Consider the following 72,089-nt stretch of genomic DNA (forward strand, 5'->3'; position numbering starts at 1 on the left):
GTTTTTTCACATATTCCACCAAAATTGCATCTTCAGCCGATATCCATGGACCTTTCTTCAGTGTCCCGGAGCTTACTTCATCAGCTGATGGAGAATCCTCACTGCTTTCACTTGTCATGTTGCTCATCTTTATAACACACAAACAAATATCTCTCATCAATAACTATTTGAGATCATGACTTTATGTAATTATTAATCTACTAATCCACTAAAAGATTGAGGTCATTACTTGTTTATCTACTTAGTTTATGACTGGATATGCAATATGGGCCGAAGGCCATGTAATTAAGTCTAAATGTTAAAACACTGTCATTTGTATTATAACATACAAGTATGGTGTTCATATCAAACATACGTTTTAGTCGGTTGTTGCATCAGTTGAACATATAATGATTGATCAAGAGTGAGTCTGTTTGTTTATTCTCAATCTTATTTATGTACTGTGTCTTGGTTTGCTATTAATCATGAAGCCACAATCCAAGTGAAAGTCGATCCGGAGAAAACCAGTGTCCAACAGTAATTAATATTATATACATGAAAGTAACAAACTTCTAAGACAGTGTTCGTTTTGTGATATGAAATAAAAGAATCAGATAAATGTATGGCACTTGAAGATTTAATCATTAACTCTGATAGTAATAACGGTTTCTTGTTAGGAAATATTTGATAATCAAAGCAAGCAATCCATAAAATAAGGCCATTAAAATTTTAACTTATTATTAATCTGAACAAACTAGTGATCCAAGAAGCAGAAACAATTAAGCAATTGATGATTGTTAGTTAGATTTGATCATGAATCATAATAATAAATTAAGGACCAGATTTCAGTGAAAGAAAAAATAATAAATAAATTAAAGAAAGAAAGAAAGAAAATAAACCTAATAGTAATATCTTAAATGAGGAAAAGAATTGTGAAAAAACAGAGTGAATTATAAAATTAAATGAAGAGATATACCTCAGCGAAGAAGGCGGAAAAACAATAATAATAATAATAATAATAATAATAATCGATTCGTAGTAATAATAATCCGGCATGAATCAATGAGTGATAGAAACAGGTTGGGCGAAATCAAAGAGCTGATTGCAGAATTGAAATTGGTAAAAGAAACTGAGTGGTACGAGTGACCTAGATCTGGTTTCAATCAAAACAAAAGAAAGAAAGAAAGAAGACTGGATGAAGAAGAAGCAATTTTAATATTAATATGAAAAAGACCTACCTACGAACCAATCATACAGTACAGAGAGAAAGAGATGAGTAGCAGCTTGGGCCTACTCCAGCAGGCTGTCAGGCTCAGGTTACTTTAATTTACTTTACTTGCTTTTTAAGCCTTCTTTTACTCCCTCCGACTCACCTCCTTTATTCATTCATTGCTCCATCACATATGTATCTACTTTGCTCCCTCGTCTAATTAGCCATGTAAACAAATCGATTGTGTTCGTTCATTTATTAATAAAACGAACCTCCCATCAAACAGTTCACAGATAGTTTACCAAGCGTTCAGTTCAATTACATGCCTACATCTAATCTAATCTAATCATTCATGCACTAAAGTGTTGAATTCTCCTTTATTTTCTTTTCAAATTTTTTTAACTATTAACCCTAATCAAATAGTTAGGGTTTGTATCTTATTATAAGTATTTATCAATTTTAACGTAGAATTAGAGTGTGTGTATCCTCGTTTTAAAAATCATAAATGTAGTCAACAATAACTAAGCATGTATACGTATTTATTTTTTTTAAAATGGATGTTGCAATGTGCGTCTTTTAAAGTTTCTTTGCAATGCATTGATGAAACTAACAAAATGAAATTACACAATGAGGCGTCTTATCTAAATAAATCATTTCGGCCTAATTTTTATCCGTATAAAAGTATTCACCTTTAGTTTGTTTAGCAGGATCCAAATTGGATATTTTGTTTGTTTTAAGATTTTATTGCTAGGGGCTTTCTATGTGATCCATAATGTCACCAAGTAAATTACAAGAAAAACATATTTTATGGTTGTATCAATTTGCATGTTTTATCCTTTATATTTTAAAATCACTCTAGGTCTCTAGCAATTGTTTATGTTTCATTTGTTTTGTTTCACTTTCACCCTTTGTGGCTAAGTTAAATCAAGCATGTGACATTGTAGATTTGGAAAATGTGTATGTAATTTCTTTTTGGAATTTTCATGTTAATTGATCTTTCATTCTTTCTTTCTTGCTTGCTTGCTTGTTTTTTGTTGTCACTTCGGTGTGCGTTTGTGTGTGGATATCGGATTGATTATTGGATTTGGAGTTCATGATAAAAATTGAAAGAAACATGTAGTTCATGAGGGTTGATATATGGGATGATATAAAAAAAACTGGTTTTTTTATTTTGTCATATGCTCTTACACAAAAATGAAACCTAAAGGATGATCAAGTATATTTTAAATATTAAGAATGAGACCTGCATAGTGCATACCGATACAAAACGTAAAAACTGCTTTCTGTAACTTTTGAAAACATATATTTTTGTAAATGAAATTTGAGTCACTTTAGATAATTAGAAAAAACTTTTAGTGATTTCTTTGAATCATTGAATAAATCTGAAAACGTTTAATGTAGAATTGAGAATTTTTACAATAATCAAAATTCAAACCAAATATATAAATACCATTTGAAATGGTCTTTGTTTGGTTTTTAAAACGTGGGCATTGTAAGTCGGGTGGATATATATCAATTAAGTTTTATTTAAGTAATTTTAAACTTTTGTAATTAAAAATTCATCATGTTACGTTACATTAATGTTTTTTTAATAAAATTCAAAAACGATAAATACGGGATGATAATGATATCATTTAACTATTTAGATTTTCTTTACTGAAACAATTTTTTTCTTACATAAAGTATGTATCATATACAAATCTAAGTTTAAATTTTAAAATAAAAATACTCTCGTTACTTTTTTATGTTATGTTATGTGATAATTAGTCATCAAATAATTCAAATTGACCAACTCAATACATACACGTTATTTCAATTAATACACAAATATATTTTCTATGTATAAGAGTTGTATTAATTCACACATTGTATTTCTCTTTAGCGTATTATATGTCTGCCAAATGCACTTGCCATTTAGGATTACCAATATTTTTCTCCAGTTGGTTGTTTTTATATTGGTTCAGTCTTTGCAAGTTGCATGGTCTTTTATCATATTTGTAGTGACCCGGGACAAGTGGGTCTTAGTGGCCTACATCAGCCTCAAACAGTTTACAGTTGTGCATAACTATTAGTCTTCGGAGCTCTTTTATCTCGCATATGGTGATATTTGGATTGTACTTTGGCGGATGATGATCATCTTCTAAGTAACATAAGAATTTATAACTTACTAGTAGTCAGGGCCATCTCAATGTCGGACAGGGCTCGGGTAACGTTTAGGACATGTTGTTGATGAGAGAATAGATTTTTTTTTAAAAAAGGTTATATATATACATATAAATATATTTAACATTAGTAAGTGAACTTGGATAATAAAAAATCAATAAAAGCCCCAAATCTGAACAAGTCTTTTTGACAAAAATAACGTAGGTAGCGTGTTTGGTATGCATGAATGATATGGGGAATGAAATGATTTATTACGTGGGAATAAAGAAAGTGGCGTTTGGTTACTCAATGGAATGGAATCATTCATTACACATGAAATCTCATTCCATCAAAACCATTCATTCCCCCCCCCCTTTTCATTTCATTCCTTCCTCATCCTACTTTCTTAACACCACCACCACCTAACAACCACCACCACCACCATCATCGCCACCACCACCACCTTACCGTCACTGTCACCGTCGCCACCACCACCACCGCTACCACCACCACCTGACCACAAACGCCACCACCATTGTCGCTACCTGACCACCACCACCACCACCGTCGTCGCCACCCTACCATCGTCATCACTACCAATGCTACTACCGCCACCCCGACCACCACAACCACCCCGCCTAACCGCCACCACCACCATTTTCATTTTTAGTAAAAATATATATTTTGGGATAGGAATATTATTATTATTTCTACTTCATTAATTCCTACAATTTTTTTATACCAAACAACATAAAGTAATTATTCATTTCATTCACATAAGTTAACTAAACAAGACAAAGAAATTGTAATGATCCATTTCACTCTCTTGTTCATTTCATTCATTTTCTCATTCTATTCTCTCTTCATTCCATTACTTCCAACCAAATATACCCTTAATAATATGTTGTTAGGCCTGGGGATACTAATGAAGTAATGGAATTGTAGGTATGTATGAGTGTTTTCGATACTGGTACCGATTACCGAATTCGGTACCACCGATTTGGTATCGTCTGAATTCGTATTCGAAATGATTTGGATTTGGTTTATTCAATTCAAAGTTTATGTCAAATTCGATTCAATTCGTATTTGAAACTTGAATTCCAAATAAATTTAATTTAACTCAAGTTCACCCTAAATAAAAGTTATTTATATATATATTAATTTACAACTTTGTTAAGCATTGCTGGTAGTATCTTACGCAGGTTTTGTTGTACCACTATGTCCATTCTCTCAGACTTCCACGTATCTACTGTTCTTTAACACGTGTTTAAGTGAACGTCCATTTACAGCAACAATAGATTTATCATCAGTCTCAATAATGCATCACATATTACCTCTTTCTCTCTTCTTTCTCATATTTTCCGGTTGCCGTCACCACCATCTACAGACCCTAGGCGGTGGTGGTGGCGGAGGTAAGATGGTGATGTTGTGTACTTGAGTATGTGACGTCGTATTTATCTTCACATCCTGAAAGAAATGCCTGCAAAGTGATTGCTGGTTTGAACACTTCTTAACAAGCGATGTTAGATTTTAACGGGCCAAAGGGTTCTTGAATTGGCACATGAGCACATCCATTACATTGTAGTCTGAGTTAGTATATGCAAAAATTAATTAATGAATTTGTATCAGTAAGACTGGCCATGAAGGAGTACCATCATGTATAGACTTTTAAAGGTTGGAATTTTGTTTCTGTCTCTTACGGTTGACAATTTTGGAAACTGCAATAAATATTGCTTCTGATGTGTAAAACAAGGTTTATTACAAGTTGTTTCTTACACCCCACAACGCGTATGTATATATTCTCTGATCATGGTGTGGCAAGATTCAGTTCTTTCTCTCTTTTAGTTGGCGATGATGGTAGCCCGCTACATGGCGCGCAACCATGGCGACGCTGAGCCGTGTGTTGTTCATAATGGCAATGAGTTGTGTTAATATTTTTAAATGTTTATAAGTTTGGTGACCTGAGTAGATGATTATGACCATAAGCCCATCTGAACGTGTGATTTTTGGGCATCTATAAGCATTTGATGTTTTGAATAGTGGAATTTGGGTTTCAATATATTGATTTAGAAATCTCATATATTGGTTGTCTATGTTCATTCCAGGTCAGTTGTGATACGGAAGCAGGTCGATATTCGGAGTGTGTTAACGGGCCAACATGTGGTGAACTAATTAGGATAATTTCAGTTGGTACTAAGGTTATTTTTGGAAATTTTGACAGATTGTTTTCGGTTAATAGCGGGTCAGAACAGGTTTTGTTATTTTGTAGTAGTATTGTATTCAACACTTGCTACGGGCTTGATCGAGCTTTTTAAACAGATAGGATAAAAGGTAAGCATGATCTGTGTTGAAAGTGGTCGTCTTGCTAAAACCCTTCGTGAAGACACCACAGGTAAACTTTTGATATCCTTTTGAGAGTTATGTTGAATTCTATATATGAATATTAGCATAAAAACATGACTGTATGTTAGCTAGACTTGAAATGGGAGGTTGAGTTAAACTAATAAGTGAAAGTTGTATGATAAGTATTTTAACTACCTATATTGTTATACTAACTTTGAGTTGAATCTATTATTAAATGATAATGATAAGTCATATGATCCATACAAACAAAATATTTTATTGTTCTTTTTTCACATTTGTGTAGTCATAAAAAATCTATCAATTTTGTTCTTTTTTTTTCAGGTTAGGAGATAACTCAATGAAGATGTCATAATAGGATGTCACAAAAGAATAAGATAACATTAATTTGTATAGTTAGTCTAATAGAATCAAATTTTTTTGTAACAAAATATTTTATGTAAGAACATGAAGTAAAAGATTCAATATTACTTTTGCAATTTGTGTTTTTATTTTGGGTGCCAATCATCATAATACCCTAATAAGAGTCGACTATGTTTTGCATTACACTAGCTACAATTTGTGGTTAATTACATTATAATCACAAATCCACGCAACACGTGACTCATAAAACCTAAACAAAAACCCGCACAACACACGACTCATAAACCTAAACAAAAACCCGCACAACACATGTGTTATAAAGCTTAGACACAAACCCACGCAACGCGCGGGTTATAAAACCTAGTTTTACTTCTATTTTTAAAACTACTACAAAATTAATGATATAGCACTATGTAAAAATACCAAAATCATAATTATAAAACCCAAATATAAATTAAATTAGCCACAATGCCAAATGAGAAAAGGTTTAAAGTAAAATATAAATGGTCTAACATTAAAAACGGGAACCTCCATGTTACAAGTTAATTTGGTATAATTAGTCTAACATTCAACACATTCAGAATACAATAACCTTCATAAACTAATAATTATGACCGATATAGTTTATTAATTTACGAGATAGAAAATATATCTAAAGTGCAATGTATATTCATAAAGTAATTCATTAATATAAAGATATTTTACGCATGAAGTTTAAATTTCCAAGTGCAATGTCCATTCACAAATTAATTGAATTTGTCGAGTTCATTGTTTTTTAATAAGTAAAAAGTTAGTTCATGATACCAAAAATAAATTACAAAAACAAGTTTCAAGGCAGCATCTCTTCACAACCTTTTGTTGCAATACGAGAGGAAAATGCCTCAACTTTTAAGCGTAATGAGGAGATTTAAAGATAAACTCAATATAGATTTAAAGTTTCACAAAAAATACAAAAACAAGTGACTATAGATTCATTTTTTAGTAGACATCTTAGAATTTAGAATCTTTTAATAGTTATCATCTTACTATTTTATCGATGTATTACTCTATAGAATATTAAACAAGTTTTGAAATTGTTTTAATCATGTAACTCATAAAATATATTATTCCAATCATGTTACTAAAGTTTTTTTTTTGTTTCAATCCTAGATATTTTAAAAAAATTGCAAAAATTTACAATATGATTAATATATTCCTTTATTTTTTATTTTTTTTTGTATCAAAACAATTCATAATTCTATTATTATATATTTTAATATCACATGACTATCTTTATGAAATTTTCTAGAAAAATGGTTGTTTCTTATAAAAGAAACAGTAACTTAAATTTTTCTATTTTTTTCTCCATTTTTCGCAATTTAAAAACTATTTTTCTCATTTTTTTAATATTTTTTTTTTAATTTTTAAAAAATATTTTGCAATGTCAAACTATTAAAAATAAAAATAAAAAACCTAAAGAACTTGTTTTCTAGGTAAATTATCTAGGATTGGAACAAAAAAGAAACTTTATTGAATTAATTGGAACAAAATATTTTATACGTGACCTAATTGGAATAATTTCAAAACTTAATAACTATTCTATAGAGTAGTATATTTTATCGACTGGGTCCAATTTTGCATTGGTCCCGAGTTGAGACTGAATAAATTATTAATTTTATCGATGTTATTAATTTATCGAGTATCACATTATAGAGGTTTTATCGTATATGCGTGTGTAATTTGAATTCAGATTCTAATTGAATTGAAAACTATAGATTTGTACTCGATTTGAATTTGATTACCATATTTGAATTCAAATCGAATTCAATTTTTTTAAAACCAAATTTGAAGATAACTGAATTCGAATCGAGTCAGATTTCATAAATTTTGGATCCGAATCGAATTTGAACATCCCTGGTTGGACGTATATCCCTATTTTTGCCTTCTCCTTTTCCAAACAAATATTTATTCTTTCACCGGAGTTCAATCACAAAGAGAAATATCCTCTCACAATGAATAGGCTACATGAAAATTGTGCTCGCCCAAAATGCTCAAGTTTGATATTCCTGGATTATATGTCTAGAACTAATACATGCGGATTCTTGGTTCAAAATCCATGTCCACTTTTCAATAGAGGTGCACAAACCGGTCTAAAACTCAAAACTGGTTTGGGTTGAAACTGGTTCGGTTTGGTCAACAAAAGTCCAAAACCGGTTTAAGACAAGTTTCTGTTCGGGTTCAAAGACTAGTTTACGAATACGATCGGTTTCGGTTCGGTTTTTGACCGGTTTTGGCCAGTTTCGGTTCAGTTAACCGGTTTTGGTGGACAAAATTACAAACCAGTTCCGAACCTACGGTTCCAAACCAGTTTCTACATAGTAGGTTTCAAACTGGTTCGGTTCGGATCGGTTCGATTTTCGGGTCAGTTCACTTAACCGATTTGATTGCCAACCTCTACTTTTTAACATTTACATCAACACCCAACTAATTGATATTTACATGATCCAATCCGCCTACAACAATAACCAATGTTTACATATTCTAAAAAAATTGTTCTTGTGTTTCTATTCTATCTTACACAACGTAAAAAAATGTGTGATAGTAAAACAAAGAAACATTTGGTATCCACTCCCAAAAAGGATAACATTATACCAAAACAATACCAAAAGGTTGTTGCAACCATTGTCATATCTACATAGCCTATCGTTCGGTTTTCAAACTGTACTCGTTGGGGTTAGCAAAAAAGACTAAGAACCTCAACCATGTTTTCCTCTTCCATAACTACTCGAATTTCCAAATCCAGATGCGGAAAACCTGTGTTGATATATATTATAACCTGCTGCATGAAACATGCCTGGGTTGCTATAAAAGCCTGAACTATAACCGCTACCACCATCAAATTGGAATCTATGAACGGCCATAGGATATCCCCGCCCATGGTTATAGTTATGATTGTAGGCATGATGATGCTTGGTTATCGAACTACCCGAACCCCTTGGATTCGGTTGAGGAGGCATAGATTTTGCTCCTAAATCATTACCACATTTACCCGTTGAGTCCATCTCATTCTTCTTCTCCATCCTCTTCATCATCTTCTTTGTTTTTTTCTTCTCCTTCTCCTCCTCCGTCTCAGGGATCGAGGGATCCTTTATCCTCTTTACCTTCTTAAAACAAGAAAACAAAAAAAAACCACTTAAAAATTGTTAAAAGAATGATAAATACCCTAGCAGGAGGCGGTCCATTTACTTGTAAAAATAGGTGTAAACAGCTACTCGATATCCGCTTTAACTCGAGCTTAAAAATAGGTTTTTTAATAAATGTACCCAAGCTGACTTGTGAGCCTAAAATTGTCTTATTTGAGTAATTTGTATTTATATATTATGATAGGTTTATGTAATAACTATTATTATTTAATATATATAAATTGATAAAATAGCTAAATAATGTTTATTGTGTTATATACAATTAATTAATAACGTACATAAACTAAGTAATAGATGAGCTGAGCTCGAGCTAGGAAAAACTACTCACGGGTCAAGCTTGAGCTTGAGCTTGATCAAGCTCTAGTTGGTTAAAAGAGCCTCGCCTCGTTTACACTCTTACTTACAAATGGGTCAGCTGGGTTATGTATTTATTTGTAATATATCAAGTAATCAAACAGGCAATAATATAAATATTTAACTAAAAGCCCATTACCTTAGGAACACCAATGCATTTGCATGCCGTATGGGATTCCCGATGGCACACACAGCAAGAACTAGGAGTCCATTCACTACATGTTTCTGCATGCACTTTTGCACATTCCTGTACAAGCCACCGTGTCAGACTAATTAAAACCTCTAATTCTATTTCTATCCAAACAAGCTACACCTCAAAACAGACAAAACTCCACATATAAATATGCAAATATTTATAATAGAGATCAAATTGAAGGTGTGGAATAATGAGATAGGTTATGTTAGTTTATAACAAAAACAGTTGTATGATAAGATTATTGATAATCTCGATACACGCTTATGGACAATAGGGTTGTTCAAAAAGCCAGCAACTCGCTCGAAATTGACCTGTTTTCTAGGAATGTTTAGCTGGCTCGTTGGTTCGCGCATTAGCTTGCTTAAATTAAAGCCCAAATTTTAATACATATAGAATTATAACCCAAAAGTATAAAAGAAATTTTGACATATATAAATTATAAATTGTTTACTTTATAAATTCTCCATTATGTGTATGTTTAGTTTATTATTATTATCATTATTATTGTATTTATATATATATCAATGTCTAAAAATATAAAACTTATATTTTTTCAAAAAAACAATCAAGCTAGCTCGACGAGCCATGAGATGCTCGAGCTTTTTTAACGAGCCAAGCTCTAGGTCAACATTTCCAGTTGTTAAAACAAACAAGCCAAGCTGGCTAGGCTTGGCTCAGCTGCTGAATGAAAGAAAATGCTACCCAAATTTATCTGATAGTTAAATCAAATTTATTTTTAATAGTTTGAGCTAGTGAAGAACTTACCCAACCAGAATGGCCCAACTGGCCACATCTGTAACAAGAAACCTCTGTTGAGACTTCATCAGCATAATTTACACAGCAAAGATGGCCAAAACCCTTGCAAACATAACATTGTACTTCCTGAAATAAAGTATATAAGAAACTTACATGAAACAAAATAACAAAAGCGTAGATAGATGAAGCCAAGAAGATACTCCAAACCTTGAGGTCATCTGGAGAATACATGCTCTTGCATGAGAACATTTCATGCCCAACATCACCACAATTCAAACACATTTTGGTGCTTTGAGTTCCCCAACTGGATTTCTCTGGACAATATTTCACATGATGATCACCTTTCTTGCATATAAAGCAAGTTTTACCCTGTGAAAATTAAAAATAAATAATATTATAGTTTCAGCAAAACCAACTAGAAATAGAAATGAGTCACACACCTACACACATCTTAAGATCTAAGTTATGCTTATTCAAAAAAAAGAATCTCATTAATCACTAAAACTAGTTAACATTCATACTAGGGGTGCAAACGAGCCGAGTTGCTCGCGAGCTACTCGAGATCAGCTTGTTAAAAAGCTCGATCAAGCCGAGTTTAATCGTGCCCGAGCCCGAGCTCAAGCCTAAAATTAAAGCCTGCTTTATATACGAGCCCAATCCAGAGCTTCACTTATCGAGCCCGAGCTGGTTCACGAGCCTGTCATTTATACATTTTTAATAAAAATATATATTATAACTATTAATTAATATATATGATATGAAAAATAACAATACATAATAGAATAAAATATATAAAACTGATAAATAGTAAATGATGAGCTCGAGCTTGAAAATCTACTCAAGAGCCGAGCTCGAAACAATCCGAGCTCGAGGTCTATGTAAGTTAAACGAGACGAGCTCGAGCTTTGAAAATAGAGCTCTATGTAAGTTAAACGAGACGAGCTCGAGCTTTGTGTTTAGGGCTGCTTATTTAAACAGCTTCTCTACTTATTCAGGGTGAAAAAGTCGGAAAAGTGATTGAAGATAAGTTACTAACTGAAACAAAAGGCAAAGTGGCAACAAATTATGGCGTTAGCCCGTTTTGGATAGCAAAACTAAGTCGTTTAAAACTTTTACTCCATTATTGGTTGATTCAAACTATTATTATTGGAGGATTGAAGATTACAATATAAAAGTTTTGAGATTGTTATGAAAAGCTAGATAGCAATCTGATTCTGAATAGTGTATCAAGAAACAATTCCAAGTGTTAGTGAAAATTAAAAGATACATCAAATAAGAGTAGAAGTAAGGTGAGTGGGATAATAGCAAACAGAAGAGATATGAATATCATTTGGAATCATCAAATTATGCAGTGAAACATGAAAATTGCAATTTGATTACCGGAAGAACGATTGTCTCCTTCTTCTTCTTTTTATTGTGCTGTTTGAGTTGTGTGACAGCTGATGATGAAGGATTACTGCTGGTGGATGCTGGCATTATTATCATTGTTATTGGTTTTTCTACGATTATTGGGTTGTCATCATCATCATCATCATCGCTGCTGAGAATAATTGGAGAATTAGGGTTTCCATTCGCCATTTTCTTTCTTTTCTTTTCTTTTCTTTTCTTTGCCCACGGATGGATTATTGATTATGATTATTCAGTCACACAAACCCTAACCCGATGTAACCTTCCGATTGTCAACTATTTTTAAGAGAAAATTACCGTTTTAGTCCTTGTGGTTGTTGAGCGGAGTCACTTTTAGTCCATGAACAAAAACTTGAACTGTTTTACTTCCCGTGGTTTAAAAACGTGAACGCTTTTCGTCCCTCCGTCAACCAGCCGTTATATCAAAGGTTAAAATCAAGGGTATTTGTGTAAATTGGGCCTATGTGTAATATTGGACATTTAAACACCTTTACCCTAATATATTTTATCATCTGCCGTTCTCCTTGTTCAAACAATTTACTAGCAAAAACAATTAATCAACCACCCTCTTCACAGCGGCTAACCACGGCTCCACTGCCTTTTTTTGGCCTTCACGACTCGACGGAATCAAGTTTCCTGGCCAACCCTTCACGCCGGATTTCTTAAGCAGGTTACAAGTCGCCGGATTTTTAAGCCATGTCCCGTGGAGTGTGGAGGCTACGTCTTCTTGACGAGGAATTTGATATACAAACTTACGGTAGGTTAAAGTTATGTTTTTCTTCTTTTTTGCTTTTTGTTATTAGTTCATTATAATGAAAGATTGATTTTTTTTTTGTGTTAATTATAGATGATAACAACTTATTTACCTTTAATATTTTCCATGGTGGTGAGTTTTATCAATTTCCGGGTAGAGCTTACGGGGGAGGCCGATCGGTTTTCATCGACAATGTCGAGATTGGAAAAGTTGGTAAAGGTGATTTGGTGGATATGGCCAGGAATCTAGGATATCCTCCTAGCGAGGTACTTTACTTTCATTTTAGAGAACCAAATACGTGTATGGATTCGGGTATACATCCATTGTGTGACAATTATGATTTTAAGAAAATATTTGATATTGTAAGAGGTGGAATTAAGGTGGTTGAGATATATATTGAACATGGGCATTCGCGTTTGATAAACAATTCTCATTTGGACTTTGCAAATGAAAAGGGGCATGAAGTAGATGAAGTTGATGTTGACATAGAATACGCATCACATTGGTTAAATGAGGAAAATGGTAATGAAACCACGAATCGGATTCATATGAAACAGAGGATGATCCAGATTACGTTGTTGAAGAAGATGGTTATGACTATTTGGAAGATGTAGAAGTGGACATGAGTGCGTTCAAGTATAATGTTGATGCTGATGTGGTTGAAGTTTATAATGCCACAGATAATGCCCTGGATGATTATGAAGGTGATGAACAGGAGAAGAGTATTGACGTTGACCATGTTTATAGTGATGAAGATAATTCCACTGTGTTGAATACGGTGAAACAGAGGATAAGAAGGAAAGCAATTTGTCCCGGGCCTGGGAGTGATGTATGCTCATTCTATGTTGGTCAGGTAATTGAAGATAAGAATACATTGAATGAAATGGTTAAAACATATGCAGTGGCATCAAGAAGAGATCTTTTCATTAAGAAAAATGACAATATAAGATATAGAGTTGTGTGCTTGGGTAAGAATCCTACTTTGATTTGTGGTGAGGGTTCAAACTTGCCATCTATGGAAAACCCTAAGGCTCAAAGTGCAAAAAAAAAGCACATTAAACCTACTTGCCCTTGGGCAATTCAGATCTCAAGACCATCCGTTTTCGATCAGTGGTGTGTGAAGACAGTCTCCCACAAACATCAATGTCTACAAACTAGGGTTGTTAGTCTATACACTATGGGCACCATAGCGAGGGAGATAGAATCAGAAATTGAAACAAATCCTACAATCCCTGTGAAATCTCTCCAAGACGAAATCCAGAAGAAGCACCAAATCCATGTTTCGGAAGTGAAAGTGAGAAGAGCAAAGAAGCTTGCTAATGATAAAAAGGATGGTGATTTTATACAACAGTACGGTATGCTAAGAGCCTACCTTGAACAACTGGTAAAAGCCAACCCCGGTAGCCATGTCAAAATAGATGTTGAACCATGTCATGACCCTAATAGTCCTACTAGGCAATTTAGAAGGGTTTATATATGTTATGGTGCTACAAAGAAAGGTTTTCAAATGTTGGGAAGAGAATTTTTGGGGCTAGATGGATGCTTTATGAAAGGCCCATTTTCGGCTCAAATCTTGACTTCGGTAAGTATTGATGCTAATAGATGTATCTATCCAGTTGCTTTTGCACTCGTGGAAGCTGAAACTCTACACTCGTGGACATGGTTCTTAGAGTGCCTTAAAGATACCCTTGATTTGCCCACCGATGCTAACTTCACTTTTATTAGTGATCGTCAAAAGGTAACTCTATGCTGTAAATGCTGTTTTTTATGCTCTTTTTATGCTGTAAATAATGTTTTTTAATGTTGTATTTGTTGCTGTGATGTTGTATGATGTTTTTGTTGCTGTTAAAGCTGTTAGTGCTGTATTTGTTGATGTGAATGCTGTAAATGATGTTTTTGTTACTGTTAAAGCTGTTAGTGCTGTATTTGTTGCTGTGAATGTTGTAAATGATGTTTTTGTTGCTGTTAAAGCTGTTAATGCTGTATTTGTTGCTGTGAATACCGTAAATGATGTTTTTGTTGCTGTTAAAGCTGTTAATGCTGTATTTGTTGCTGTGAATGCTGTAAACGATGTTTTTGTTGCTGTTAAAGCTGTTTTTTTAATGCTGTTAATGTTGTTTTAATTTTCTATTTTAGGGCCTAATTCCAGCATTACAAAACGTGTTCCCTAGGGCTAAGCATCGATTTTGCATTAGACACATCCATGAGAACATGAAAAAGCAATGGCGTGGAGATGTGTTTAAAAATATGTTCTTTAAAGCGGCTGGTGCCACTTCCATTCCTTACTATTTGAAAGCTATGGAGGAAATAAAAGCAGATGCTACATTATATGATTGGGTCAACGAGATTCCAGCTAAATCATGGTCAAAAGCACATTACTCAGGTAGGGCAAAGTGTGATATTCAGTATAACAATATGTGTGAGAGCTTTAACAAGCAATTGGTTGGAGCAAGGGATAAACCTGTGATCACATGCTTGGAGTATATAAGAGAGTACATGACAAAGAGGATTATCAATGTGAGAAAGATGGTTTCAAAGGCTGCAGGCCCTTTAACGCCAAATGCTACAAAAACATTTGAAGAAATCAAGACCGAGGCTTCACAATTGACTGTTCTTATGGTGGATGCTCATAATTACCAGGCAAGATACATTTACATGCCATTCGTTATTCTTATTTTTTTGATTCTCAAGTTGCTTTTATATTGATAGGTGAACGGTTTAAGGTCTCAATGTGTGGTGAACGTGAAATACAAAACATGCACTTGCAGGAAATGGGATTTGATAGGGATGCCGTGTAAACATGCAGTGACGACTATAAATGACATGGCGATCAATAATATGAATGTTGGCATACCTGAGCAATGGGTGTCTGAGACTTACTGGTTACATACTTGGAAAAGGGTGTATGATAACCAAATAATGCCAATCCCAAGTGAAGATTATTGGATGCCTTCACGGTGTCCAACAACACTGATTCCACCAAAACATCATAAACAGGTAACTAAATATATAAAAATTATATGTATTATGTTATATATAATATTACAATTGAAAAAATGTTCAATAACTAAATTATTAATTCTTTAACATGTTATTATGTCTTTTGCATAGATCGGGAGGCCAAAGAAAAAGAGAACTAAGTCATGGGATGAGAGGAAAAAAAGAGTTGATGAGGATAAAAGGACAAAAAGAGTAGAAGAGGTTGAGAGAGTGTTTTCTAAGGAAGGAAGAATGACAAGAAAAGAAGGCACGGTAAAATGCGGAAACTGTGGTGGTTTTGGCTATAATCGTAAAACATGCACAGGTAATAATGGGACGACAACTACAAGTGCACAACGTGGGTGATGGTCTTGACTTTTTATTGTTTTGGTTTGTGTGAACGTATTGACTTTTTAGTGTTATGGATTGTGTGAATGTATTCACTTTTTAGTGTTTTGGCTTTGGCCTTTACTTTTGAACTTGGTTATGTGTGATGGTATTGACTTTGTTTTGGAATTGGTTGTTTATTGGTATTGACTTTATTTTTGGACTTTATGTGTAATGATAAAAATGACATATTATTAAAATATTAGAACTTTTTACGTCTTTTAGGACATGCATGAACAAAAGAACATGCAATCTATCATTAGCTCAGTAATGTTCCTTAAACATGGTATACTTTATTGAACTCATACATTAAAAACGTAGACATTTTAAAGAACTACGTAACACAACATAAACAATTATCACATGTTTACAACGTACAATTAAAACAACAAAAGAACTCAAAAAGTACAAACGTAAATAAGGAAAAACATCCAACTAATTCCTAAAACAATCTTCAATTTGTGACTTCCTTAGCCTTGGTTCTTGCATACTCGTCTTTCTTGTTCATACTCCTCACCAATGCAGGGATCCTTTCACAACCATGACAAGTAGGAGTATCCTCCCACCTTAACCATCCACAAGAACCCTTATGTAATAAACAATAATAATCAACCAAACTAACCCTAATCAACTAATTTCTTTGACAATTAACTTCAATACCAACTAATATCATTCAAGATTAAACTAAATTAAACTGATTTCATTCAAAATTAAGGTCAATAACAACTTATTTCATTCAAAATTAAGCTAAAAAACCAACTTATTTCAATGTTTTCCTTTAGTTAATAGAGAGATTTGAGTATTGAAATACTTACACAACACAAGAATCGTCGACCGGGGTTAGCATCCGTCCTGGATACACGATAGCACGTACCTGCACCACATGAGCAAAACAAATAAGATGCACTTACACCTTGTGACCTCGGTTTCGCCGACGAAGAAGAATGTTGAGACATTTTGGATGGAAAATGTAGTGAATAAGGGGTTGATAGTTAGGGTTCCAATTGAATTGAAGAGGAAGAAGAAGAATCAATCAATTAGGGTTCCACATTACCATGGAGGTGTAATCTAGTGAAGAAGGGGCTGTAACTTAGGGTTAAGATGATGATTGTCGTGTGTCTTTCATCTAATATAATCAATTAGGGGCAAAATTGTAAATGCACAGATTTTTGGATGGAAAAATAACGTGAAGGTTGACGGAGGGACGAAAAGCGTTCACGTTTTTAAACCACAGGGAGTAAAACAGTTCAAGTTTTTGTTCAGGGACTAAAAGTGACTCCGCTTAACTGCTGGTGGATGCTGGCATTATTATTATTATTATTATTGGTTTTTCTACGATTATTGGGTTGTCATCATCATCATCGCTGCTGAGAATAATTGGAGAATTAGGGTTTCCATTCACCATTTTCTTTCTTTTCTTTTCTTTGCCCACGGATGGATTATTGATTATGATTATTCAGTCACACAAACCCTAACCTTATGTAACCTTCCGATTGTCAACTATTTTTAATTTGGTGGGTGTGGTTGGGGTTGGGGTGAGGAGGATTTGTTTTGGTGTTTCGGAAAACTTATAAACTCTTTTTTTAAGTTAATAATTTTTTTAAAGTTAATAAGGTGCAAGGTGTTTGGCAATTTTAACTTATGATGATAAAGGCAACATAAATTAAATGAGTTTTGAAAAATTAAGAATATGTAACTTAGGTTAAGTTATTCTACACAGAGTAGAGAAGGCAAAAAAGCCCGAGCCCATACCCGAAACCCAATGGGTATGGGATTAGGATTATAATTTTTTTGCGGGTACGAGCCGGGTATGAGATTAGATGATACCCGGCCTGATTACCCGAAAATATATACCCGTTTACCCGAAAAGTTTTTGGTATTTCGTAGGTTGTGAAGCATATATATAAAAAATTATATAAAAATTGTAGTTATATTTTTTTATGTATTTTCACGCTTATATATACGGAGTGCTATTATATTTAAATTTGTAATAATTGTTATATGAACAAAATGTATAAAATAATTATAGTGATAAAAAATGTACTTGAAAGACCTGACGGGTAATTACCCGACAGGTAATGGGTCGGGTATGGGACACGATTTTACAAACGGGTATGGGTATGGGATTACCAATACCCGTCCTGAACCCGGCTTGTTGCCATCCCTAACAAAGAGGAACAAAAATGAGAATGATGAGAATGATTTGTAGCCACACAAAAAAAACACCTATAAAAAGTTTTAAAAAAATAAATTAAAAAATCATAACTCAAAAATTAATAAAAAAAACGAAAAAAAAAGTAAAAACACAAAAATATTTCCACCGTCTTTCTCGTTCTCATTAAAAAAACACAATGGTAAGTGAAAAAAGTCGTTGTGTCTTTTTGTTTATCATTGTGTTTTGTGTTTATTTTCGTCATTGATTGTGTCATTTTTCTTGACATTGTGTCTTTTTTCTTTATATTATATCATGTTATATTACTCAATATTGTGCTATATTTTATTCGGCATTGTGTTGTATTTTGTGACATGTTGTGTCTTTTTAGTTATAATCATGTCTTTTGTTCATTTTCGTCATCGTGTCTTTGATTTCGGCATTGTGTCTCTTCGTCAAAATTTATTTACTTTTTTGTATGTTTTTATTTATTTATTTTTGAACGGGAATGATGGCGGAAACATTTTTAGTTTTTTTAATTTTTTTCGTTTTTTATTTATATTTTGAGTTATGATTTTTTTATTATTTTTTTAATTTATTTTTTAGGGGTTTTTTGTGTGGTCACAAATTCTTCACACACTTCTCGTTTTTGTCTCCCTTTGTATTTTAACTTTACCCATGTAACTTATTAACTTAATGAGTTTGATTTACCTATTAAACTCATTTATCCCTCAAAACCCATTACACACCTTTTAAAAAAGAGTGTTCTTTTTAGTCATTTTGGTTTCCTCAACACATAAGTTAATCCAAACATTTTTTTAACTTCTTTTAAAAAAAATCATAAGTTAATAAGTTCTTTTAACAAAAAGTCATTTTCACTTAAATAAGCAATCCCAATTCCCACACGATGAAAAAAAGTAAAAGGTCCTGAGAAGAAAATGATCATATTTAACCAATGTACATTCCTAACATCAAGAATAGAATAATCGAGAATCCCGAGTAACAGGCTAGGTCGCTAAAGTAGCTAAAGTAGTAATAAATCCTGATAATAAAAACTGGTCCTATAGACAACCCATCTATTCCTAATTTATTAAAGTTTAACAATCCTATTTTATGGTATTGGCGTTTTTTATCGTAACCATGGTGTCAAATTTTAAAAAGTTGTCCCCCGATGGTCCTTCGTTAAAAAGGAATTAACGACGTTATATATTTTTTCATGAATTTCAAACTAATCTTGCTTTTGATTGGAAGGAAGATACGAATCAATTGATATAAAACTTAGTTTGAAAACACAAACTATTTGAGAAAAAATGAACAAATGTTAAATGAAATAATAATAATAATAATATTGCCCAAACTTTATGAGTCAGGGAGATATGGAAGGTTGGATTTATCAAGTTAATTGGGTTCTTTTTAGTCGGTATCGGGACACCCATAGTGGTGTTTCCAGCGGTATTGGTGTTCCTAACGGTACTGATGGCTTCCGAGTCGACTCTTAGAATAATGTTAAAAATGATATTGATTTTCAATTAAACAATATTGTTTATATAATCTATCATACATATCACATTATACTAATACTCATAAATAGGAATAAATGGGGGGTATTAAACATGAAAATCAAGAGGGTTAATGTGTGCTATAAATTAAGTTGTTAATATATATACTTTTTAACGGCCAACAAGTCATTTAAATGAGCTATATTGGCTAAATTCATCAAATCGGTAGACACTCACCTTTTGACCCGGGAAAAACCCTCACATGAGGACAACGGCGTGGACACATGCTCGAAGGCACAACAATGTAGTGAGATAAGACTCGGTTAGTTTAATGATCCAATCAGTGAACGCTACCTACTCGCCTAGTCCACCATCATCATCATCATCCAGGCCACCGAAACCAAATGAAAAGAAGCAGTCGAACCTGAGTCACTTTCAACTTTGCTGAAAAATAAAAAGTGGTTAGTTTTGTTACACTTGCAGCAAACCCGGGCGATGCGGCGGCGCCGAAAACTTACAACGCGATACTTATTTCTTGTTAGTTTATCAAGCCTCTCGCGATATACATTTAGTATGATAGTCAACGTTTATTTCGTCACGACTTTTCTACATTTAAGACCAAATAAAAGAAGCCCAACCTTCAAATTAATAAATGTAAACATACATATTTGCTGATAAACTTACAACTAATTTCTGTGTGAATAAAATTTCTTCAATTATACAACACTTTACAAAGTTCAAATATACAAAACAAAAAAGACGGATGAGAACCTCATGGCTGTCCTTACTCTATTTAATGTCCAAATAGTCTAAGCATTCAAAATATAACAGTTAACATATAACCACAAACACATGTGTATCTTGTATACTTGAATCAAGGTATACTAACTTTTCTAGTGGTGACGTCGAATATTTGACTTTATTGCTAACTTTCCACTTTTTTGCTCTTGAATTTGTATGTCGTTCTCATTCAGATGTTGTTTGCTTCCGGGTTCCACATGAACCTAACTTATACTAGACTCTGATACAAGAACTATAAATCTTATATAGTAAACGTTATTTAAAGTTTAAACATTCGTAACATTATATTAAAATGTTATAACTAAATGCCACGTATCAATAAAATTGCTAGTATACATAATAATACATTTGCAACGAAATCGATGTTCCCGCTATCTAGTGTAAACCACTACTCAAAGACAAAATTGTAATCTATGACCTATGATCTCCATCTTTTATACCATACAAGCTAGCAATAACACGTGTGTCCGGATCGACAGGACTTATTAATAACACCAAAAAGGAAACTATCGAAATTAAATTATACTTAAAAATTAGATGTTTGAATTCACATAAACACAGATAAATTGTGTAAATTGAAAACCAAAATGATTATAAAACTAAAATCATTATAAATATTAGTTTTATATGCTTGAATTCGACTCATTTAACTTACAAGAGTTCATTGCTCATTCAACTTACAAGGGCTCAATCTTGATCTCACCTCAAAACGAGCTATATTTATAAGGCTCGAGCCCGACTCGCGATTAGTGTTTGAGCTTGGCTCAGGATTCGTTTTTAAGCTTGAGAACTTACGAGAGCACAAGCTCCGTCTCACCTAACAACGAGCTATATTTATAAAGATCGAGCCCGACTCGCGATTAGTGTTTGAGCTCAGCTCAAGATTAGTTTTTAAGCATGTACCTTCATGATCATCAAAACAAACATTATATTAATTAAAGAGTAACAACCACAAGTAGTAAACAATTCATGAGGAGATCATTATAAATGTAAAAGTTTAATCTTATCGACCCACTAATAATGATCATCCAAAGCCACTGATATGTCGATTGATGCAACCCGAACCAACAAGCCAATGAGTAATCCAAATTTGAATGTGTTGTCCAGTTGTCGTTGTCATATGAATGTCAATTTAGTCAAACATGTAAAAATAACAAAATGACAAACTTCAGTTGTGGTATAAATTTGAACATATTAAACAAATCAAACAATTATTAAAAAATCTAAATTTAAATCAACTAACAAGATGAAATTATCAAATAAACGTTCCAGATTATAACAAGTTCCATAATTAAATTTTGACACATCAATCCAAATGTAATTATGAACCATAGATGAATCCACCTTTGTGTTATTGGTTTTCATCTTGGTTTCTCTTCAAGAGGTGAATATGAAGGAAAACCATTAAATATGTGGCTTGATCTTGAAGGGTTATGGCATGCCCTAAAATGAAGATTTTGTGTGTTTAATTTTTCTCAAATTGATAAGATGAGGATTAACATGAAGATATAGCAGGAGATGATTATTCTCGATTACAAAGTGAAATTTTGTATACTAAATTTATGAACAAGATGGGGTAGCATGAAATTAGGAGGAGCAGGAGAGTGGGCATGGTAGCCGTAAATATGTATTTGTGATTTGAGTTGAATTGTGCCATAAAACATAAGTAAATAGTGTAAAATTGAATGGGCATTTTGAAACTTTGAACTTAATCACAAAAGATATTTATTTTAATAGAGTTGTACATTGATGCAACAATGACTTGTACATTATTACCCGCATATCAATACTTAATAAAATTTACATCGAAACGTAGATAAAAATAAACATGTCGCAATGGTATGTTCAAAATTTATGAAAACTTAATATATTAAATGATATAAAAGAAAAACAAAATTGAGGAATATGTGGTTAAACTAAAGGGGGTGGGATGTTAATTATTAGATATATTTTAAAAACTTTAATATAGTTGAAGGGTAAATGCTGTAAATACAATTTAAAGTGGATCGGTGATTAACGAAAGACAAAAATATAATAATAATAATAATAATAATAATAATAATAATAATGATTTATTTAATGGGGACGTTTTGATATGATGAAGCATGCATTCCACGTAGATTCATCTTTTTCTTCTTGTGTTGTTACTGCTTGGTGTGGTTGATTTAATTCTTCAATTGAAATTGAAATTGAATTGCCTCATGCATGATTCAATTCAATATCAATATAATTATTATTCTTGAATTTTGTATTAATGATTCATAACTCCATTGTGATCATGTGGTTACAGATCTGTTACTTAATTCTTTCGTTCTGTGTTTATCCAGATCCTGACTCATCTATTAATTCTACCGTCACCAATCCGCACTGATCTGAATCTCCATTTATTATTATTCGAAATATTAACCCCATGGTCGGGTTAATAATAATAATCGAATGTGACTGAATGATCATTGTGTTACATTTTGGCAGCTGAGATTACTATTATTATTATTATTATTTTTATCTTTCAGAGAAGATTAACTCAAAATTCTTGACAAAATGGGGGTTATATCGAGACAGGTTCTTCCCGTGTGTAGCTTTCTATGTGTATGTTGTCCTTCGCTGCGCGCTAGGTCAAGACATCCCGTAAAACGATATAAGAAGCTTCTTGCAGAAATATTCCCACGCTCTCAGGTCGAAACTTCAACCCGCTTACTTTTTATTTGAGTGTTTGCATAAGCTACATTCAATTTTTGAGATTATATGTAGTGATATGCAGTGATCAGAATCAAGTAATCAGTTTTAACACAACTTAAAATAATCAAATAATTTATTGTAAACGAAAAATGTTTCATTATATTTGTTTTTGTGCAAGTATATATTCTACTTCTTGAATAATAAACAGTCTCAAGTATGAATCTTCATTTTCCTTATATGACGAAACGGCAGAGTGGTGAGCCAAACGAGCGCAAGATTGGAAAGCTTTGTGAATATGCTTCTAAAAATCCGTTACGTATACCCAAGGTAAATTTAGCAACTATCCACTTTACATGATCCATTCATGAAGTTGCTTCTGATTTCTTCCCTTTATAGATTACTGATTACCTGGAGCAAAAGTTTTACAAGAATTTAAGGAACCAAAACATTGGTGCAGTAAAAGCTGTACTGCTCGTTTATGGGAAATTGTTATCCTCTTGTAAGCAGCAGATGTAAGTTTAAATATTATATCACTGGAATAACTATTACTTTTGAATATCTTTTCTATCAATTCTCATTTAATTTTCAGTGTTACTTTTAGCCCAATGCATTCTCCCATATAGAGTTTAAAGTATTAATTGAAGTAGCCTGCAAGTGTATGTTTTAACATATCATTGTGTGTTATATTTTAGGCCTCTTTTTGCAAGTAGTTTTTTGGGAATCATTGGGAGTCTACTAGAGCAAACACAAAACCACGAAATGCAAATTCTTGGTTGTAATGCTCTTGTCAACTTCATAAGCAATCAGGTACTCAGTTTACATCAATAACTTACTATAACTTCCTTTTAAAAAATGAAATTATTTGGCAGATAGACAACGCATACTTGTTCAACTTAGAAGGCCTCATTCCGAAGCTTTGCCAACTAGCTGAAGAAGCTGGCGATGATGAAAGAGTATTAAGGTTAAAATCAGCAGGACTTGAAGTGTTAGCCTCTATGGTACACTTCTTTTCACTTCATTATCTTTATCTTTATACAATAATTAAACATTTTTTTAGTATATATGCATAATAACATAACAGAAGACTGCACAGTTCACGCTCCAAAATAAGTGTTTAATATTTTTGACCAGGTGCGATTATTGGGAGAGCAGCCTCATGTCTCTATGGACTTTGAGAATGTATGTTGCATTTGTAGAAAAACATGGTGATTTCAATAATCTGTTTGCAGTTTACAAAGAAATATGTTCAACTATGAATTATGTTGAATTCTATTCTCAATTCTAAACAGATTATATCAGTGACTCTGGAGAATTATACAGACTTTGAAATGAACCAAGAAATCAAAAAGTACAACAAACAACATTCTCAAGGCCATGAACACGCTCCTTCATTCTCCGACTTTAGCAAGACCTCAGATTTAGTCAACTCTAAAGATGCCCCTTTGGTGTAAGTACACACTTTTGGCTCATATTTAGCTAGTCTTAATTGTTGGTGATTATGTTCAGGGATGCACACAAGAACCCTTCGTATTGGGCCCGGGCTTGCTTGCATAACATGGTCCGGTCTGCAACCGGTTTGACAAATCAGAGACGTGTACTGGAGCCTGTTCTTCACAAATTTGACATCAATAAGCTTTGGGTACCAGAGAAAGGGCTTGCCTTTTCGGTTTTGCAGTATCTGTTAACGATTTTGGATGAAACAGGTTACCAGGAGAACTTAGACCCCCTTTTCAAGTCTTAATACATGATTATTCATAGGGGTGCAAACGAGCCAAGCCGATTGCGAACTACTCGAGATTGGATCGACAAAAAGCTCAAAATGAGCCGAGCCTTATCGAGCCCTAGCTTTGCCTGGGCCTTTGATAAAGCTCGTCTAGTTCCCGAGCCTGAGCTCGGGCCCAGAAATAACGAATAATGAAACAATTCATATATTGACATGCTCATTTCAAAATTGATGCATGGGAAGATCGTTTAGGCTCCTCGAGCCTTTTGTTTTTTTAAGTTTTAACTCTTTTAGACTTCTATGTATCAATTTCACACTGCACAACCGAGCTCGAGCCGAGCTTTGGCTCATTTAAGATACTGCACACGCACATGAACTTGAGCCAAGCTTAGGCGTGTTTAAGTTTTTCTTAAAATATTCAAATATAATTATAAATTTAATAAATTAATAATAATAAACGAGCTGGGCTCGAGCTTTAGTAAAAGAGCTTGAAATGAGCTCGAGCTTGACCCAACTTGTTTACACCCCTAAGGTGTAGTTGGTATATAGTTATAACTATTTCCATGTGAACTCAGATGACAGGTCCCACTTATTACTACCAATCTTGGTTAAACATCTAGATAACAAAGATGTTAGCAAGCAGCCTGTTTTGCAGTTGCAGATAATAAATGTCACAACACAACTGTCAGGGCATGTAAAGCATCATGCTTCTGTCACCATTGTTGGTGCAATATCCGATCTAATCAAACACTTACGCAAGTGTTTAATTCGATCATCTGAACCTTCAAGCTCGGATCTTCAAAGTGGTTTAGAAAACTGCATCTCAAATCTCTCATGTAAGGTTTGTAATATGCTCTATTAACATCAAATTTGATGCAAAGTAAAATAAATGCATGACTCTTTTTACTTGATTATTTGTAGCTTGGTGATGTGGGACCCATTCTCGATATTATGGCTATCGCGCTAGAGAATATCCCGACTAGTGCTGACTTGGCTAGAGCAAATGTTTATGCTATTTATCGGACTGCACAAGTTATCAGTTCCATTCCAAACAAAACCTACTTCCAGAAGGTTGTATAAATAATTGTTGTATCAAATATGATTGCGCAAAGTATATTATTTAGTGCTAGTCTTAATTTTTTGAACCCTTTTAGGTGTTCCCTGAGGCTCTCTTTCATCACTTGCTCTTAGCAATGTCACACACAGATCATGAAACACGAGTTATTGCACACCGTGTTTTCTCTATTGTGTTGATTCCTTCTTTACATCAAACTTGGTCAATCCAAGATTTAATACCTTCTTCAAAAGCTGGCTTTCCAACAATGATATTGCAAGATGAAAGCAACAAAAGTACTGTACTTGAAACCATAGATGAAGAAACAATGGAGAAAGACAATGATATCATTGAAGACACTTCTACCTGTAATGGGAATACAGTATGATCATGTTTTACCTATTTTACTTAACATAGATGGTAATTTTTTTTTACCAAAAATATTCTGTTTTGTGTTTTTTTTTTTTTAATTTTACAGACCTCTAGTTCCATGCGATTGAGTGGTCATCAAGCAAGTCTTATCCTTTCATCCATTTGGATTCAATCAACATCCATGCAAAATAGCCCTGAATGTTTTGAGGCTATGGCGCATACGTATACTCTTGCTTTATCTTCTATTTTGTCAAAGGTATCAGTAACTGAAATTCAACATTCATGTTACTATATATCATTCATATGATGTCTATGTGCTTAATGGTGTGCATGGTTATCTTCAGAATCAATATCATGTGGCTTTACTTAGGTTTTTCCAGCTGGCATTTTCCATTAGAAGCATCTCTTTGAATCGACAAGGTATCCGCCTCGACTGTAAACTTCTTGATGTAACACACTAACACACTTATAACAATTATGAAGTTCTCTATCAAAACCAAGAGATTGTAATTCAGTGAGATAAATATCTATTTTGTGGCTTTTCTATGATGATAATGTAGTTTGTTCTGTTGATTCCTTGTATATTATAAAGGTAGCCTGCAAGCATCCCAGAAAAGGCCTATATTTATGTTGGCTTCATACATGATTATTGTCTCTGCAAAGGCATGCCAGCTTCCAGAGTTAGTTGGTGTGGTTAAATCTACATTGATAGAAGAAATGGTTAGTTTTCACTTCATACTACTCACATCTTTTTGCTTTTATCTTTTTAATGACTACTTTGTAAACCTGATGTTAATGCAAATTTGTATAAATTAGCATGCATGTATGTTAGTAGTATGTTTACTAAATTTAAGGTATTATATTCAGGTAGATCCTAATTTGGTGTTGGATGGAGATATTAGGCTTCGGGCTATTGGTACAAAACTAGATGACAAAAACTGTTATGTAGAACACACAGATGACGCTTCTGCAATGAAGTCACTCTCTGAAATAGAATCAAAGGATCAACAATTAAAAGATGCAGTTTCAACACACTTGGTATCATGTCTTAGCAAATCATCAGAGGTATTCACCCACAGTATATATACACACGTGCGCATAGAGAGAAATAAGTGTCTCGTAACATTTGTTCTAATTTCTTTCTTGAATGTTTTGCAGAACGAAGTGTCGGATATGAAGTCCCAACTTTCACAGTGGTTTATGCCTGATGATGAGTATCCTATGGGGGTCCCACCGTTTATGGGGACACAACAGTCATTTTCACATATGGATATTCATAATTTTGATCAGGTGAATATTTCCCATATAACATTTTGCTGCATTTTATTTTCATGTTTATCGAATGCACTTGAAATTTTTGTGTTCTCCTAGGTTATACCTCATACTGAATCAGCAAATGAAGATCCTCTGGATCAATGTGGAAGCCAATCCGATCCCAAACCCATCGATTCGCTTGACATTATAAGTGTCAACCAGCTATTGGAATCAGTAAGTCTGTTTAGTTTACTTTTGTGTTATTGTGTTTTCAGGTCGTTATGAACTCAGATATTAACAATCAATACTCCCTTGAAATTTCACTAAATGAAAAAATATATTTATGAAACCAACTAATGATTAGTTTTCTATTTTGTTGTGTCACAAACAGGTAGTGGAAACCGCACAACATGTTGAAAACATACCGAATTCATCAATAAATTTAACTTTTGATGAAATAAAAAACCAGTGTGAGGCTCTTGTGACAGGAAAACAACAGAGAATGTCTGTTCTTCAAAGTTTTAAGGAGCATTCTCCAGTTGGATCAAATTATGTAAGAATCCATGTTCTTTTGGCAAACATCTTTCTTTCTTTCAAAACTGGACCGTTAACACCCTTAGTTTGGGTTTGATAGTTGTGTTAAACATGTTGCATGTCATCTCAAACACATGCAATGTGTTTCCAAATATAATAATAACAAAAATAATACTAGTATGAATAATATAATAACAATAAAACAACAAATAACATGGGTTAAATTATAATTTTTAAAAGAGTATAACAGTTAAGGGGTTAAAGTTAACAATTTGTGTGAATGTTATGTGACAGCAACCGGTATCTTCAACAAGTATCAAGGCTGAAGTGAATGATCAAGCCTTTTCTTGTTTGAATGAGTATGAACAACACGAGCCATTCAGGTTACCAGCAGTAAGCCCATATGACAAATTTTTGAAGCCTACAAGATATTAGTATATATGAATGTAGCAATTCTTATGTTTCATATATCTTTATACTATTAATAATTCTTGTTATTCATATGAGACCGAAATGATGGCATCACATTATCCTAGGCTATTGGATTTTGATGATATAATGTTAAATTCAAGGCTTATGAGCCAATGAAATGAGTAATGTAATCTCAAGGCTCACATTTACTTTATATTTGTTTCTGTCTTCACTTTTCATAGTTTTCATGTTAGATTTTGTTATCTCCTTCTCTTTGATATGCCTATTTTTTATGTGCCTAGGTTTATTTACGAATGAGTTAATTTGGGTTGTATTTTATCTTAGGCAAGTACACGAGTCAAATGGAAAACTATCTCAATCAACATGCTCGTCATCAATCTGCTTAGTATCGACTGTGTTAGTGGCAACTGATTGCTTGATCGTATCTTCATTAGTGGTTACTGCGGTCAATTTTAAGTTTACTAATTATTAATATATATATATGAAAAGTAATGTTTACATCGAAACAGAAAATAAGCGGGCAACAAGTTGCGTCGTTACTCCCTTTTGAATTGTAAAACCTAGTCTTTTAAAAACTACATTAGCTGATCTTGGAGTCATAACATTACTATGCATGACCCGTTGAACTAGGCTAAGTAACTTCACAACTTCAGGCGCGAGATAACCAAAAGTGTCAAAAGCAAACGAAATAAATACATGTTGGTTGTCAAGACACGTTTTCTCATGTTTAGTAGCCTTGCATGAAATAATTTTTAAAGCAACTTGACTAAATGTGAAACCACTAATCCGTAGGTCCATCAGAGAGGAAACACCTATTAGATCCACACATACATTTTTTCCTTCTATCCATCCAAACGCCAAAATGTCAGCTGGTCGAAGAGATGATTTTACCTCCAACGGGTCAGCTAGGAAATTCACAGGTGTTTCTTTCTTAGCAAAAATCCCCCCCCCCCCCCCCGAATATGTCAAAGAGCACACCCCTAACTAAATTGTGTCGGTACTTGAACCTCGAGAGCTCTTTACAATGTACCGCGTGCTCTCCATATGAGTCTAGGCCACAAAGGCATAAAAGAGAGCCTCTACTGCCGAATACAACCCCAAACCCCATTTTTAACGGGTAAGGAAGCAAGTCACAAGGTTAATATGATGGACCCAACCATCATTAAGGCTTGTCATCATAGCTCAATTGCACCAGCCCGGGAATTGCAAAGTTTAATTAACAATAGTGACACTTTTTCAATAACTTGTTGGGTTTCAACGATGGTTCGGAACGAAAACGGTCAAATATTTTAAACCTGTTTTAGTTAATAATTTTGTTTAATAGATATTAATCAATATTAATATACAAACATATAAACGAACTGTATAAAACGCAGCGGATAAATAAACGATTAAATGAACCATAAACCGAAACCCAAAACCCGGATCCGATTACAACGTTACAGAGCACGATTAATAAATAAAACACAACCATAGATCTAGTTTATCGATATACCTCGGTTATACACAAACCGGGAAGACACCGAGGGCTTAACAAAAACGAGCTAGATAAAAACACAATCGAGATCCAATCTGACAGCAGCCGGGCAACGGCGGTTCACGGCGGTGATGCGGCGACTGGTGGCGGCGGACGATGGCTAATGGCGTCGGACGGCGGCTAGTGGCGTCGGACGGCAGCGGGCGGCAGCTAGGACAACAACCAAATAGCAGCAGGTTAATAACAGTAGAGTATAGCAGCAGCAAGTAGCCGGAAATACACTCACCGGAAAAACGAGCTTGCCAGATTAGAACCAGGTCGCCGGAAAATCGAGATTTAAGGTCTCAACAACACCGGAGCTTATATTGAGCTGCGGTGGTTCTTGTGGTGACTGGAGAACAACTTGAGGTGGCTGTGTTTGTTGTACGGTGGCCGGAAATGCTCCGCCGGAAAACCGAGCTGCCGGAGATGGTGGTGGCTATTAGGGTTTTGTTTTGTAAGGTTATCTTTTATAATAATAACATCTTATACTATATATAGTAATATTATTAGGGTTTAATCAAATTAAACCAATTGGGCTTGAGCTCAATTAACAAAACAAAGCCTCTATCCATCTTCTGGTCCATCTAATTGATTATGTCGGGCCCAATTAACATTTAAGTGGGTTTATATTTCGTTACCCTCGGTGTAACTCATACCGGGTCATATTCGGGTCGGTCCACGTTGACTTGACCCGAGCCGACCATTAAATCCAACAGTCTCTCACTTGGACGGATTTGGGTCAAGTATCACAACGTAAACAGCTAGAGGCGTTCTAGCTACACATAGATGTCCCCAACCAAATATGACATTTTTAAATCCATAACCAAAATATCTTGGAATACCTTATTGAAAGATAACGAATTTATAGCAATCGTTGTCATCTATCTTTTCTGTATAAGACATCAATTGAACAATGAGATATGGATCAAATCAATCTCATATAGTGTTAAATTATTGTAGTTCTTGATATAGAGTCAAAGTGGTATAATCAAACACACAGTAAGTTTGGGTGAGGCCTCACACTTTACCAGTTTGAATCAACGAGGGCGTCAATATGTCTAACTGTTACATTTTAATGTAAGAGTACAGAATCCCGTCTTGACTACATACAACTCCCACTGAACTCCAGAACATTCCCAATCAATGTCTTTATGGCTGGCAGTTACGCAACATCGGTTAACATGATCAAAGAATATCCCTCGGTAAACGAAAGTTCCAATATGTATCTCAGGTCTAAGGATACTAAATGAGCATACTATTATCAAAACATCTTATGATCAAGATCCATGAAGATGATTTGATGCGAGTTACATCCAACGTCATTCATAATGAGGTTTGTGAGTTTGGAAGTCAACTGCTTGAGTCCAAAGTCTATATAGTCTTAATTCAGAATCGTTCCCACGAGTATGACCGACTACGGATAATTTAGAATACAATATTCACGGATTAAACGTATTAAAATGAACCCAGTTGTATTATTCAACGTTTGCATTTAACCATTAAATCAAAAGTGAACAGAGAAGTACAACTGATTAAACGTTCATACATCCAAATACTAAATCAACATAAATCACTAGCAAGTCTAAGCCCAATAGCATCTCTATGCTGATCATGCTTGTCCCGAGTCATCGGCTTTGTGAACGGGTCAACTAGATTTTGATATGTGTCTACCTTACTTATTATGATGTCACCTCGTTCCAGTATTTCTCGTACATAGTGGAACTAAAATGTGCTTGGCCATGTGATGATAATTGGGCTCTTTGGCTTGAGCAATAGCACATGTGTTATCACATATTACGTTGATCATTTTCCTAAACTTGGAACCAGATCGAGGTTGGCTATGAATTTCTTCATCCAAGCAGATTATGAGCGAGAAACATCTCGGTCATTCTGGAAGTTAGCGCTACTAATAAGAGTTCGGGACCATCTAGATGCAATAAGTATCTAGAGTTTGGTACGGGATTCTCTGCGACGCTTGTGTTTATGTCTAATGTATCAGCAACAACAACTTGTTGATCAGACACTCCAACTTCCTCAGCGGTTGATTTTGGTTCTTGAATTTCTTCAAGATCGACAATGTTATCTCCAGTTCCTTGATCGAGAAATTCTTTCTCGAGGAAGTGGCCTTTCCTTTTGATAGAAATCATATTTGTATCAGGATGAAAGAAGTAATAACCGCTTTGGTTGTAGTATTTGACGAATGCGGGAGGTGGTCATAAGGGCGAAACTCCAAAAGGAGTGAGGCAAGTTAGTTCTACACATAATCGATCGAACCATGTTTAGCAAAGTTCGATTCCTCCTCTCGCTCACTCCATTATGTTGGGGTGTGCCAGGTGCCGGAAAACGGCGCCGAAGATGGTGGTGGCTGTTAGGGTTTTGTTTTGTAAGGTTATCTTTTATAATAATAACATCTTATACTATATATAGTAATATTATTAGGGTTTAATCAAAGTAAACCAATTGGGCTTAAGCCCAATTAACAAAACAAAGCCTTTATCCATCATCTGGTCCATCTAATTGATTGTGTCGGGCCCAATTAACATTTAAGTGAGTTTATATTTCGCTACCCTCGGTGTAACTCACACCGGGTCATATTCGGATCGGTCCGCGTTGACTTGACCCGAACCGACCATTAAATCCAACATAACTTACCCGAGTATTGACAAGTTATTCATCAGTTGTAAGTTGTAACTTGCCTAAGTAGTGACAAGTCTAATACTTATTAGTGTATGAGTAACAAATAGTATGAATAAAGACTAAGTTGATACTTTTGGTCAAAGTGAAATGATATCACAAATTGATGGTTGAAGTTTTTACACCCTAATATATTTGGAGGCAGATATTGTAGTAAATGAGAATGAAAAAATATTTATTACCTACTAAAGCAAGTTGTATTGAAATGAGAAGATGATAATTAGTGTAATATTTAGATGGTAACCAAATTCCCTCTTTGTTTGCAGTGAGTCTTTCTCTCTCTCTTCCCGCTTTTTCCAATCATTCTTTCTTCCTTGGGTTGTTGTTTCTTTATATCCACAAGTACCAACCAGATCTCTCTCTGAGTCATATCTTTCTTTTCCCGCCTAATTCAACTTCACGTCTTTTATAAAACCCCTAAAATCAATTCCAATTGCATTCAGACTCAAGCAGTTGTTTCTAATTTCGATCTGTCTGCTTCCAACCAGTCAACGATCATGCAAAATCAAAATGATTCATATATAACACGTCAGCTTCCCTTCACCTCCATGAAGCCGCCGCCTTTCGGTGACTATCACCGCTTTTCCTCAACTACTTACACCAATCCGAAGCCATACTCGTCAAATCTCCTGTAAGGTCTTCGAGATCTGATCTCTAATTTAGATTATCATCATATAATATTATTATTAGTTACTTGCTTCGATTTAATAAAAACACATACTGTGATTTCACTTCAATTTTATTTTTTTTATTACTTTTAAACCCCAATATTACTCTCTCCACATCCACTTTTGTGCTATTTCACTTCAATTCTAGGGCTTTTGTTTTTAATTAGGTCTCTAGTATCTTTCTGGAATTCAATCACCTTTTGGAACATTGAAATGGACTAATTCACTTGTCAAAAACTAACTGCTCTGTATTAGTTTCTGGATATTATGGAATATGTTTATTTTAATGGGACTTGAACACAACCATTAGCTTGATAATGCTAGGCTAAAGGCATGTTGGTATCTTTTCGGGGGCATAAGTATTGAAGCCAATGTTGTTTTGGTGAATTATACATAACATTTATATCTTCACTTCGTCTGATCTAGTTCGCTAGTTGTTAGTAATAGTATTCTCGAGTGAGATATCCAACATACAAACAGGAACCTTGGAAATGACCAAGGGATTGTTGGTAGGATTATAGGATGTTAGAGTTTATATGTAGCTGAGATGTTAGTTGGACTTTCTTGGATAATCAGAATTTCAGATGTTAAAGGAATTTAATGTGACCATTGTAGCTTTTTAAATGAAATATATTTTTTTCCTTATTTAATCACTGCAGTGGACAATAGATGTGAAAACTTTCGTCTCGTTTGTTACTAAAATATCTTTTCATGAATTTTGCTGTAAACTTATGACCAAATTCATATTATTTTTCTTTTTGTTAGCCATTGAAGAGGAAGGGGGATGCAGCAGCATCTGAAGCTGCATCTAATGATCAGAACCCCACTACTGGTAGCACATTAGCCGTTAGCACTCCTCTACAGACACCAGTATCTGGAAAGGCGTCAAAAGCACAAAAAGTTCCAAGAACTGGAAAGCACAACAGGGCTGGATCTCAAACTCCAGCATCCATTTCTGGTGAGTTACTTGTTCTTAACAATTTGTATAAATTTATGTTACTAACGGAAGCTTTGTGACATGTGAATCATACAGATTCTCCATCAGGGCATAATCTTACTCCTGTCGGTCCCTGTCATTATGATAGCTCTTTAGGCCTCTTAACGAAGAAGTTTATTAACCTTATCAAGCATGCAGAAGATGGCATTCTAGATCTAAATAAAGCAGCAGAAACACTAGAGGTAATTACATTTCTATCTTTTCAAGTGTTTGAATAAATTATGTTAACTGAATTGGTTGTATTGGCACAGGTGCAAAAGAGGCGGATATATGATATAACAAATGTGCTTGAAGGAATTGGTCTCATAGAGAAAAAGCTCAAGAATAGGATTCAATGGAAGTATGCAATTTTTTCTTTCATTTTTTATAGATTATTACAAGTCTTGGTACTTAGACTGATTTCTGACAAGTTGACTGGTGAACCAGGGGACTTGATGGATCAACAGGGGACGTTGATGAGAATGTTACTACTTTACAGGTATGCGTTTGCTTTTACTAATTTACAGACCTTTTTTCCTAATTAATATTTTACCTAAAAAAACAGGCTGGAGTTGATAATCTATCAGTTGAGGAGCATAGATTAGATGAACAAACAAGGTTATTCTTTCAATATTTATATACAGTAAACTTGCCGCCTTTTATGTAATTTTAGCAATGCTAATGTTTTCATATAATTAAATTTCCACAGAGAAATGCAAGAGAGATTAAGGGACCTGAGTGAAGATGAAAATAATCAAAAGTAGGTTTTCTTTTTTTTTTTTCAACAATCTATGAATTTTCTGATGTTTTACACTAACCATAAAAGAGATATTTTTGAAGTTTCTGCATTTTATAACATTTACTCTCATATGTGTTTATGTTCTAGGTGGCTTTTTGTCACTGAAGAAGATATTAAGAGCTTACCTTGCTTTCAGGTATGTTTTGATTACTTCATTCAGGGTCATTTAACATTCTTTGTAAATAGTTTGGGACTTTTGGTCAAAACGAGTATTATTTTGTATGGGTCAGGTTGAATTGACCCAAAAACACTTGCTTTTTTTGTACAAAATTAAACTTACTTTATAAATAGTTAGGTATTAAATATGATTAGAAAAAAAATAAAATCATTTTGTATTATACAGTTAAGAGGTTGCATGCTTGAAAAAAATACTTTTATTGGCTTTCAACTATGTGACCGTTTTAAGCAATCCTGTTATTTTATTCATTTTACCCCTATGACTAACTGATTTGAATGATTTACCATTGACCTTTGTTGGGTTCAGGACGAAACCTTGATTGCAATTAAAGCTCCACATGGCACGACTCTAGAAGTTCCAGATCCGGATGAGGTAATTTGAGTAATGAAATGATTTATGACATATCAGCATAAAACTTACATGAAATTTTTATATAATGACTCAGGCTGTTGACTATCCTCAAAGAAGATACAGAATTGTTCTAAGGAGCACAATGGGCCCCATAGATGTTTACCTTGTCAGGTACTACCTTTCTTTTATTCTTTTTCTTATGTGACATTCTGATTTGGTGTATTGTTTTCTTTCTTTTTACCATTTTGGCTGTGTTAGCCAATTTGAAGAAAAGCTTCAGGAGATTAATAATCATGCTGAGGCACATTCAAGCATTCCTTCAACATCGATGATGATTAATGACCCGACTACAGAAGCGACAATGGGGTTGAACCAAGAACCTGAAATTGGGGTGCAAAGAATAGAGAGTAATGAATGCTCAGATGTAAATGCATCAGATGACTTTGTTAGCGGGATCATGAAGATAGTTCCAGATATTGATGCACGTATTTTACATTTCAGGACCCATCAACCATTTTGATTACTAACACAGTAAGTGTTAAATTGGCATGTTGCAGAGTGAAGCAGACTACTGGCTTTTATCAGATGCTGATGTCAGCATCACCGACATGTGGAGGACCGAATGTATCCTTGTTTGTTTGTTTCCACTTTTTAGGTCTTCTTAGTGTCATTCATTATTCTGATTAGAGGTGTCAAAACGGCCAGTCACACATGTTGACTATCAGGTCAAGACAGTGTGCATGGGTCAATTTGGGTCTAAACTCGAACCAAAACCAAATTTTGGTTTTTTTGAGTTTTTGAAAATCGTTCGGTTTTGGTTATTTTCGGTTTTTGGTTTGGGTTCGGTTCAGTTTCAGGTTTTTTTATGTTTTGCCGTTTGGACCTGAAAATTTTTGGCCAAGGAAAAAAAATCGCCAATAATATTGGGTTAGGCCTAATTTTTTTTTTCTTAGGTAATAATTGATTGATTATTATACATTTGGGCTAAACTATATAATAAATTATGATAATTTATTTTAAATTCAAAATAAAAGTGAAAATCTATAAGGTTGGTTCGGTTTGTTTTTTAGTTTTAATTACATGTATTAGTTTTAATTACATGTACCGAAACCGAATGTTTGATTTTTACAGCTTGGTTATTTAAGTTTGGTTTTTTCAGACTTTGCAGTTTCGGGTTAGGTTTATTTTGGTTTCATGCACAAGCGTCACAGGCTAGATCAGGTTGACACAACAAATGTGATAGTTTTATTGCATAAAATAATTTAGAAAGTTTTTATGAAGAAACAGTTTTCGTGACATTCAACCAACCTCTTTTTAGAACCTTTTGATCAACCCATGTATTTATAAATGGGATGAAACTGATGTTGCCACATCTAATTCTGAGAAGACATATTGTGTGTTCTTAACATTGAGTCAATAGCGAGTGTTGAATGGGGTGATATTGGCTTGCTTGAAGATGACTACACCATGCCAGGTGTCACCACCCCACAACACCAAACACCAAATCAAGATACTCTACAAGTGCATTCTGATGCAAAGCCTACATAGACAAATCGTCTCAGATGGTAAGTTTTCATAATCTCTCACCTCGGGACCACTTGCAACATATAAGAGGATGCTAAACCTTGAACAGAAAACCGAGCACTCAAATGTAAAGTAGGAGTATATGCATGCTGCTTAATAAATTATGAGTTACGTTTTTAGTTGGTATTTTGTAAATACTTTTGAGTAGGTTTTGTATTATGGAAACATAAGCACATTTTGCACTCTAGATGCTAGCTACTAACCCAGTATTATCAAAGTCATTGTCCAGATTCTTATTTGCAAATGTGCTGTCTTGTGTTGCCAATTAGCAATGCTGTTTTGAGTCATTATTGCTAAAATAAGTGTGCGCGTAGGCGATGTGCATAATGTGTTGTTTTGATGACACACTGGTGGGGAGTCAAAAGAGTGTGAAGCAAAATTACATGTATGTGCCTTAGGCGATGGGCGTAATGTTTTGTTTTCATGGTGCACTTTGCATTATAACGAACCGCTTGAGAACAGCCATTATGTCTGAGGCTGGTTCAACCCTAGTATACGGTCAGGTTATCACCTTTACGTGCAAGAGGTGTCTGAGATAGACATATTGCTTCAGTGTATCTTGTGGCGCAATTCACCAATTGCATGTTGCATATCGTTGTGGACGAAGTCACCAATTACATGGACGGTAAGAAGTTAGTAGGGCTGGGCACGGTTCGGTTCGGTTATTAGGCGAATCCGGAACTGAAGTCATCGGTTTTTTGAATATACAAACTGTTCGGTTTTTTGGTTCAATTATAGTCATTTTTTTAAAATTCTGTGTAGACATTGCAAAAAAAAAAAAGAAAAAAAAAATTTAAAAGTAAAAATGATAATTTAAAGCTTGTAAGAGCGTATTAGAGTACCATATACATATTGATTTTTGAAAACAAAAATTGGCGCCTGTTACATGGAACCATATGAATAAAAAGTTGTTAAAACAGTAGAGTTTAAAATTCAATAATGTTCTTAATAAAAAAACACTAAAATTTAGTTCTAATCTTCATTCATCTTTAAAGTTTAGTCTTGGTCTTTATCAGTTTTGTAATCTTCATCACCATCAATTGATTCGGTTCAGTTTTTTAAAATGAAAAGCTGAACCGAAAATTCGATTTTTCTAAAAAGAGTTAACCGTTGGTTAATGTTCCGGTTTTCTTTTCACCCCTAGAAGTTAGGTTCACACTTTATTAAAATAAATAATAAGAAATTAACAATAAGAATACCCTCGTTATTCGTGAGAAATAGTTGAGTACAAGAGCATATATATATATATATATATATATATATATATAATGAACAATAATATAAAACTTACACTTATATATGAACGTGATGATTCGAACCGTTATCTACTTATCTTCTACGAAAATTTTAAGAATGCTTTCAAGTGGTATCCAAAACACGGGTTTTCAATATGATGAGCCTTCAAACTTTGTTCTTGATTGGAATGATGAAAAAACTATATGTTGACAGAATGATAGTTGTGGGGTGAGGATTTGTGTTCAATACAGGTATATTAAAACAGATTTCGAGTTTCCATTCGAAGAATTCATTTATCTTTTAGGGCACAACAACCTAAGCTGTACACACTATCACAGATGGCTCATGCGTTCGAGATTACACATGGTAAAATGTTGTTCATCATTTTGTGAAAAAAGAAAACGAAGAAGTTGGTGGAACAATTACTCGATTAGTGTTCATTTATACTCAAAATTAGTTGAAACTTGAAACACAAAGCTTAATGGAAATAAACATAAACACTATTTAGCATGGTCCAACCAAAACATCATTTACATAATACTATTCGTTTATTATTTTAAGAACATTGACTTGGTCCAACACTAGTTGAAGGGCTCATGCATGAGAGTCATAACTCGTGCACGACTAACGGTATTGCAAATTTGCACAAGCCTTTGTTCTAATCACACAACTTCAAGCATCGATAGTTAATTCATTTTAGTCCCGTTTTAGACTTGGTTTACTTCGTTGTGAAGCTCCCACGTAGAATACAAACCACCCGGAAATAATTATCTATATACCGCATATATAATACAATTATATAAGTTCAAAATAAGGAAGAACTCAATTTTCTATTTTGTTAATAACTTGATTTTTACTATCATGCTGTGATCTTTATTCCCAACTTGGTCCACACGATAGTGATAGTGCCTCATTGGTAGTGATGTAAGAATCTATTATGGAGGTCTGGAATCAAAATCTTACATCACCCGATTTACTTTGGGACACGTGATTTACCTTCCTCATGTTGGATGTGGGTCCGATCGGTGGGGGACACAAAATCGTATGAATAATACGAAGTGATGAGTCAGTCATTATTATCAAAATGATATGAACTGTTTCAAAGACCCAACATGCATTTTTTGTCTGGAAATTTCCAAACGAACAATTTCAACGAGATCTGAGCGTGAGAGGTGAATCGAAAGATTCATGTTTGGTTCGGGAAGGGAGAAGAATAAAACATATACATTTCGTCAATCATTAGAATTTTCTGAAAGGTAGCTATCTTAGTAGAACGGCCTTCACAAATTGCAAATACTAATTTGTTAAGAATTAATCGGCCCAATGGTTACGTGCACCACATGTTATTCCTAACTTGATGAAGAAAGTAATATCACTTATTTGAAACGTATTTATAGAACATTAATTGATATCTTTATCAAAACATGGTACGATCAGTCTAGTATTTTCTTTGACATGTTTGGTACGTTAAATCCATAACATGTTATTAAATCAATAAATTTATTCTCCATGCATTTCAAACATATAACATATCTCATACGTGTAATGCTACAATTCAAATAAGTTTATACATGTAAAGTGTAAGCATCTATATATCTTAGTATTCTGTATGAAAATAACGATAACTCACCCATTACATATAAAGACTTCTAATTCATATAGTATATATTATCGGATTTAAACAACTTTTTGAATAAATACGAATTCCATGCAGAATACATGCATATGCATATATTCATCAACATATGTAAGCTAGATAAACAAGAAAAAGAACTTGTTAGTTTTGTAGCTAATGACCAGGTCCTTTGGGGCTTGGACCAGAGGCAAGTTGCTCCAAACACAGTGACATGCCGATTTTGGCATTTTCGTACGCGGATGAGTAGAGATCGTTAGCTCGGGCGAAGTCTTCACACAAGGGTCTTCCTTCAACACACATAATTAGAACAACCATGAAAACTAAAAGGGTGCATATATTCTTAAACCCCATATTCATACAAACTAAGTCTTGGAAGCTAATAAAACTTGTTCCTTTAGAGCTTAATTCTATGAGTAGTTTATGTGATTGCTTTAATGAGAACCCTAAGCATGTATATATACTAGGAGTGAGAAAGCTAGAGTTTGACTTAGAATACAAGCGAAGGTGCCTAGAAAGTAAGATTGCTAATTTGCAACTAGGTGTTTATTATTCTTTCATGGAGTGGTTCATTTTAAGCTAGCAGGAATGGTCAAATATGTTGAATATATATATGCATGACGTTTTATTTTAGTCTTTGCTAAGGTATTATATATACTGCCTATGACTTGTATAAATTATAATATATCGGCCTTTTTTCTTTCTTATACACCGAACATTAATTATGTAACAGGATGACAACGTTGATTTGATTTCTATTTTAGGTAACCAATTTTCTTTCGGTCATGAAAAATCATTCAAGAATTGTAAACTAAGATGATAAAAAAAAATTAAAATTATTATTTAAGATAGATTACCAGTCAAAATTGCTAACAAGTGATGTCACAACTACAAAATGTGTCATTTGAAGATGGATATTATTTGTTAGTGCATTTCTTTGATGGAAGAAGGATGCGCTATTTGTGTTTGGGTATTTTTTGCCCATTAGAAAGCCCAACAAATATTAACTTACATGGGTGGTTATTATTATTATATAAAAAAATATTATATGTTCTATTACTATTTATTCGTATACACACCAAACACAATTGGTGTTTGAGTTCTTTGGGCCCATGATGATAATGGTTTTTGTGGGCAGTGGGCTTCACGTGTGGAACAAGAAAAATATTAAAAGGGTTTTTGCTTTTGGTGCACATGATTCTGCCGCCAATAACAATACCAAAAACGATTAAGGTTTTTTGGGTTTTCTCTCTTCTGCTGCTCGAAAAAGATACAAAGAGAAGTTTTTGTGATCCAAGCTTTTGGTGTTATGTGAAGATAAGAGACGTGCCATAGATCGATTCATTCTCTAGTTGGTGATACCTCTTACTCGTATTCTCTTTGTAGTTTTATTTCATATACTTGATGTTAGTTTGTACCAAGTATATGATGATTTGTGTATGCCTCTAGTTTTACCTAGAGAAGAACTTTTGTATTGCTCATTATTGGTGATAGTGCATTTGAAGCGGCTCTAGTAGTCTCGTGGTTTTTACTCTCGGCTTGAGAGGTTTTCCACGCTAAATTATTGTGTTATATTTACTTTTAATTACCCTATTTGTTTGCATCCTCATTGGTTCATTCGGGTCGGGAAAAAGTTTAGCCAAACGAAGTTTAATTCCACATTTTTGTTTACCGTTCGTGGCTAGGTGGTCGTTTTTCCCAACAGAGTGGTATCAGAGCTTCGGCTCTTGTTCGTGGGTTAAGACTTGTTTGAACGATGGAAGCTAATACGGGTAGGATGGTGAGTTTGAATGGTTCCAATTATCATGTTTGGAAAGGCAAGATGGAAGACCTTCTTTATGTGAAGGATTATTATTTGCCTGTTTTTAGAACCGATAAACCTGAAAATAAAACTGATGAAGAATGGAATATTTTGAATCGGAAGGTTTGCGGGTATATTCGGCAATGGGTTGATGATAATGTTTTGAACCATATAAGCGGGGCGAGTCATGCTCGTACTCTATGGACCAAGCTTGAAGAGTTGTATGCTCGGAAGACCGGGAACAATAAGTTGTTCTTGATTAAACAGTTGATTAACTTGAAATATCATGATGGAACTCTTGTTACTGATCATTTGAATGTTTTTCAGGGTGTTATTAATCAGCTTGCAGGTATGGGTATTAAGTTTGAAGACGAGATACAAGGTTTATGGCTTCTTGGTACGTTACCGGATTCTTGGGAGACTTTTAGGACATCGTTGTCCAACTCCGCATCTAACGGTATTATTACTATGGAATTGGCTAAAGGTAATATTATAAATGAAGATATGAGAAGAAAGTCACAAGGTTCCTCTTCACAGTCAGATGCCTTGGTTACCGAAAGTAGTGGGAGAAGCCATAGCAGAGGTCCGAGTAATAGAGCAAAGCACCGCAGTAAGTCCAAAGGGAAGTTTGAAGAATTTGAGTGTCATCATTGTGGCAGAAAAGGGCACACAATAAAATATTGCAGACAACTGAAAAAGGAGAACAAGAAGGCTAATTACAACAATAAAAAGAACAACTACAAGAAAGACAACGGTGATGAAGGTACTTCTGAAACTAACACTGCCACCGAAGAGTTTCATATTTGTTGTGATTATGATAGGGTGAACATTGCACGTGATGATTCGAGTTGGGTTGTTGACAGTGGTGCTACTTGTCATGTGACATCACAAAGGGATTTTTATTCGTCTTATACTCCTGGTGATTTTGGGAATGTCAAGATGGGTAATAATGGGCTATCAAAGATCGTTGGTGTTGGGGATGTTTATTTGAAGTTTGATACTGGGATGGATTTGGTTTTACACAATGTGAAACATGTTCCGGATATTAGACTTTATTTGATCTCTGCAGGCACTTTAGATGATGATGGTTTCCACAGTACCTTTGGTGGTGGAATTTGGAAACTCACTCGTGGTTCGTTGATCGTGGTAAGAGGTGAAAGAACTTCAAAGTTGTACATGGCACATCCAAAGATTTCCAGAGACTTGGTTAATTCATTGACGAATTCTGATGCAACTGATATGTGGCATAAGAGACTTGCTCACATGAGTGAAAAGGGGATGTCTATTTTATTGAAGAAAGATGCCTTGTTCGGTGTGAAAGATGTTCATTTGAAGAAGTGTTCTCATTGTATGAATGGTAAGCAAAAGAGAGTTTCTTTTCATAGTCATCCGCCTCATAAAAAAGAAAGTATACTTGACTTGGTGCATTCAGACGTATTTGGTCCTATGAAGACAAGAACACTTGGGGACTGCTTATATTTTGTCACATTTATAGACGATCCTGTTAGATCCGTAGAAAACATTACTATAGAGGGGAGGAGGGGTAGAGGACGACCGATATTGACTTGGGATGAGAGGATTAGGCATGATTTGATAGACCTAAACCTCTCCGAGGACATGGTTGAGGATAGGAATTCGTGGAGAAGTAGAATTAAAGTTAAGGATTTTTAGAGAGAATTGAATACCTTAGGGCTTAGACTTAACTTATTTAGGTCACATACCATAATGGTATTTCCCTTACATATATTATTATTATTATAATTATTATTAGCTTTTATATAGCTGTTAAACTGTGATCTTATTATTAATATTATTATAATTAGTAGTAGTTTTTATATAACTGTTAAACTTTGATTTCCTTTATTTTGCTTCATACACATGTACTTAGAGCCGAGGGTCTCTCTGGAAGCCACCTCTTTATTCCTTTGGATAGAGGTACGGTGTGCCTACATCCCACCCTCCCCAGACCCTACTTATAGCTTTGCTGTCGGTGGGATTTTACTGGGCATGATTGATTGATTGATATACATTCGATGAAGGTATGAGTTTATACTTTAAAGTCTAAAGATCAAGTATTTGATGTGTTTAAGCAGTTTCATGCCCTAGTTGAGAGACAGACTGGGAAGAATCTCAAGTGTGTTCGTACAGATAATGGAGGTGAATATATTGGTCCTTTTAATGCTTATTGTAGAGAGAAGGGTATTTGACACCAAATGCCACCTCCAAAGACACCACAGTTGAATGGTTTAGCAGAACGGATGAACCGAACCTTGGTTGAAAGGTTTAAGTGTTTACTCTCACATGCAGGGTTGCCTAATTCCTTTTGGGAGAAGCTTTACATACAGCGGTACATGTTATTAATCTTACTCCTTGTATTCCTTTGCATAATGATGTTCCAGACAGGGTTTGGAGTGGCAAAGATGTTTTTTATTGTCATTTGCGGGTCTTTGGATGCAAAGCATTTATGCATATCCCCAAAGATGAAAGATCAAAGCTTGATGTGAAGTCTAGACAGTGTATATTCCTTGGTTATGGGCAAGATGAGTTTGGATACATGCTATATGATCCGGTTTCAAAGAAGCTTGTTAGAAGTCTTGATGTTGTGTTTGTGGAAGACGAGAGTTTGAAAGATATTGAGAAGACACATGTAGTTCCTCAGTATAATGCTGATCTTATTGATTTGGACCCTATTCCTACTCAGCGTTCTGAGCCACATCACGAAGATGGTATTCAAAATGACGAACAACATGGTACCGATAATGTTGATAATCAAGAGCAGGTGGATTTGGATGAGGATATTCATCCCGAGTTACCAGTAGATATGCCTGCATTTGTCCAACTCAGGCGGTCTACGAGAGATCGTCAACCTTCTACTCGTTATTCGGCTGGTGAGTATGTCTTACTCACTGATGAGGGAGAGCTCGAGTATTATAGAGAGGCCATGGAACATAAGCATAAAAGAGAGTGGGTTGAAGCCATGCAAGATGAGATGAATTCCTTGTATGAGAACAATACCTTTGAGTTGGTGAAGTTGCCTAAGGGCAAAAGAGCTTTGAAGAAAAAGTGGGTCTACAAGTTGAAGACTGAAGAACATACCTCACGGCCTAGGTACAAGGCAAGATTGGTGGTCAAAGGGTTCAGTCAAAGAGAGGGTATTGATTTTGATAAGATTTTTTCTCCAGTCGTGAAGATGAGTTCCATCAGGGTGATCCTTGGTTTAGCTGCTAGTCTTGATCTTGAGGTTGAGCAAATGGATGTCAAGACAACATTCCTTCACGGTGATCTCGATAAAGAAATCTATATGGAGCAACCTGAAGGTTTTCAGGTTAAAGGTAAAGAAGATTATGTTTGTAAACTTCATAAAAGTCTTTATGGGTTGAAGCAAGCACCGAGGCAGTGGTACAAGAAATTTGAGTCAGTTATGGGGAAGCAAGGCTACCGAAAGACTACGTCTGACCATTGTGTTTTCTTTAAGAGGTTTGGTGATGATGATTTCATCATATTATTGCTTTATGTTGATGATATGTTGATTGTTGGCAAGAATGCAGAAATAATTGTCCAGCTAAAGAAAGAATTAAGCATGTCGTTTTCTATGAAAGACTTGGGGCCAGCTAAGAATATTCTTGGCATTAGGATTACTAGAGATAGAGCTTCAAAGAAGTTACACATGTCACAAGAGCAATACATTGAAAAGGTGCTTAGCATATTCAAGATGTCTAAAGTTAATGTGGTTAGTACACCTCTTAATCCCAACTTTAAGTTAACTGAAAAAGATTGCCCTACTTCTGAGAAAGAGATAAAAGAGATGGATGGTGTTCCATATGCATCAGCAGTTGGAAGCTTGATGTATGCAATGGTAAGTACACGACCTGATATTGCCCATGCAGTAGGTGTTGTTAGTCGGTTCTTGTCAAATCCGGGTAGGAAGCATTGGGAAGCAGTTAAGTGGATACTTAGATATTTACGAGGTACTTCCAAATTGGGTATAACATTTGGAAATGGGGAGCCAATGCTTGTTGGTTACACGGATTATGATATGGCAGGAAATAAGGACAACATGAAATCCACTTCTGGATATTTGATGTTATTTGCAGGGGGAGCCGTGTCATGGCAGTCAAGACTGCAAAAGTGTGTTGCTTTGTCTACTACCGAGGTAGAGTATATGGCAGCAACAAAAGCATGCAAAGAATTATTGTGGTTGAAAAGATTTATGCAAGAGCTTGGCTTTATGCAACAACGCTACGTGGTTCTTTGTGATAATCAAAGTGCTATTCACCTTGCTAAGAACTCTATGTATCATAAGAGAACAAAACATATTGATGTGAGGTATCATTAGATTAGAGATGCTATTGAAGATAAGTTGTTTGAACTTGATAAATTTCACACCGATGATAATTGTTCCGATATGTTGACCAAAGCTTTGGCAAGGGAGAAACTGAAGATTTGTTACTCGCTCGCCGGGGTGGTGAGTTCTTTCTCATAGACAAAAAGGGGGAGATTTGTTGGGGTATTTTTTGCCCATGAGAAAGCCCAACAAATATTAACTTACATGGGTGGTTATTATTATTATTATAAAAGAAAAAAAAACTATTATATGTTCTATTACTATTCATCCGTATACACACCAAACACAATTGGTGTTTGAGTTCTTTGGGCCCACGATGGTAATGGTTTTTGTGGGCAGTGGGCTTCACGTGTGGAACAAGAAAAATATTAAAAGGGTTTTTGCTTTTGGTGCACATGATTCTGCCGTCAATAACAATACCAAAAACAATTAAGGTTTTTTGGGTTTTCTCTCTTCTGCTGCCCAAAAAAGATACAAAGAGAAGTTTTTGTGATCCAAGCTTTTGGTGTTTTGTGAAGATAAGAGACGTGCCATAGATCGATTCATTCTCTAGTTGGTGATACCTCTTACTCGTATTCTCTTTGTAGTTTTATTCCATATACTTGATGTTAGTTTGTACCAAGTATATGATGATTTGTGTATGCCTCTAGTTTTACCTAAAGAAAAATTTCTGTATTGCTCATTATTGGTGATAGTGGATTTGAAGCGGCTCTAGTAGTCCCGTGGTTTTTACTCTCGGCTTGAGAGGTTTTCCACGCTATAATTATTGTGTCATATTTACTTTTAATTACCCTATTTGTTTGCATCCTCATTGATTCATTCGGGTCAAGAAAAAGTTTAGCCAAACGAAGTTTAATTCCGCATTTTTGTTTACCGTTCAAGGCTAGGTGGTCGTTTTATCCAACAATTTGTGTTAAAAGTTAATTAGTTATTGAGGCTTTGCGTTGTGGCGGTATTCAGTAAGTTATAATTACTGAAATGCATAACGATTGGATTCTTTTCCGCCTTTTCAGCAATATTACATAATAATCACACACACACACATGTTAGAACTGTAAAATGGGACTTCGATAGCACACAAAAACTGAGAACACGTTTGAGTTTTGATTAAACTTGATCGAGATCATTTATTATTTGACTTAATTCATAAAAACAAAAACAAAACAAGGGTTTATATCAGCCCCTCAAACTTAATTAGCAACAAGAAAAGGATAACTAAGACTATTTAGAAACTAAATCAAATACTAAAAAAAAAAACAAATCATCAAAATTTGGCCTCTAAGCCATTATTTTATTTTTACTCATTTGCTTATGATCATCTTCAAACCATCCCTTCAAGATCAAACTGTACCAATCTTATTGCATGACTATTAACCGGTATTGCTATTTTCACACTCCTCAATACCAACTCGGTTCATGCCCACATTTCAACACATTTGATCAAGCTTCATCTTTGTCATCCTTTTAGTTATCATATCCCCTAGTTGCTCGTTAGTGTTCACATAACACTATCTCGCCATTAAGCACGATCGAACTCCCAAACAAAAATATAACACACTTCAATATGTTTCATTTGTGCATTGAATGCCAGATTTTTCTCCAATTGTATAGACGACTTATTATCCCACCTTCGTCTCACTCCTTACCCCTTGATCAACATTTTGGTTCAATTACTTCAACAAACTTACTAGCCAAACCTACTTTTGTGATGTAACCATCGATGCTCGATACTCGAATTCCACAGTGGATAATGACATTTTCAGCTATCTCTTGCTACACCATGACACCACACTTAACCCAATTAGGAAAATGCATCCCAATTATAGATCGAGGACTACTCTGTGTTTCCATTAATCCTCATTATAGTAATCATGCAACTCAATTCGTTGCTCCCTCTTGAACTTGACACCCATATATACCTATGACTGCTTGACATACCTTAAAACCCGCTTGTGTAACACCCCAACCGACGATGGAATATATCAGGGAGCCATAATTGCTCATAGCTCATGACACTAAATTTAAAGTGACAATATTATTAAAATCCATCACAAAACAGGTCATAATTCAAACAAATCCAACAAAACTTAAACAAACAATAATCCATGTCTAAAATTTATTAAATAGATCCTAAGGTCCAACTACACATTTCTTCCATATTGAGCAAATCCTAACCTGCATCATGTAGAAAATACTGTCAACACAAGGTGAGTGAACAATCATATGTTTGATACAACATTTTAATTGGAAAACTATACGAATCAATAACACATTCTAAAATTTCAACAATATGTAAAGAAATGAATCATATGAAAACTCTCGTTCCCTTCTCGGGTCAAAACCGAACTATTTGGAAGAGTAGGTTCATCTCAAGGATCATCCCACTATAACGTTTACGTTTGTATTTGCATTTGTGTACCATCTCTAACAACCAAAATATAAACACGTAGTTAAATAGCACATATAGCATATACAACATGATGAAAATCTAACATATGATGTTATTATGTAAATCGTATGTATTTCGTAGAGATGAAATAGTATAGTTTGTGGAAATACGTCACATGCTACACCCTAAAATATTTGAAAATAATGAAGCGGGCTATGAAATACCCACCTCTTAAACGGCGAGAAAATAATGCAAGAGAATAATCTTTAAGATGAAGGACCGGCTTGACTTGACCCAATAGTAAACTCTAATAAAAGAAACCTACCTTAGAAGAACCTCGAAAGATGAATATGAAAAACTAGGAAATTCGGTTCTTAGATTAGGTTTTAAATACGAAAGAAATAAGAAAAATAAACTTAACAAGTCGGGTTTGGTTTTATTTACGATGTTTGGTTAAAATAATTATTAGTCATGTTTCTAAATATTTATTTTAATATATTTGCTAAATTCATGTATTTAATAATTTTAAAGTTAGTTAAGCGAGTGTGTGTTTTATCAGACTCGAACCCGGTCCCCCCTCCCCCGTCCACGAAAACGGCGGAACATGCCAGGGTGCGACATGATTATGATTGTTCGATGCACACGACACTATTAAAGTGGCAATATTTAAACAACTTATTCATTTCATTCAATTTCTGATAACAACACAACTTTTTCATACAAATAAAACAAAGTACAAGGAAAACAAATAGTTCATTTAACTAATAACCTAAACGGTCCAAAATAAGATAACGTTTTCAAATCTTCAATCAACCAATTATCAAACCTGTAGCGTTGAATATATTTTGTCAACATGTATGTTGGTGAGAAATTCCACAATTATATATAATATGAGGCAAAAATCCACAACTCATATGTGAAACTGTAAATAAAAGCGACAAATGAGGTATATAAATCATAAGTGAGACTACTTTCTAATAGGTGAAACTACCAATCTAAAAGGAGGGACGTGTGATCATACTTATTGAGGGTAAGGATGAGGCCAACCACCAAAAGCAATAAACATGTAACAATTAATCATATGAAGCATATAACACACAATCGGACAATTATTCTAAGCAAAAGATAACCTAAAGTTTTTGGTTTGAGAATCTAACTCTTAAATCGTTATTGTTTAAGTATGCAAGCTACCCCCAAAGTATAGAAAAGAAAGCGAGGATGAAATTACCCACTTGGAAAATGTGACGTTGATGAAAAAAAACTTAGAATAATCCTCAAGTAAGCGAGCCCGACGGTTTGATTTAACCTGCACGCCATAGATTTAAAGACTCAATAGTTAATATTGAGTCTTTGAGGATGACATATAAATGGTATAATAGTTTATAAAAACAATGCATGAGTTTTCGGGATTTTAAGTTACATTTTACAAAACGCGGTTAAATAAAGTAAGGATAAAATTAAATGAGATTTACATGAAACCATGTATTTGATGTTTAGTTTTACTCAACCTTTGTTAAGTTTTACATAGGGGAGTTGGTTTAGTGCAAGTGTGCACGATCCCGCTAATGTAAGCATCAAGATCTGACTTTTAACGTTTTGTTCCATTTAGTTGGTTCGGGACTTGATAAAGTACCAAATCCTACTTACCGTAATATTAAAATATGTGAATTACTTCAACAGAATCAGTAACTTAAACAAGTTTGAGAATTTTAATCAATTAAAGTTCCAAACTCGGGTTTAAGTGAGTGCTTGGTGTAAAAAGGCCCGCTCTTGGTATAAGACCAGGTTTGTTTCCAACACCCCATAATCATAAAATATATAACTAATACAAAAGGAAATATAAGCTAGAAGTTAGGATGATTTTTGGTGGTTTGAACGGTGACTAGCTCGTTAAAACGGGAAGTTAGATTTTACTTGGTTTTTATCCTAAACTTGGTTTAAGCCAAGATTTGTTTCAACACTTCCACAATCCTAAGTAATATGAGTAATATAAAGTAAAACATAACTAAAAAGATATGTTGAACTTTTTGTGGTTTTGAACGTTGACTAACTTGTTGAGACGAGTGTTTGATTTTACTCGGTTTTAATCCAAAACTTGGTTCAAGCCAAGATTTATTCTAACACTCCCATATCAACCATAGAACTAAAATACAAGGAGAACCTCAGATCTAAAGAGTTTCATGCAACTCAGTTGCTCAACGTTAATTAAAGTGCTTAAACGAGTGTTCGGTTTTGGTTTGGTCCTTGACTCAGTACGAGATCGATGATGGTTACCACATGTCCAAAGCCATAGAACTAAAATAAAGTAAAATTTCCAGATCCAAACTCAAATAGAAGGTTAAACATGTAAACTTTCCTGAAAACAACCAAACGGGCCTAAAAATGCATCAATATGCGTTTGAGTGCCTAAAAACCTTTAATAAAGATGGAAAATGTTTTCTTGAGATAAAATAACTTAGAACAACTGAAAATATTAAAAACATTTTCCCGAAAAGGATTGAAATGCAAAATTTGGATCCGTTGACTTTTAAAGTCAAACTTAAATAAAACTAGCTAGAACAACTTGCAAGTTCAAACAATTTGGGAGAAGAATGTGAATATGAGTAGGTGAAATGGATAATATTGAGGGGGTGTTTATGGGAAGGATTAGGGTTTGAGGCAATGGAGCACGAATATGTCCGGTGGATAAATCAATGCACTTTGATTCTTTTGTTTAAAAGGTTTTTGAAGTAAATTGTTTTAGAGATATAAACGTGTTTGGAGGGTTCTAGAATAACTATGGGTTGAGTCTTGTTCGGTTTGATGGTTAAAACACAAGTTCAGGGTTTAAACATTCGAAAACGAACCGAAAAAACGAATTCTGTTGACCTAATGGGTAGGTCGTGCTACGTGTAGGGCAGATACCATCCCTACGCGTGACGCGAGGGAGGGGGGGGGGGTGTTTCATCCAGACTTTGGTTTTTTCCAATGTTGATCCCCGTAGTTTGTTTTAGGGCAATTTCGGGTATAAAATAAGGGAACACCGTTAAAGATATTAAAACGACATGACAAGTATGAGACATGATATAACATGAAAAACATTCTTTTATTAATAAGGATGAATCCAAAAACAAACCGAGTTGGCTATATAATACAATTACGAAGAAAAACATAAAATGACATCTTTTGTTAATAACAAAAGGTTTGATTTCAAATCAGATTTTTAAAATGGTCGGGTCTGGAAAATGGCGAATGTCACACCCGGAACTAGGTCGGGATCGAATCCAACAAACCATATACGTAAAAACGAGTTTGCTTATGAAAAGTTTATGATTTAAAGAATAAAGATGAAGAATTAACGAGTAAAACCTGAACTTGAAATATGAAACATAGAACGTTAATGTAGTTTCCTAACCGGATCTACACGGAAGTATCTCGTACTACGTAGGTGCGGAATCCCTATGTAAGACGATACGAGCGTAGGATGCGATATACGTTAAACCCAAGTACAAATACACGTTACAATACTCAAAAGACACGTTGTATTGCAACTCCTTTAACACGTGATATGAAAATCACAATTACACGTACTAATCAACTCCTTCAAAATAACCCGTACATCAAACATATATAGTTATCGACAACTTCGCCTAACAGGCTAGGCGAAGTTGTAGATAACTTCGCTTGTTCCTCAAGTTCGCTTATAAGAGGCGAACTTGTGAGACAACTTCGCTAAAACAAAACAAAACCAACTAACACGATTACAGACACTATATACTGAACTACTGACATCATGTACCAACAGACTCCCCCTTGGCAGTAGCTTCATATCTCTAACTCCAATCACGTGTCTTGTTATCCCAAAACTCTTGTCTCTCTCGTCTTCAAGCATGAACTCCCTGTCTTACACAGACAGAGACGACTCTCTGGTATTTCCTGGCTTCTTCTTTCCATGCCGGAATATAGAATATCTTTTTCTCGTTCAGCACCTGCAAGTCAGCTTGAGACAAATTCACCAAGTGCATAGGATCATACACTCTCAGCAACTCTTGGTCATCTTCATCCTCCATCACCGCTTCAGCTGTTTCACTATCGACATACCACCATTTCAGATTCTTTAGGACATCCTTGGGCATCTGTTTCATCGGCACTTCTTTTAAACACCGGATCGGCTTATACTTCATTATCATCCAAGGTTTGCCATCAGCTCTCATACCTCTGTCTTTATCTTCAACGAGCTTTCCTTTCTGCGGCTTTAATAACTCGAACTTTTTCTCTTTGATGCTTTCTTTCCACACGATCTTTCCAATAATCCTAGCCATATTGTCATCACTCCTGTTTATCAACCCCAACTTGGCTAAGTCCTTCACCTCACACTCCGGGAAGGTATTCAACGATCTCAACAATCTCTTGAAATACTGAACTCCGTCAAAACGTTTAATCACAAACAGCCTCAACTGCTCATCGTATAACCAGCATATAATCCCCTTCTTCGATTCAGCATATCCTTTGATGTTGTAACTCTTCTTGAACATAGTAGGAACCGCCGGTTTCTTTGTCTTTACGAACCATTGAGCGTAGCCTTCTTTCCATCTCGGCTGCTCTTCCCATTCAGTCTCATCGCTTCCCATATCTTGACCCATATCTTACTTATCAACTTCGGGAATTTCATGCTCAACGTTTTCTTCCACAATCTCTCCCTCTTCAATCTCACTATCAATTACAATATCAGCCCCTATCTTCTCAATCTCTTCACTTGGTAACACAACCTCGTCACCCACAGTATCATCATCCAACACCTCCTTAGCATCCACTACCACCACATCATCACCCCCTGATCCACCAGTTGCACCCGTTGACTCCCCCTGAGATGTGGAAGTCCCAAGAGCTTGTTCAGTTCTTGGAAACTCACCACCTGCACCTTTCGATGCATTGGGATCATCGTCTCGATCATTCATCTTCTTCGTCCTCAACTCATCGCCCTTGCAGCTCGTCTCCCCCTGAGATGCTAAGAACTGTTGTAAAGCATCAAAAAGTTTACCGTGCTCAATCAGGATGGACGACTGAATTTGATTTTCGGCAACAAGGCGCTGGATAGCGTGAGTCTGGATCAAGTTTATTCTCGACTGTTCTGCCACGACCCTTTTAAGAGCTGCTATCCTGTCTGAGTCAGATAAGGTTGCATCAAAATCAAACCTCATATGAGAAGTGTCTTGAGCATATGGTGGAGGGATTCCGAAAGAAGCCGGTACATCAGAAACAGGCATAACAGTAACCGCAGGTGGTATCGAAACAGATAACCCTGCAGTGGCAACCAAAGTCGACTCTACGAATCTTGCAACAACCTCCGATGGAGTAAGTGTAGGAGGTGGCAAGGAGATAATTTCTGGAGTCGAAAACTGGAATGTAGTGGGTGGAATGCCAAATGAAGATGATGTAGATACCACGGGAACATCCGAGGTGATTGGTCCTGTCACAGTCATGGACGCAGGGACCATAGTCATTCCAGATAAAGCGGGTGTTTAAGGTTTGCATGAACGGGTCACTAATCGGACCAAAACGACATCTAATTAACGTGATAGACACGAATTATGCATTATCCCGACCCTACACACCTTTAATACGGATTGAAATTGAGAAAAGATAACAAGTGTTGATTCGTTTGACAAGTTCGCCGAGGGTTATATTATGATAAGTTCGCTGGAATAACTTCGCTGGGTTTTTGAAAATAATAAAGAGTTTGACCAAATTAACCCTTATATAGGTCTGACTTTGCTCAGGCAAAGTTAAGGTTAACTTCGCTTATCCTTAACTTCGCCCCTTAACAACTTCGCCCCCTGCACAACTTCGCTTAATATTAAACTTACAAAACAGTCCCTCATAAATTTGAACATAATGAACTTGTCTCTTAAAACTTTCTTTAAGGAGTTAAATGTTACAATCAACGACCCAAGTAACCAAGTTTAAAGCCATAAAACGTCATATGCAATGAAAATTTTAGAAATAAAATATACGGGATCAAATTTCAGTCTTGACAGGGACTAGTATGTTTTAGAAAAGATCCGAACAGGAATCATACTAATTAGATGGCTGTCACATAGATCCATGTTCAGTTGTATTATGACATAAAGAAACAGGTTGTAAGCAGGTAAACAACTTAGTATGGTTTTCATCGTTTCTGTGATACGGGTTAGGTTCAGTTAAGCTCAAAATATAAATGGACAACACATCAGAGATTGTGATGCCTCCTATCTATTCTCAAAGCGTATTTGGCTTTTCCCAAGTCACCCCGAGTTGACCTCGACCTGGTAGTGTCTGATTAAACAGTAAGTACACTTCGATCTTTAGAATCTTCTTCCCGTTCTCTTTCTTGCTTCTTGATTGATAAGTATAATATAATAGGCTTCAGAAGGCTTAATTTTTTTTAATGATTTCAATTTTTTTTATAATGCTAAGGATTTACATAGCTTCAAACAGTAGACTACTGCAAGTCCCGAATCTGGATCACTGCAGTTTCTTGACACACTATCTTCTCAGGAATCAGAACACTCACGGGCTCGTGTATGATGGGTAATCACTTTTCTGCCTATCATTCGGAAAGATATATATGGAGACATACGCAACTCTTAATGAGTTGTCCCTTTAAATCGAGAAGATTTAGTTAGTATCACTTCTACTTTTACGCACCATAAAAAGCTACGATAACATACAATGACTGTTCTAGAGTCTTTTAGGCCTAATAATTTCACTAGTTAAGCACATAGAAATAGTTTGTGTATCACTTTCCAGGGTTGGATCAATTTTCATAGAAACATTGTATAGATACTTCTTACGAAGTAGTAGACTTGAAAAATTATTTCATCTCCCTTAAAAAAAACCAAATTCTATCGCCCCGATCAAGTCAAAGTTATCAGGTAAACGGCTATCCTGAAGATCCAATGGATCAGCTGGACCGACCACATACGAATATGCGTCCTTTTAACTAAGTATGAACGACTACTTTTCAGCGAAAGAATAAAAACACATCATAAACCGCCCCAGTCGCTTTCAGTCATCTGGTTAATGGCTATCCTCATAATCTACTGGTAGAAGTGAGGACCAAACACATCCGAAGATATGTCCTTCAAACAGAAGCAACCGACATAATTCTAAGCGGTAGTGAGGTTTTTTTTTTTAAGTAAAAACGAAAAATACGGTTACTCGGGATTGATCATCCCATTAAACTCAACAAGGTTTTGAAAACGAGTTCTGTCAAACGCTTTAGTAAAAAGATCAGCGAAATTATCTAACGAATCAACCTTTTCGAGCACTATTAATTTCTTCTCAGCACAATCCCATATAAAGTGATGACGAATGTCAATGTGTTTAGTTTTGCTGTGCTTTACGGGATTGTTAGTTACAGAGATTGCTGTAGTGTTATCAATGCAAATAGGAGTTTGAGTAAAATTCAGACCGTAATCGCGCAATTGCTGTTGTATCCAAAGAACCTGGGAGCAGCAGTTTGATGCTGCCATATTGTAGGTTCCCTGGACGGATCACACGAGATATCCCGATATACACAGGTGCGGAATCCCTGTGTAGATCGTTACGGACGTAGAATATTAGCTCACGAACACACGTACACACAATACGAACAACCACACGTTATATTCATAACTCAAACCGAGATGCTTACAGACTCATGTCAATAGACTCACACGTAATTGAACTCGATCAACCAAAACCCTAAAAATGACCAACACTGAAACAGTAACCCGTAGGTTACTTAAATACACGACAACTTTGCCTCAGGGGAAGTTGTCAATAACTTCGCTCGTTGAACAAGTTCGCCTAGGCGAACTTGTCAACAACTTCGCTTGGTTAACAAGTTCGCCTAAGCGAACTTGTCAACAACTTCGCTGTTACACAAACAATTACATAAACAATATTACAGACTCGATTACAGACTTTATACATATGAACTACTGACATCTATGCACCAACAGACTCCCCCTTGGCAGTAGCTTCATATATCGATCTTTCAGCTCTTGTCTTGTAATCCTGTATCTTCATGCGTGCACTCCTTCTCTAACACACACCGTGACTACTCGCTGATATTTCCTTGCTTCATCCTTCCAAGCAGGAATATAGAATATCTTCTTTTCGTTCAACGCTTGCAAATCAGCTTTCGATAAGTTAACAAGATGCATCGGGTCATACACCCTCAGCACTTCTTGTTCATCTTCGTCTTCCATCACGGCTTCAGCAGTCTGGCAATCAACGTACCACCATTTTAGATTCTTCAACACATCTTGAGGCATATTCTTCATTGGAACCTCCTTGACGCATCGGATCGGCTTGTACTTCATCACCATCCATGGCTTGCCATCTGCTCTCAATCCCCTCTCTGTATCCTCCACGAGCTTTCCCTTCTGTGGCGTTAATAGTTCAAACTTCTTTTCTTTTACGCCTTCTTTCCACACAATCTTCTCAATCATTCTTGCCATATTGTTGTCACTTCTGTTTATCAGGCCCAATCTGCCCAAATCTTTCACCTCGCATTCCGGCAACGTGTTGAAAGATCTCAACATTCTCTTGAAGTATTGAATGCCATCATAACGTTTTACCACAAATAACTTGATCTGTTCATCATAAATCCAACAGATGATTCCCTTCTTCGCCTCAGCATAGCCTTTAATGTTATAGCTTTTCTTGAACATGGCTGGAACAGCAGGCTTCTTGGTCTTGATAAACCAATGAGCACAGCCTTCCTTCCACCTAGGCTGCTCCTCCCACTCAGTAGTCTCATCCATCTCAGCCCTCACATCGGCTTTCTCAACCTCAGGGATCTCGTGCTCGACATTTTCATCAACAATCTCTCCTTCCTCTATCACATTTTCAACCATAATTTCTGCACCAATCTTTTCAATCTCACTGATTGGCAGAACATCTTCATCAAGTAATACATCGTCGCTGAACATGTCATCATCAAGTTCCTTCAGCGCATCGATCACGTCATCTTCCACCATCACTACATCATCACCACCAGCCGCTTCGGTAGACTCCCCCTCAGCTGTGGAAGCCCCAAGAGCTTGTGAGGTTCTTGGCAGCTCACCACCTGCACCTTCCGGTGCATTGGGATCATCGTCTCGGTCTTCTCTACGCTTGGTCCTCAACTCATCTCCTCTACAGCTCATCTCCCCCTGAGATGCCAAGAAAACCTTCAAGGCATCTATTATTTTCCCGTGCTTAGCCAGGAGGGATGCCTGCAGTTGATTTGCTTCCACTAGGCTTTGAATAGTCTTTGACTGCTCAGCTACAATCCGCTCTAGTGAAGCTATCCGTTCCGAGTCAGAACTGGGCGTGTCCGCAGGTGGTACCGTACCCGATACTCCTGCAGAAGTGGTGATCGTAGACTCAACAAATCGTGCTACTACCACCGGTGGAGTACGCGTTTGAGGTGGTAGAGACACAATTTCTGGAGCCGACGTCTGGACGGCTGTGATCTGTGGAAGGTCAGCCGACAATGTAGCCACTACGGGAACAACCGTAGCGCTTGTACTCGATACCTGCACAGAGGTAGGAACAAGGGACATACCAGACAAGGCAGGTGGAGCAAAACGTGCAAACCTTGAAGTCTCTCCGGCTCTTACACCCATACCTGTCGTTTCCCTTCGTGAGCGCTTTCTCACCAGCTGCACAGCTTCTTCTTCATCTTCTTCCTCATCGTCGTCGTCAACAATTTTCTTCTGCTTTCCCACCGTTCTCTCATGCCTCACCATCATCGGTCTGGCCTCTTCCATCACATCATCAAAATCAGCTTGTGGACCCGAAACTGGTATATTCTCATGTGGATCAAATCGGTCCATATCAAACAACCCTTGCCCGCCGAACATGGCGTCAAGATCAATCTCAGAAGCTGGCACAGCAGCAGATACAGCAGTAGATACAGCAGTAGATACAGCAGGAGCAGCTGATACAGCCTGGGGTGCTGCCGCCTGTTGTGGTCTTGGGTCTCTGAACTCGTCCCCCGCCGCAGGTACATACTCCGGGTTTATAAGAAACCCAAAAAGCGGAGTATGCCTGGGACGCAGCTCAGGCTTGCTTCGTGCGCTGGAAGTGCGACACTGAGCAAAGATACGTTTCGTCACACATTCCACGTATCGAATAGGGCGTCTTTGAGGTAGCGACGGAGCCACATGATTTAAAATCATCTGTAGGAATCGTGGATACATTGTAAACCGCTCACGCGCCACAGCCCTCCTCTGACGATCGATCTCGTAAAAGATCATCTGACTAAAAGAATATCTTTTATTGTAAGTCAGGGCAGTCATAGCAGACTGCATCGTCGCACCCATTCCATCAGTGCCCGCCTTCCGTCCCGACATACAGACTATCATGACATGCATTAGGAAGCGCCACTGATCTAATAAGAATCCTTTCCTTCGCTGTGTATCCCCTAAGAGACCTGAATATCCCATCCTTAGGAACGCGCCATCACGAAAAGGAGCAACAAACTCCGTGGGGTCATCTCTTGTTTCTTCTCCAAATTGCAACGCCACCCGTATGTGTTCAGAGGAAAACTGAACAACTTGACCATTAACGGTGGCTCGCATCACCGGGGGCTCAACTCGGCAATCATACTCTACCGTCTGCCAAAAGTCTTCTATATTCGGTAGTGAAATAGGCAGGGTAGTTGTGATAGCGTGAAATATTCTTGAGCGCAGGAGAAAGGTAATAATCTCCCTGTAGTCTTCCACGCCTTTTGCATCTGGATCTAGAGTGATGAACTGGTTATGAGCTGGAAAGAATTGCCTCTGATCGTCACCGTCATCACCACCAGCTCCTCCAACAGCAGCCATATCTGCACTAAACGAACCAAGTTAGATAACCGTTAAGCAACTCACAAGTTCGCTTTATACCATGAGCGAAGTTTGTTGGTTCCTGGACAGATCTTACACGGGATATCGCTAACAACGCAGGTGCGGAATCCCTGCGCAGGTAGTTACGAGTGTAGAGATAGAATCACACGAGCAATAAATCAAACACGTTATATTAATAACCGAACACGTGACTCACGGTCACTATTACAGAAGATGACACGTAACAATACGAAACACACTGAAACAAACCCTAAATCGACCAGCCCAAACTGTTTCGTCTGAAACAGTTTATATACACGACAACTTCGCCATAGGCGAAGTTGTCAATAACTTCGCTGATTCAACAAGTTCGCCATAGCGAACTTGTTGACAACTTCGCGCATTACAAAACAAACATAAACAAAACATAATTACATTACAGACTCGATTACAAATGCTAGACTATGAACTACTGACACACATGTACCAACAGACTCCCCCTTGGCAGTAGCTTCATATCTTGATCTTCAAATCTTGAGTCTTGTAATCTTCACCTCTACGCGTGCGCCCCTTCTCTCACACATACCGACACTACCCTTTGATATTTCCTAGCTTGATCCTTCCAAGCAGGAATGTAGAAGATCTTCTTCTCGTTGAGCACTTTCAAATCAGCCTTCGATAGATTAACAAGATGCATCGGGTCGTACACCCGAAGTACTTCTTGTTCATCCTCATCTTCCATTACCGCCTCAGCTGTCTCACAATCCACGTACCACCATTTTAAATCTTTTAAGACGTTCTTGGGCATAACTTTCATCGGTACTTCTTTCAAATGACGGACTGGTTTATACTTCATTACCATCCAAGGTTTGCCGTCAGCCCTCATTCCACGATCTTTGTCTTCTATCAACTTTCCTTTTTGAGGCTTTAGCAGTTCAAACTTTTTGTCTTTAATGGCTTCTTTCCAGACGATCTTCCCAATGATTCTTGCCATATCATCATTACTTCTATTGATCAGCCCCAATCTCGCTAAATCTCTCACCTCACATTCTGGTAAGGAATTCAGAGATCTCAACAATCTCTTAAAGTACTGAATGCCGTCGTACCGTTTGATCACAAATAGTTTCAGCTCTTTGTCGTACAACCAGCATATGATTCCTTTCTTTGACTCTGCATAGCCTTTTATATTATAAGTCTTTCTGAACATCGTTGGCACTGCAGGCTTCTTGGTTTTAACAAACCACTGAGCACAGCCTTCTTTCCAGTTCGGCTGCTCCTCCCATACTGTATCTTCTATCACGCTCTCATCCCCCAATTCTGATCTCTCAACAGCTGGAATCTCATGTTCCACTGAATCATCTACAATCTCACCTTCTTCTAATACATCTTCCACATCTGTTCTCCAATCCTCTCAATCTCATCCATAGGCAACACGTCATCATCATCCATCAACTCATCGTCCTCCTCCTCATCCAACTCCTTCAACGCATCAATAACGTCTTCAACATCAGCGTCGTCATCCACAACTACAACATCATCACCAGCTGCATTTGTAGACTCCCCCTCAGTTGTGGAGGCTCCAAGAGCCTGAGAGGTTCTTGGCAGCTCATCACCTGCACCTGAAGGTGCATTGGGATCATCGTCATGATCTTCTCGTCTTTTCGTTCTCAACTCATCGCCCCTACACGTCTTCTCCCCCTGAGATGCCAAGTAATCCTTGAAGGCATCTATTATTCGTCCATGTTCAACCAGGAGGGCAGCTTGTAGTCGATTGGATTCCACTAGGCGGTCAATAGTCTTTGACTGTTCAGCAACAATCCGCTCTAGCGAAAGAATCCTCTCGGTATCTGAAGTAGGCAATGGAGTTGGTGGAACATCAGCAGAAGTGACCGCAGGTGGTACACTTGGTAACCCTGCAGTAGAAGTTATTGTCGACTCCACAAACCGTGCAACTACCACTGGTGGATTAAGCGGTTGAGGTGGTAGGGACACAATTGTTGGTGCCGACGTCTCGATCGCCGTAACCTGTGCAGTAGTAGGAATAAGAGACATACCAGATAAGGCAGGCGGAGCAAAACGTACTAGTCTTGACGATTCTCCAGCTCCCGAACCTATCCCTCTCTGTTCTCTTCTTGAGCGTCTTAGCACAATCTGTACTGCCTCCTCTTCATCCACTTCATCCTCATCCTCCTCCACGGTTCTCGGCCTCTTTCCCGTAGTCCGTTCCCGAGACACCATAAGTCTTCTTGCCTCAGCAAACGTCTCGTCTAGATCAGAGTCAGCTACCGAAGTAGCTGCGCTGGTAACATCCATAAACCGAGGACCCGAGACATCCATATCAAACAAACCATGTCCACTAAAAGCAGCATCTAGATCAACGTTTTCAGCAGTGGACACAGCCTGAGATATAGTAGCTGGCACAGCAGCAGAAGATACAACAGGCGCAGCCGATACAGCATGAGGTGCTGCCGCCTGATGTGGTTGCGGATCCCTGAACTCGTCCCCTCCTGCAGGAACATACTCCGGGTTAATGAGATACCCGAAAAGTGGAGTATGCCTGGGACGCCGCTCAGGGTTGCTACGAGTGCTCGACGTTCTGCACTGAGCAAAGATACGTTTTGTTACGCACTCAACGTATCTGATAGGGCGTCTTTGCGGTATAGACGGAGCGACATGATTAATAATCATTTGTAGAAACCGAGGATACATAATAAAACGCTCGCGCGCCGTCGCCCGTCTCTGACGATCAATCTCGTAAAAGATTAGCTGACTAAAAGAATATCTGCGGTTGTAAGTCAGCGCAATCATAGCCGATTGCATCGTCGCACCCATCCCGTCTGTTCCTGCCTTTCTGCCGGACATGCATACTATCAACACATGCATCAAAAAGCGCCATTGATCCAGCAGAAAGCCTTTCCTCCTCTGCGAGTCCCCCAGCGGACCCGAATAACCCATCCTTAAGTAAGCTCCGTCACGGAAAGGAGCTACGAATTCCGTTGGGTCGTCTCTCGTTTCATCACCGAACTGCAGAGCCAACCGTATGTCTTCCGAGGAAAACTGTATGTCTTGACCATTGACAGTTGCTCGCATCACTGGAGGCTCAGGTCTGCAATCATAATACACCGTCTGCCAGAAATCTTGAATGTTGGGCAGAGATATGGGTAGTGTATTAGTGATCGCGTGAAAAACTCGTGATCGTTGGAGAAATGTGATAATCTCCCTATAGTCTTCAACGCCTCGTGCGTCTGGATCCAAAGTGATGTATTGGTTATGGGCTGGGAAGAATTGTCGTTGCTCATCACCATCATCACCTCCAGTACCTCCAACAGCAGCCATATCTGCACAAACCAAATCAAGTTAGAGACCATATAATTATCTCACAAGTTCGCTGTGTACCATATGCGAAGTTGTGATGTACAGGCGAATTTAAAGGTGAGGCGAAGTTGGGAACAACTTCGCTTCATCTGTAAGTTCGTCTAAAAACTTATAAAAAATTTGAAAATAGGCGAAGTTGTGTTCAAGGCGAAGTTATGGATAACTTCGCCATAGGCGAAATTAAGCTTCAAGCGAAGTTGTGGATAACTTCGCTGAAGGCGAACTTAAGCCACTGGCGAAGTTGAGAATAACTTCGCGTAAACCTTAACTTCGCCTGAATCTGAAACGGCGACTGTTCAGATTCAAACAAGGTTTATCCGATGTTTCGGACCGATTTAACGATCTAACAATGAAGTCCAACATATTTCAATGGTGTTAGGATGAAAAGGTCGTCCATGAACACGTAACGTGAGGTCGGAAAACTTGGTTTCTAAGGTTCGACGACCCGAGGTCTCGAACCGGGTAAAACTATAACGAGAAAGATAGGATGATATTGACTACACATACCACGAGTATAGTAGAAACTAGGAACACAAGATCGAAATCGAAAGCGAAGAATAAGATCCGGATGTATTGGTTATTCGAACAAGTTCGCCGGTAATTCGAAAAAAAATGATATAGTTACTGTTTACAATCCCTTATATAGGGCCGAGTTGGTTCAGGCGAAGTTACTCTTAACTTCGCCAAGGCGAAGTTAAGCACAACTTCGCCGAATTCAACAACTTCGCCCGTAATTTTCAAAATCAGCCCTTTAAGTTTGAATAATCCTGAATTTAACCTTATTAATTACCAAAAAGAGTTAAACAAATATGATCAAGACTTAGTAACCAACAAAGTTGTGATCAAACATGTATAGGCGAACTTAAAGGTGAGGCGAAGTTGGGAACAACTTCGCTTCATCTGTAAGTTCGTCTAATTAATTTTAAGTAAAATGATCTAGGCGAAGTTGAAGTTAACTTCGCCTTATCACAACATCGCCTCAGGCGAAGATAAGAGTTAGGCGAAATTAAGCTTCAGGCGAAGTTAAGGATAACTTCGCCTCAAGCGAAATTAAGCCCCAGGCGAAGTTGCGGATAACTTCGCCTAAACCCTAACTTCGCCTAAACCCTAACATCTGAATCGGCGACTGTTCAGATTCAAACGGCCAAAAATCCGATGATTTCACACGATTTGACGATCCAGGAGAGAAGAACACAACATATTAATGTTATTAAGACGAAAAGTTCGTCCATGAACACGTAACACAAGTTTTGAAATTTTCGGTTTTGAAGGTCCGACGACCCGAGGTCTCGAACCGGGTAAAAACGACCATGAAAGAACATGTTTTTGAGGTATATCGACAACACGTACCCTCAACTGATAATAGAAACTGGAAACGAAGATCGAAATCGAATAGGAATCAAGTTCGCCGGATAATTCTTAAGTTCGCCGGAAAACTCGGAGCTTAAGTTCGCTGATAATTTTGAAAATAATGAAATTTACTGTTTGGAAAACCTTATATAGGGTCAGTGTAGTTCAGGCGAAGTTACGGATAACTTCGCCTAGGCGAAGTTAAGCACAAGTTCGCCTGATTCAACAACTTCGCCTATAATTTCAAAATCAAACCTTTAAGTTTGAACATTTTGCAATTAACATTTGAAACTTCCAAAAAGAGTTAAACAAATATGATCATGTCTAAGTAACCAGTTATAAAATAATACAACTACAAAAATAGGAAAAACTTATAAAAATTTAACAAATAAGGGATCAAATTTCAGTCTAGTCAGGGACACCACGTTTTAGAAAAGATCCTAACAGGAATCATACTAACTACGTGACTGTTACATAGATCCGTGTTTAGCTGTATTATGACATATAGAGACAGGTTGTAAGCAGGTAATATACTTAAGATGGTTTTCATCGTTTCTGTGATACGAGTTAGGTTCAATTAATCCTTAAAATTTAAGTGGGCAACAACTCAGAAATATTGATGCCTCCTATCTATCCTCAAAGCGTATTTGGCTTTCCCCAAGTCACCCCGAATTGACTTCGACCCATAGTGTCTGATTAACTTGTAAGTATTCTATGTCTGGATCCCGTATTCATTCTTACTCCATGATTGAGAAGTCTCGATCTCTTGAACTCTCGAATGTTACAATAACTTCATAAGTATTTTTTTTTTTTTTTTCAAACATACTTATAGACTTCAGAGTAATAAATAACTGCAAGTCCCGAATCTGGATCACTGCAGTGTCTTGAAACGCTTTCTTCACGGGAATCAGAACACTTACGGGCTCGTGTATGACTGGGTAATCACTTTTCTGCCTATCATTCGGAAAGATATACATGAAGACACGCAAAACTCTTAAGGAGTTTCCACATAAAATCAAGTAAACTTTAATTTGTATCACATCTACTTTTACGCACCATAAAAAGTTACCATGACATACAATGATTGTCCTAAAGCCTTTTAAGCCTAATAACTTCACCAGTTAAGCACACAAAGTTAGTATATATATCATTTTCCACGGTTGGATCAATTTTCTGTTAAACATAGCAAAGAACTTCTTACGAAGTATTAGACTTGAAAAGTAATTTCATTTCCCTAAAAAAAATTTGACTTTAGTCACCCCGATCACGTCAAAGTCTTCAGGTAAACGGCAATCCCGAAGATCCAATGGATCAACTGGACCGACCACATACAAGTATGTGTCCTTCTTACTAAGAATGACCGACTAATTTTCAGCGACAGAAAGAAAACACATCTTAACTGCCCCGGTCACTTTCAGTCATCTGGTTAATGGCGACCCTCATTCTCTAAGTAGAAACGAGGACCAAAACATATCCGAGGATATGTCCATCAAACTGAGGTAACCGACTAATTTTAAGCAATAGTGATGTTTTTTTTTTTTTTTTTTTTTTTTTTTTAAATAATCACAAAAACATGGTTACTCGGGATTGATCATCCCATTCAGCTCAATTAGGTTTTGAAATCTGGATTTATCAAACGCTTTTGTAAATAAATCAGCGAAATTTTCCAGCGTATCGACCTTTTCGACCTTGATCAGTTTCTTCTCAGCACAATCCCGTATGAAGTGATGACGAATGTCAATATGTTTAGTTTTACTATGCTTCACGGGATTGTTAATTACTGAGATGGCAGCAGTGTTATCAATTAAAATAGGAGTGAGTAAGAAATTCAGACCATAGTCGCGCAATTGTTGCTGAATCCACAAAACCTGAGAACAGCAGTTGGATGCTGCCATATATTCAGCTTCGCACGTTGAGATTGCGACTGAAGTGTCACACCCCGACTAGGTAGTTGCGGAAGCGTAATACGGGAATGTAACAGATAACACTGGTATCAACCACATTGTTTATAAAGAAAATTCAACAGCTAAATTACATCATATTACATGGGTTGGTACTAAGTTTACAAACTAGATGAGAAAAACACATAACCGGTTTACGAGCTTCTTATACAGTATTATATCAGCGTCTATTCACAGCTATTCAACTTTCTTCCTAACACCAAGCATTTAAGCAAATCATTCCACTTTTGCTTTACCTGAAAAGCATGTTAAAACGGGTCAACTACGTCTAGTTGGTGAGTTTCAAGTTTCACGAGTATCAATGAAATCAGTTCACGAGTTTGTAAAGTTTACAGTGTGTATGTATATATGTCTGTGTATGATGTATTATACTAAGCCACAAGTGAAACCGAAACGAGCTATACTGCATGGCCTCTCCTGCCCATGCACTCCTGTTGGCATTTAACAGCCATTTTGCCCCATGTATGTACTATGTCTAACACCACATAGCAGTATGTAAATATATAATGACAATGTGCAACTGGTTTTACATATGTTCCGGCTTACCCCACCGGCTCTGTCACAGTTGGGTTGTCAAACCGATAGTACTATCCACACGCCACCGGCACGAAGTTAATCACTTGTGTTTGTGGGGACTTGTCAAGTGTTAGTACTTAGATAATCCACATAATCACACGTTTTCAAGTATATCAGTATATGTAAACATGCTTTTCACCCCAAAAGTTCGTAAAACAGTTTAGAAAGTGGGGGTCGTGAAACTCACCTTATCGTAGTTCGCACAGAAATTACGTGTCAATAATTCAGATGTCTCGTTTATAGCCTGATTCCTATAAACGGTATCGTATCGTTAATACTAGTACAGTGTTCAAGCTAAGTCGGGCTGTATAGATAATCTGGGTATAGCTGTTAGGCCCAGAACATGACCATAGTCTTAGATTGTGACGTTGTATACTATGAAATGTTTAAAACTGGATTTGGCTCAGTTTCACCGTTTTCCGAGCCTAGCTCAGTTGATCGTTTATACGTTTCGGGATTAGGTAAGATCACATAAAACTTAAGTAAATATATTGATTGATAAAATAATTTGATTTATGAAAGAATTTTAAGGTTTCGGTGTCTGGTTTGATCGCAGGGTTCGTTTCCGTTTTCACACGGGTTTGATTATACAAAACGCGCACAATCCACCCGATTTGTCCGGAATTCTCGTAAAAAGTTCGTTTTTATCAATATCATTCAAAAATATGATATTTGACCACTTTTGACATTTTGACATACCAGTCAGTCCGTTAAACACAAAACTGCCGGTTTCGTTAAAACAATTATAATTTAAATCTTTGATTAATCATAACTAAATATGTACTTATATATAAATTATGTAAATTTTTGTAAAAATACATTAAGACATGGAGAATTTTATAAAAATATTTCCAGAAATTTTATGATTAATTATTTATTTATAAAAATTCATTTAATAGGTTATAATCGTGTAATAAATGACCCGTTTATATCAAACGACCTCCGAAAAATCCGATAATTTTTACAAATGGCCTCAATGTTATTAAATAGCCCCTGAAAAATCTCCAGAACCTAACTCTTTTGACAAAATGCCTTTTTGTGCGTTTTTCGGCTGTTAAAATTCGGTTAAACCATGATTGTACAAACCATACTTAGGCATTTCCAATGATTCCCAAACTTTACCAGTGATCTTACCATCACATATTAAACTCCAAAACCAAGTTTCATAATTTTTCAATATGTTTAGCTATTTTTCCCAAATAAACGCTCATAAACGGAAATAAATTCACCAAATATTCTCCGTTTATCGAAAAATTACCAAATTTGAACAGGAACTCATTTATATGATCCCTAATGTCCCTACAAGTTTTCATAAGCTAACAACAGGCACGTCACAACCTAATACTAAACAGCCCCTAAACGAGTATTACGGGTTTACCTTGTCGGTTTTCGATGAATTTTGCTAGCTTAAACGACTTTCCGGGTCTCGGGTTGCAAACTCAGTATATATACATATCATATAACATCAAACCAAGCATAAATCATCCATGTAACAGCCTTGATAATTAGGGTTTCGGTTTTGGGTTCAAACCGAACTTTCTAACCGTAAAAACGTTGTATTCATGTTCTAATCCGCGTTTTTGACCAAAAAAGTATATGTTCCTGGTTTGTAAACATGTTTAACATCAAAACATGGTTTTACTTGATTTTTAGGGTTTTTGGATGGTTAAACATGTTTAAAACTAACTAAAACATGTTTATATGTTAATTATAGTTAATGAAATCAAGTTAAAAATGATGAAATAATCAAAATACCTAGAGTTTTCGAAGGAAGGTTGATAGAGCAGGGCTGGAGCTGCTTGGACTTCAAACTTTATGAATTAGAATGGATAAATAAACTTAAGGTCTAAGTTATATAAAAAATGTGATGTTTGGTGAGTGTTCCGATCGGAACTTTGTAAAGGCCCTTAATGGGCTGTTTTGGCCCATTACTCCAATCATACAAGCCCAAACATGAAAAGCCCACTTTAAATTTAGTTCGGGTTTGGTTTTTCGCAAGAAAATTAATTCGGGTATGAGAAATAGCGCAAAAACGAGTGTTTTTCAGCTTATTTTTGTAAAATAAGAAAAACGTACTGACTCGTTGTAAAATTCCAAAATATTTTCACGGATTGCTTAGAACATGTCATATAAGTGTTTTATAAATCTTTTTCGGCTTAACGGATGCTACAATGCTTGTTTTGATATTAACGATTGCGTTTAAGCTTATAGCGTATCGATAAACGAAACCTTTTTCGTTTATAGAGTTTTAAACGTACTAGGGCCTAAATATCAATATGTTAGCCTCTATAACATATATATAACTCGTATATGACCCCTCAGTATGTATACGGGTCATAATTAGTATCGGTCGGTTACTCGTTTAAGCACTACGAATTAACCGATTTATCGTTTACTTGTTACGTAGTGAATATAGTGTACCTCGTTTTATCATGAATGTCACATGAAGTCTGCTTCTTGCATTGCCACGACACCAATCTGCCACCAAGAAACTGACAACCTCCAGTTGTTGACTTCCGACTCTGATTGCACCGTCCATAATCAGAGTCCGTGTAAGCGACCAGCTCCAAGTCACCTCCTCTCGGGTACCACAACCCCAGCTTCGGCTTGCCCTTGAGATACCGCAGTATCCTCTTTGCACCTTTCAAATGAGATTCTTTTGGATTTGCCTGAAAACGTGCACAAAGACAAACAGCAAACATTATATCAGGCCTAGATGCAGTTAAGTACATTAAAGAACCTATTATCGCCCGATATTGAGTTGGGTCCACATCTGGATCACCGTCTACTTCAGCACCCAATTTGTGATTGACGCAGATTGGAGTATCATATGGAGAACTGTCCTCCATCTTGAAGCGCTTGAGCACATCATGAACATACTTCGTTTGATGAATGAACATCCCGTCCTTCCTCTGATCAACCTGCAATCCTAGAAAGAAAGTTAGTTCACCCATAGCACTCATTTCAAACCTTTTCTTCATGACGGCTTCAAATTCCTGACACATGGAGACTTTTGATGCAGCAAATATTATGTCATCCACGTAGACTTGAACCAGCAGGATGTCGCTTCCATCTCTTTTGAAGAACAACGTGCTATCAATTTTCCCTCTTTCAAAACCATTCTCGAGCAAGTAATCCAATAAAGTTGCATACAAGGCACGAGGTGCCTGATGTAATCCATACAACGCCTTGCTCAACCTGTACACGTGATCTGGATAGTCTGGGTCAGGAAAACCCGGAGGTTGCTCAACATACACAACCTCATCAACTATCCCATTCAAAAACGCACTCTTCACATCTAGCTGAAACACCTTCATCTTTTCATGAGCAGCAAACGCCAGAAACAATCTTATGGCTTCCAATCTGGCGACAGGAGCAAAACTTCGTTATAATCAATCCCCTCTTGTTGATTAAAACCTTTCACGACAAGCCTCGCCTTGTTTCTTATAATGATCCCCTTATCATCTCTCTTGCACTTGAACACCCATTTTGTGCCTATCGCATGCACATTCTTTGGTTTTTCAACCAAAGTCCAAACTTCCATCTTCTCGAATTGAGCCAACTCTTCTTGCATGGCCTCGACCCACGAGCTGTCCTTTAAAGCCATTTGATAATTTTTCGGTTCAATCTGGCTTATAAAGCAGGTATACAGGCATTCATCGATTATTCCTGTCTCCTTAATGCTTGTATAAACACAGGTGTGTTCATTCAAGCTGCTTCTCGTTTGTACACCTGAGGACACATCACCAATCACATTATTCAAAGGGTGATCTTTATGAATTCTCGTGGTCGGAACAGAACCGACATGCAAATTATCTTCCAAATTAGAAGAGATCTCATCAATGGTTGTTTCATGCTGAGAGTGAAAAGGATTGATAAATTCTTCTTCAGTTGAGGCAGCAGGGGTACTGATAGTGTTTGATGAGGAAGGTTGACATTTTTCAATCAGCTGTCTTTGCAATAGATTTTCTTCCTCATCGAGTATCATCTTCGTCGCAGCTCTTTCTTCTTCTTCAGAAATCTCCAAATCCGGTACGTTAAACGACTTAAAAAGCTTAACATAGTCGAAAAGCTCAGCAGGTCCATTGCTTGGTTTTGGCGGTTGGTAACTTGTGATGTCAGTGTTACATACCACCTCCACCTTGCAAGTCGAAGTATTGAAGACACGCCTGTTGGGAGTCCCAACAACATAACCGACTAAGATTCCTTCATCAGCTACTTCTCCAAATTTCGAATTTGTCTTCAAGATCGAACAAGGAGACCCGAATGGTTCAAGACCACTCAAGTTGGGCTTCCTTCCATGCATAAGCTCGTAGCAAGTTTTACCAGGTCTCTTAACGGTTAACACCCTATTCAGAACATAGCAGGCTGTAGCAACTGCTTCATCCCAGAACATCACAGGAAGCTTCGAATCTGCCAGCATAGTCCTGGCTCCTTCAATTAAAGTTCGGTTCTTCCTTTCAGCCACTCCATTCTGTTGCGGAGTATACGGAGCGCTGTATTGATGTTCAATTCCTTTCTGAAGACAGAAGATCTCCATTTCAAAGTTCTTGAACTCCGTCCCATTGTCACTTCTGATGAACTTAACTGTTTTACTCATGACGTTCTCAACTTTAGTAATCAAATTCTTCACCATTTGAGCCGTCTCATCTTTCGATTTCAGAAAACATACCCACGAATATCGCGAGTAGTCATCAGTGATCACCAAGCAGTAAGAAGTACCTCCTAGACTTTTTACATTCACTGGACCGAAGAGATCCATGTGAAGCAGTTCTAGAGTACTGGCAATTGAGTTGACCTTCTTGGTGAGATGGGATTTCTTGTGTTGCTTTCCCTTCTTGCATGCAATACATTTGTCTTCAAAGTTAAAACTTTTCAAGGGAACGCCCATCACAAGCCCATTTTTGACAATGTGGTTCATCTTCCGAAGATGAATGTGCCCCATTCTCCTGTGCCATAGTTCGGATTCTGATTCGCTTGCTTTCGTCAACAAACATGATTCTCCCAAGGCCATTTCAGTAGACCACATATCCATCACATACGTATGTGTATCACGTGGAGCTGTCATCACTATCCACTCTTCTGGTATCTGAAAACCAGGCTTCAACACGATCGCCTCATTCTTCGTGAAGTGAACAGTATACTCCTTATCACAAATCTGCGACACACTCAGCAGATTGTGCTTCAGCTCTTCCACAAAATTTACATTCTCAAGTGTCATCTTCCCATTGGACACCGTTCCTTTCCCAGTAATTCTTCCTCCA

At 36.4% G+C, this 72,089-nt stretch overlaps 3 protein-coding genes and 1 pseudogene across 7 annotated transcripts in view; 2 read left to right on the plus strand and 2 right to left on the minus strand.

Moving 5' to 3' along the window:
- The window catches only part of LOC143617695 (transcription factor MYB97-like), a 3,207-nt gene extending 2,222 nt beyond the window's left edge, over positions 1–985 (minus strand). The window contains exons 1-2 of one of the 2 annotated variants that reach the window (XM_077090173.1): positions 956–985; positions 1–127 (exon numbers count right to left, since the gene is read on the minus strand). The exon at positions 1–127 is cut by the window's left edge and continues 191 nt beyond it. In XM_077090173.1, coding sequence (XP_076946288.1) covers positions 1–127 — 127 coding nt within the window. In that variant the 5' untranslated portion in view covers positions 956–985. Of the gene's footprint in view, positions 244–955 lie in introns of those variants that run through there. The other variant, XM_077090172.1, reaches the window with a different exon arrangement.
- A 7,532-nt stretch (positions 986–8,517) lies between these two features.
- LOC143617696 (uncharacterized) lies at positions 8,518–12,134 on the minus strand. Of its 3 annotated transcripts, XM_077090175.1 has the most exons (6): positions 11,924–12,134; positions 10,751–10,912; positions 10,553–10,669; positions 9,731–9,838; positions 8,783–9,198; positions 8,535–8,607 (listed from the first exon to the last, which is right to left on the minus strand). In XM_077090175.1, the coding sequence occupies exons 1-5, from the start codon at positions 12,119–12,121 to the stop codon at positions 8,791–8,793; spliced, it is 993 nt and encodes a 330-aa protein (XP_076946290.1). In that variant the 5' UTR covers positions 12,122–12,134; the 3' UTR covers positions 8,535–8,607; positions 8,783–8,790. The 3 variants fall into 3 exon arrangements, with proteins under 3 accessions (XP_076946291.1, XP_076946289.1, XP_076946290.1); XM_077090176.1 differs by having other exon boundaries at positions 8,518–9,195; XM_077090174.1 differs by having other exon boundaries at positions 8,518–9,198.
- An 11,304-nt stretch (positions 12,135–23,438) lies between these two features.
- Positions 23,439–28,762, plus strand: LOC143617694 (protein SEMI-ROLLED LEAF 2-like). The gene is made up of 17 exons (XM_077090171.1): positions 23,439–23,528; positions 23,598–23,713; positions 23,894–24,008; positions 24,071–24,199; positions 24,333–24,380; positions 24,491–24,648; positions 24,708–24,904; positions 25,500–25,765; positions 25,846–25,995; positions 26,079–26,360; positions 26,457–26,606; positions 26,695–26,770; positions 26,943–27,070; positions 27,218–27,640; positions 27,722–27,838; positions 27,996–28,157; positions 28,433–28,762. Exons 1-17 carry the CDS (start codon positions 23,439–23,441, stop codon positions 28,571–28,573), a joined length of 2,748 nt encoding a protein of 915 aa, XP_076946286.1. The 3' UTR covers positions 28,574–28,762.
- A 4,451-nt stretch (positions 28,763–33,213) lies between these two features.
- On the plus strand, positions 33,214–37,990 carry LOC143617693 (transcription factor E2FB-like; annotated as a pseudogene). The gene is made up of 13 exons (XR_013150871.1): positions 33,214–33,414; positions 34,217–34,409; positions 34,485–34,630; positions 34,700–34,788; positions 34,875–34,926; positions 34,993–35,045; positions 35,137–35,187; positions 35,314–35,362; positions 35,711–35,776; positions 35,850–35,926; positions 36,014–36,236; positions 36,313–36,379; positions 37,176–37,990. The product of XR_013150871.1 is annotated as a transcription factor E2FB-like (transcript).
- Positions 37,991–72,089: the final 34,099 nt, after the last annotated feature.

Source organism: Bidens hawaiensis, unplaced genomic scaffold (assembly GCF_021521415.1).
Source record: "Bidens hawaiensis isolate Kalapana, Puna unplaced genomic scaffold, B.hawaiensis_p1.1 tig00057005_1, whole genome shotgun sequence".
NCBI lineage: Eukaryota > Viridiplantae > Streptophyta > Magnoliopsida > Asterales > Asteraceae > Bidens > Bidens hawaiensis.

Bases quoted from the DNA above. Each gene is read 5' to 3' on its own strand.
- LOC143617694 (XM_077090171.1), top strand. From the start codon at position 23,439: ATGACGAAACGGCAGAGTGGTGAGCCAAACGAGCGCAAGATTGGAAAG. The intron at 24,200-24,332 runs GTACACTTCTTT...ATTTTTGACCAG, and splicing joins TTGAAGTGTTAGCCTCTATG to GTGCGATTATTGGGAGAGCA. The intron at 27,071-27,217 runs GTTAGTTTTCAC...TATTATATTCAG, and splicing joins CTACATTGATAGAAGAAATG to GTAGATCCTAATTTGGTGTT.
- LOC143617696 (XM_077090174.1), bottom strand. From the start codon at position 12,121: ATGGCGAATGGAAACCCTAATTCTCCAATTATTCTCAGCAGCGATGAT. The intron at 9,839-10,552 runs GTAAGTTCTTCA...TGGCTTGTACAG, and splicing joins AGTTGGGCCATTCTGGTTGG to GAATGTGCAAAAGTGCATGC. The intron at 9,199-9,730 runs GTAATGGGCTTT...TCTTGTTTTAAG, and splicing joins AATGCATTGGTGTTCCTAAG to AAGGTAAAGAGGATAAAGGA.